At 38.6% G+C, this 72,089-nt stretch overlaps 2 protein-coding genes and 3 pseudogenes across 2 annotated transcripts; 4 read left to right on the top strand and 1 right to left on the bottom strand.

Annotated features, from left to right (window-relative positions):
* The first annotated feature begins 5,546 nt into the window (after nt 1–5,546).
* LOC106822638 (vomeronasal type-1 receptor 4-like) lies at nt 5,547–6,572 on the top strand (annotated as a pseudogene).
* Nucleotides 6,573–32,381: 25,809 nt separating this feature from the next.
* On the top strand, nt 32,382–33,308 carry LOC106822639 (vomeronasal type-1 receptor 4-like). The gene has a single exon (XM_014827922.3). The coding sequence runs from the start codon at nt 32,382–32,384 to the stop codon at nt 33,306–33,308; it is 927 nt and encodes a 308-aa protein (XP_014683408.3).
* A 5,974-nt stretch (nt 33,309–39,282) lies between these two features.
* Nucleotides 39,283–50,560, bottom strand: LOC106822640 (vomeronasal type-1 receptor 4-like; annotated as a pseudogene).
* A 1,020-nt stretch (nt 50,561–51,580) lies between these two features.
* On the top strand, nt 51,581–52,567 carry LOC106822642 (vomeronasal type-1 receptor 4-like). Its single transcript, XM_014827925.3, has one exon. The coding sequence runs from the start codon at nt 51,626–51,628 to the stop codon at nt 52,565–52,567; it is 942 nt and encodes a 313-aa protein (XP_014683411.1). The 5' UTR covers nt 51,581–51,625.
* A 15,005-nt stretch (nt 52,568–67,572) lies between these two features.
* Nucleotides 67,573–68,476, top strand: LOC106822643 (vomeronasal type-1 receptor 4-like; annotated as a pseudogene).
* The last annotated feature ends 3,613 nt before the right edge of the window (nt 68,477–72,089 follow it).

Below are 72,089 nucleotides of genomic sequence, written 5' to 3'. Positions count from 1 at the left end.
AAAATCTTCTGCACGGCAAAGGAAACCATCAAAAAAATACAAAATCAACCTAACAATTGGTAGAAGATATTGGAAAGCCATATATCTGGTAAGGAATTAAGATCCAATATATATAAAGAACTCATGCATCTCAACAAGAGAAAACTAACAACCCAATTAAACATGGGCAAAAGATCTAAACAGACATTTCTCCAAAGAAGATATACAGATGTCTAACAGGTACATGAAAGGATGTTCAACATAACTAACTATCAGGGAAAAGAAAATCAAAACTACAATGAGATATCCCCTGCCTTCCATCAGAATGGTGATAATTAACAAGACAGGAAACAACAAGTGTTGGAGAGGGTGTGGAGAGAAGGGAACCCCCATACACTGCTGGTGGGAGTGTAAACTGGTGCAGCCATTATGAAAAAAAGTATGGAGATTCCTGAAAATATTAAGAATAGAACTACCATGTGATTCAGCTATTCCACTGCTAGGTATTTATCCCAAGAACATGAAAACACGAATGCATAAAGATATATGCACTCCTATGTTCATTGCAGCATAACTCACAACAGCAAAGACTTGGAAGCAACCTAGACGCCCATTGAGGGAGGAAAGGATAAAGAAGATGTGGCATCTATACACAATGGAATACTACTCAGCCATAAGAAATGATGAAATCCTGCCATTTGTGACAACATAGATGGACCTTGAGGGTATTACACTAAGCGAAGTAAGACAGAGGGAGAAAGTCAACTACCCTACCATGTCATTTATAAGTAGAAGATAAAAACAACAGCAAATGATCACATTGAGACAAAGATTGCATTGGTGGCTATAGAGAGGAAGTGGGAGGGAGGAGGGTGAAAGGGATGATTAGGCTGGTGGGTGTCATCATTGATTACAATTAATCTTTGAGTAGTGAACACGATGTAATCTACTCAGGAATTGAAATATAATGAGGTACACCTGAATTTTATATAATGGTATAAGCCAATGTTACCACAATAAAAAAAATAAAAACTAAAAACAGAAATGCAAAGAAAAAGAAACAACCAGAAAACAAAAGGTAAATGGCAGTGTTAAACCCCCATATATAAATAATTGCTCTAAATGTAAACAAATTAAATGCAGCAATCAAGACTCCTATATTTTACCTTCCCTCATATACTGTATCTTCTATTTAAGCAGTTTTGAGGGGCATCATATGTAGCAAAATTTTTGCCCCCTGAGCTGAAAGTAGAAACTAACCATTACCGTTGTGATTTTGCCACATATTAAAGGATTAATGAATGGGGAATCAAAGAGTAGCCTCCAATCTGCTCACTGACACCTCCATCATTCCCGGCTCCATCTCTCCTCTACCCCAACCTGTGTCCCCCTCCTCCAGCTACATCCTTCATGCCTCCACCCTGTGAGCTGTAGCCATCTACTAAACCTCCACTCAACCCTCAGTTCTACTCAACCCTTTTAGACTCTTATATTCCACTCCCAATCTCCCTCTTGTCACCTTCTTGACAGCCGTCCCTATGCGACCACTATTCAAGGGGCTCCAGCCTGATCCTCCTTACCTTCCATCACCTCTACAAACCACGTTGTCTGAATCCTTCATTTTCTTGCTCAGCGTCCACTCAAGATCGGATATGTAAGCCCATTACCGAGGTCCTCTATGCCTCATACTATCACATGACCCAGCCTCAACTCTCAGGCATCCTCAACTCCTCCAGGAACCTAATCCATACCCTGCACCTGTTACACTCAACCCTACATTCCCTTTCTCCTGAGCTCCTTGGTTTACTCATACCCACTCCCCTCCCCAGATACCTCCTGCCCAGTGCCCATTTTGCCTCCTGTCTGATACTCATTATCTCCTCAAGGTTCCATCTTCTCTTCCCACACTCTAGATCTGCCTTGGACCACACTATCTACTTCCAAGATCAGGCTACCCTACATATATTATGCTCCCTTCTCTTTCACCATGTTTTTAACCTCTCCAAGACATGAAGTCTGCTTAGAGTTTTACCAAGAGCTGACTCTTGATATTTTTGCCCCGAACTCCTCATCCCTATTATCTCCTTCATTCCTGTGAAACCCACACCTCTACTTTCCCAGACCTCAATATGACCATACCCTTAACATCCCTGCACACTTTTTCCCCTTGTACCCTCAAACTCAGCAATGCACTTTAAGCCCTCTGTGACATTTGGCATTCTTTTGTCTTTTATCCATCTGCCTTCCCTCTTCCACTGCCCTCTCCATTCTCAAATACCCCAGGTTTTCTTCTCCATGATCTTCTCTGTATATCCTCTCCTCTGTGCCCTTTCCTCTTTCACCCTGCTCCATCACACACCCATGCAAGGCCACTCTCCCAAACACTCCAAATTTCCTAAATATGTTGTAATGACCTAAGGCAGTAATTCCCAAAGCAATTTTTAAGGCTGTATATTATAAATGTTGTTCTCATGAATTGTTGCAGGTTTGGAAGGATTGTAAATAATGGATAGCCCCCATTTTCTGGAACCTAGAGGTATAGAGATAATTCTTATTCTGTATATGAACATGTCATCAAGACACACACACACACTCTGACTGTGTAAGTCTATTTTATTAAAGGTTTGTGACTGTGTAAGTTTGCGTAAATGTGTGTCATGAGTGTTTCTGAGTATAAGAGTGAGTTTGTATGTGCTGAGTATGTGCATGAATATTTGTGAGTTCACAACCGAAGTTGTATGTGTGACCATATGTGTATAATAAGTATGTAAGTATATGTGAGTGTGTGAGTGTGGATGCACGTGTGTGTTTGCATCTACATATAAGTGTGTAAATGAGTTCATGTTTGTGTGCAGTCTGGGTAGCTCACCATTATGTCTCTACCTCCTGACTTGAAAGTGGCTGTAATTGTATAGTGAACCTGCATCAAATGTGGATTTGTTTACAGGCAAAACCAAAGGATCCATTTCAACTCCTAATTTATGTTTCTTAATTATCAAAGCAGCAAAGGCTTATTACAAAAATTAAGGAAAAGAAATCTGCAGAGTACTATGGCAACCACTTGATACTGCTCAAGTAAGTACTTGAGCATTGGCTCCTCTGCTTGCTGCAAGAATGGGAGAATTTGCATGTTGAGCCATCTTATGTGTTCTTTTATTTGTAAGGAACTCTTTTAGAACTTTCTCAACTTTCTTCTGTGTATTTTGTTCTGTTTATAATTCTTATCATTAATGGAGGTCCGTAACAGTAAAGTCTATTTTATTCCTAAATTTTTATATTAATTGGCATTGAGTTGTGCAAATGAGTCTAAATTAATTAACTTTGATTTGTGCAAGTGATTTCTACAGTGAGTTATTTCCATCAAGTTCTTCCTTTTACTTACATCTCTTTGAAAATCCTTCCCGGGTATTCTGTCTCATTTTCTTTGTCTGCTAGTAACTTAAATGACAGTTCAGCTCAGTGGAAAGAAGATTAGGCAAGAACTAGACATTGGGTAGAAGAACTTTCCAAGAAAATGAAGAATCCAGTGAGACAGACAGACTTTCAGCTAGTCCCTCACATGACAGACCTCAGCATTTCCTGTTCTCCTCCATGTGAGACCTTGTCTGCCTTCAGGGATAATGGAAAAGAAAGAGCCTCTCAAAAACACTCCAACATTCTCCCCTAGGAGCGCTAACCAGAAGCTTGTAATTGTTTTTGGTAATTAACAACTTGGAGAGAAGTTTTCAGTAAAGTTCTCAGCTCCCAAGCCTGCACTCCCACTGCTGTCACAGATGAAATAATTGCACTTCTGAGGGGAGGGGAGGTCACAGGATCACAAACCCATATATCAGGGTCTGTCTGCCACCCTCCCACACACATTCTGGCCATAGTGACCATCACACTGAGCCCACTGTCCAGGCCACAGAAAGGAGCTTGGTGAGTAATTTCCATTTCAGTCTGGGAGGCAGAGTGTGTAAGAGAAAGGCATAACAAGAGTCTGGGTGAGTGATCATATCAGAGAAAGGCAATCATCTGTGTATTAACCTGGTTCAGTGCCAACGCCTTGAAGAAAGGTGGAATAATTCTGAGGTATGAGTGAGCTGGTAAAGAGAGATGAGGGTCCTAGACCCTGCACCAATGCCTGAGGGCCCCTAAACTAATTTAGGGTAGTCCTCACTAGAAGTAATTGTTGTGGCTTAACCTGAGTGGTAACAAAACCTGATTTTTAAGGTGCTTAAGGATGTAGTTGTAAAATCAGTCTGCTGTTCAGTCTACCTTATAGGAATCATAGACTAAATCTGCAGGTTGCTAAAGGTGCACCTGTCATACCTCCACATTTTTAATAAAGAGTAGAATGGATCGACAGGAATCATGTGATCCAGGGCAGAAAGTATATCCAAATAGTAATTGCTTGAATGGAAAGGTTTGCTCTAACCTATGTGTTTAAGCAATTAATAGAGACAGTCATTGTGACTCTACTGAAAACTTCCATAGTCTGTTGATTATGGTGAGGCTATTGTCACTCCTAATGTTAGGAACTGAACAGTGGAAGAACAGTTAACATAATAATCCTAAGTATCAGACAGCAGCTGTCACTGTCATATCATGTTGATTCTACTCATTCAAAAAATGTTCTAATATCAATCCAAATATCTAGTATCTTAATGTAGAAAATGCACAAGAATAGGTGCCTTGCAGATGCTGTTTTGCATATGTGTCTTGCATGCTAATATCATTCACAAATCTTAGTTCCTTGCCAATAGTTTTACTTAACTCAGGTGTTAATAAATAGATAAATATATCATCCAAAATTAATAATCATTTACTTTCTGGCTTCCACTATTTTATCATGTGTTAGGATTTTACGTTCCACAGTTTATGGCATTACACGTAATTACTCAAAAATTTCTGTGACTCGTGCCATTATACTTGTGTTTTTCATATAAAAGCAAATGAATCTTTCCGTGGCCATTCTAAAGTCAAGCCACTCTTATATTTATTACATGAACTTGTCACGGGGCAGGTTCCCGCAGCGTTCTTCTGCCAGCAGTAGAGCTACACTTATTAAGATATCTAAAGCTTTACTCATGATTAATATTGGCCTATAGAATAAAGCTTTACAAATAAATGGAATATCGTTGTAATGAAACTATAAAATTTCACTAGTCTAAAAATCAAATGGCAAGGTATAAGATCCAAACTAAATACAGATCTGGATTATTTGATGAACACAGCTAACTGTCTTTTTAGCAGAGTATGGTAGTTCAATGCACTATCATTGTTACCAACGCAACGAGTTTCAAGTCCACACCCTACCCTAAGCAGCAGATTTTGACAAATAGTTAACCTCTCTGTGTTACCTTCGACTCATCTTTATAGTTAAAAGCGCAGAAGTGCATGCCTCATAGATCTGTAAAGAAGGAAGTTACCATGTATACGGCCTTCCCAGGAGTGATTTCACATTATAACAGCTCCTTAAATGTTATACATTCAAACTTTGGAAACCTTTTACTACAGGAAAAACATTAAGTAAATGTTTCCAAGAGGGAAATAATATGAGTGGAGAACATTGTATTTCAGTTGAAATGATCCATGTAGCCAATGCCTATTATTCCCATGCAGGAAACTCTAGCTCAGAAGACAAATACCACTGACTGGGCACTGACAGGATGGCCAACAGGGATTTGGCAATAGCAGTGATCTTCTTAACACAGATTGTGGTGGGGATCCTGGGCAATGCCTCTCTTCTTTGCCATTATATCATCCTTTACTTCACTCAGTCCAGGTTAAGGTGCACAGATTTGATTCTTAAGCACCTGATTGTAGCCAACTTCTTAGCCCTCTTCTGTAAAGGAGTCCCTCAGACAATGGCAGCATTTGGGTGGACAAATTTCATCAGTAATTTTGGATGCAAATTTTTTATATTTCTTCACAGAGTCGGGAGGGGAGTGTCCATTGGTAGCATCTGTGTCTTGAGTGTCTTCCAGGTGATCACGATCAGTCACAGGAACTCCAGGTGGGCAGAGCTTAAAGCAAAAGCTCCCAAGTACATTGTCCCCTCTCTTTTCCTGTGTTGGATCCTGCAAGTGCTGGTAAATGTCATTTTTCCTATCTTTGTAACTGGCAAACTGAGCAAGAAAAACCTGACAAACCACAAAGATTTCCTATACTGTTCTTCTGTTGTTCATGACAAAACCAGTGACTCATTATATGCAGCATTGCTATCAGTCCCTGATGTTTTCTGTTTGGGGCTCATGCTTTGGGCCAGCAGCACCATGGTTTTCATCCTGTACAGGCACAAGCAGAGGGTCCAACACCTTTGTAGGGCCCACATCTCCCGCAGATCCTCCCCTGAGTCCAGAGCTACCAAAACCATCCTTCTCCTGATGAGCACCTTTGTCTACTTTTATGCCCTTGCTTCCATCTTGCAAATTGTTTTGGCTGTTGTAAATAATCCTGACTGGTTCCTGGTGAACATCACTGCAATCACGACCATGTGTTTCCCAACAGTCAGCCCCTTTCTGCTCATGAAAAGTGACTCCAGTGTGTCTAGACTCTGCATTGCCTGGAAAAGGAATATAAAATTCCCTAATCTGGTCAGAAATACATAAGTTGTATATATTTACACAACGGACAATTGTCAATTCATTCATTCCCCCTCAGAGACCTAAATAAAGTGATCAATCACAAGACAATGGTAAACAAAATATCCTGAGCATCTTCTTCAAAATAAACATTAAATCACGATCGTATTGTGATGAAGTATCATTATCATGTAAATATGTGATTAAAGTTTTACTAGTTGTTGCAAAGGGGAAGTTTAGAACTTATGAAGTCATAAACAGCAGGTCTTGAAACTATCTGGATGTTATGGAGAAGTCTTTGAGTGTGTAACTTTTGATGCATTACAGTAAATTTCCCAGAAATGAACTAGGCTAGAATTTCAGGAAAATCTACATGAAAATGAGTCAGCCTGAGGCAGATCATTCCTGAAACTTACGAAATGTAATGTTCTTAGGGAATAAAGAATAGCCTGGGATAGATCTGGAGGGTCAGGTCAGTCTCCGTGATTAGAGCCTTTGGTTGCCAGTTAAGAGTTTTGTACATAACATCCTTAGATAGACGGTGGTCATTTATTTGAAATGTAGTGTTATGCATGGAGATAGCACGTTGAAATCATTTTCTTGTACATTAAAGTAGAAGGAACAAAGGAGAACACAAAATGAAAGTATGCTTCAGCAGGTATTGAAAAACCATCAAGTGCATGTTCACAATTAAAAGACTATTAGGATCTGTAGAAGGCTTATTTTCCTGTATTATGTTAAGATGACTTGAGCATGTTGGCAAGAAAGGGGTTTGGAGATGCGTGGTCATGTGTCTGCAGTAATGAAATAAGTTTATGGTGGAGACTTTCATTAAATTTGGAGCACTTTAGGGAGAACCATTTGAAAGGGAAAGATATAAATCCATTTTGCTTGTTCAGAGTTCGTGGCTTTGAGATTTACAAAAAGCAAAGTGTATCTCCTCAATTTTAGGAATGATTTTAATATGATTCCCTCTGTACATACATTATGAAGCTGATGCAAAGTATTAAGAACTCAGCAGTTTGAGAACAAAAGAATTATTTTGATTTAATGGATATATATATCGAATGTCGTGCCGCAAAGAGAAACTCATATTTTTGGTTCACATCAGAAACTTAAATATTTGCTACATATTAGATCACAAAGAAAGAAGAAACATATATATGTACACACACATCTAAATTTGTGTGTGTCCATATACGTGTGTCTGTCTGTCTGTGTGGATATATGTATGTATACATATACAATCATGTTGTTATCCCTCAAACAATAAGTTGGAATTTTCTTCATTAAGAAAATTTTTAAATAATTCTAATTACAATAATGACAAATCTTACTGTATATGTTATCTGATATACATGTTGCCATGCTAAATTGTTGAGTTGTTTAAAATTCTGTAAAATATAGTTTTCTCTTCACTCCTTTAATTCTTGTATTTTGGCTATATCTCTGGAAAAAATATCCAATGACTATGCTCAAAAATGTTTGACTTTAAAAGAAGTGATTATTCTATTCACGTTACTATAATAATTGATGTATTTGGGTCTGTATGTTTCAAGTACTGGTGTTTTCTCCAACAGCATGGATATATTTTCTTATTCTATCCATGTTAACTTCTTTTCTGTTAACTTTAAGTATACATTTGACCATTTTTCTTTGGAAGTTATATACTTCGTATTTCTTAGTTTTTAACCTAGAAATTTTAGTATAATTTTAAAAACTAATCATCGAGACATTTTATTTATTACCTTTGAACTCCACCTTGACAATGGAAGGACATTAAACCTGAGTTTACTCACAAATCTCACTTTTTTAAATTGGTGATACATATTTTAACCGCTTAAAAATACATGCGCATATCGTAAATGCACAGGTCAATGAAACTGTGCAAACTGAATACATTTCTGTAGGTAGCACCTGCATCAATGAACAGCATGTTGTCAGACCCCTGGAAGCCCCTCTGTGCTCCTTCCAGTCACTACTTCTAGGATCACCACTGCTGTGACATCTAACAGCGTAGATTCCTTTCACCTGTTTTGCCTTTCATATCTAGCCAACAATAGAGCATTAACTCTTTTGTACGTGACATTTCATTACTTACGTTGTCTGTTAATTTTTAACTGTATATTGTTGTGGATCATTCACTGGCATTGCTGTATAAGATTCTATTTTATGAACCTCAAACAATTAATTAAATCATTCCACTGTTACCAAGAGTGATTTTAGAGAAAAAGAATTTCATGGATTAGTTTTTTCATTAGCTCTTGGGTTTCTTGAATTGGCTTTCTAACCTGATTAGATTTAAAGATGGTAATGAATTTATTTCCAGTATTGAAGACAGCACTGATAGTCCGTGGTGTGATCTGGCAATAGAGATATGCAAAATATCTGCACTGGATACTCCTTGTCAACCAATTATAAGATATAAGTACCTGGGTGACTGTGTATACCATACTTTCAAACATTTTTGGAAAAATAATGAATATGATAACATTGGCTGGTTGCTCCTAATGTTGGTGGACGAAGAGGTGAAAGAAAAGGTTGAGCTCAGGGACTCAAATTCCCAGTTCAAGCACCCTTTAAATGACTTGTAGGCTTCTGTGTGTGCCCTGAAGGAGATCTTATCTCCTGTAGCCCCTGGGCTGAGATTGCTGAAAATCAAATGCAGAATCTCATTCTGGGACTGGCTGAATTATAACTGCAAATTGCACTCCCAACTTCACAGGGTGCCTACTGTTAAAGTGAGGGCATTAATTGAGAAAGAATGGGATCCAGTTGATTTGGGATGGGGATGTGTGGGAAAACACTGACAAAACTGGGAACCCTAAGCCCCTAAATTCTGATGAGTCTCTTTGCCAGCGTGATAGTTCCGCTCCCAGTGGAACTGGCCTCTCCACGCCCAGTGAAAGTGGCTTACCCACCACCAGTGGAAGTGGGCCCCTACCTCTAGCAGGGCATCTCCAACCACAGTGGTATTGGCCTTTCAACCTTGTATGAAAGGATTAACCCTACACCGCCTGAGGAAACTTTAATGGCCTCCCCTGAAGCAGTTGCCATGCAAGACAATGTTGATTCTCCTCAGAAACCACTTTCACCATTCCTTCTTGCTTCTAGAACTGTTACTAGACTCAAGTCTCAGCAGACCCCTAAAGGTGAGTTACAAAGTGTGACCCATGAGAAAGTGCAATATACTCCAAAAGAACTACTTGAGTTTTCTAATTTATGTAAGCAGAAATCCTGGCCACATGTCTGGGAACAGATGTTAAGCTACAGGATAATGGTGGAAGAAACATAAAGTTGGATCAGGACAAGCTTACTGATATGAGCTCACTAAACGGAGATTCAACTTTCAAAGTTTCAGCTCATGGAGTTAGACAGGGCTGTAACAGTTTGGTTGGTCAGTTAAAAATGGATCAAAATCCAGTTCAATGTGAAGAAACTGGAAATGCCTAGCTCCTTTAAATGTGACGGAACAGATTCAAAGCCTTAGGGAGACTGGAATGTTAGAGTGGATTTGTCATTTAAGACCTGCTCACCATATTGGGAGGCCCCGCAAGACATACCTTTCACTAATAGTTTAAGAAATACGTCTGTGAGGGGAGCCTCAATATCTTTGAAGACCTACTTGATTGTTCCCTCTAAAACAGATCCTACTTACAGTGGGAACTTTTGCTGCTGAAGTGGGAATGCTAAATACAATGGGAGTAGTTTGATCCTGGAGTGGCTGGGGCCAAGTGGTGGCACTCATTTCACTGTTAATGGGCATGTGGGTGTTTTTCAGTTTGTGACTATTAGGAATAATGCTGGTATGTAAATTTTAGAACACATTTTGATGACACATTTAAAATTTTCTGCTTGCTCTAGAGTAGAGGAATCATTGGGTCATGGGTTTACCTGTCTTCAGCTTTAGAAGATAGTGCCAAATAGGCTTGGGAAATGGCTGCATCAATTTTAACCCACCTACCAGCAGCATACGACATTCTTGATTTATCCACATCCTTGTCGACACTTGTAATTTTATTTCACTTTCATTTTAGCTAGCTGGTTGGTGTGTCATGTTACCAAGTAGTGAGTTTATTTCCATTTCTCTGATTACCGAGGAAATTAGGCATATTTTCAGATGTTTATTAGACATTTGGCAACCTCTTTTTGAAGCATATGTTAATTTTGTCCGTCTTTCCTCTTCTCATATCTATCTCCTTTTTCTTATCAATTTATAGGAGGTATCTATATTGGCTGGATATTATTCTTTTCTTAATTCTCTCTCCCTCTACCTCCCTCCCTCCCTCTATTTTGTGGGTGTGTATCTGTCGGTGAAAAGAAGTTCTTAATTTTAATCTAACCTATTTGACATTTCTCTGTTGTAGATAATGATTATTGTTCTGTTAAAGAGATATTTTCCAAATCTAAGACCACACAGAAGTCCTCATTTGTTTTATTATAAAATATTACTTAGCTTTAACATTTAGATCAACAAACGATTCAGTATTTATTTCTACTATGTGTGGGCAGTACATTATGTATTTTTTCTATTAAACTAATATACTTCAATTGATTCTCAAACTAGGGTATTATTCTTTCTTTCCATTTGCTCTGAGTTCTCATTGCTAACCTAGGTTAACGTTCCCTCTCCTTTGGCTTTGTCTTTCATGTGACATTTCCTTGTAAGTCTCGGTCTCTTCCTGCCTCCTTCAGTCTTTAGTGACCACACAGCACCACACAAGCAAGGCAAGAGCTGGTATCAAAAATCTTTAGTGGATCTTTTTGTAAAATCAATTCTCCCCAAATTTTAAAGGGAAAGGGGCACCCTGTTCGGAGACAATTCCCCATTTGCCTCTCATTTTTTTTCCCCATCTTGTGTCAACTTCTGTTCTAGGCTACCTTGCACAGATTTTTGTTTAATAGCCTTGGAAGATGGCAGTAGTGTCTGTATTGGGAGTAAGCAGAGCTTAATTACCTGACCAATATAATAGAGATAATGCCTTCCTCTGAGGCAAAGGTTGAGTAGGTGTACTCATAATGCACCTGCAAGGATTGGAGTTTCTTAAGCTTAATGTTCTCCAGTTGTGACAGAAACCTACTATATGTGCACCATCCACCTGGACCTCTTTTCATGGCCCCCATAGCGTGTGTGGGGGCCAGAGGAGTATATGTAAACTTGAGGCTCTTGCTGCCTGTTGTACCACAAACAACAGTCTTTTGTCTGAGTCTCAGGAGTCTCATATCGTGAGCCAGTATACAGGCTAACTTGTTAGTTTGCAAATGGGGTAAAATCTTACACAATTTACATTTCTTAGCAGTCTTGGCAATGAGTGTGGGATAGTGACTGAACCCCACAACTAATAGCTTTTGTGCATTGTCATAGTATCAGAGGGAATGTAATTTGATGAGGTAGTTGTGGTCTATCTCAGTCTGTTTGGGCTGATATAACAAAATTCCACAGATTGGAAGGCTTATAAACAAAAATGTATATCTTGCAGTTCTGGAGGCTGGAAGTCTGAGGTGAAGGTGCCACCATGGTCAGGTGAGGGCTCTCTTCTGGGTTGTAGACTCATTGTTACATCTTCACAAGGTGGAAGGACATAAAGGAGCTCTCTCAGGCCTCTTGTTAAAGGGTATCAGTCCCATTTATGAGGGTTCTGCACTCATGACCTAATTACCTACAAAGCCTTCACCTCCTAGAACCATCACCTTAGGGATTGTGTTTCAATATGTGAATATTGAGGGGTCACAAGCAGACCACAGCAGGACCTTTTGAAAAAATTCAACATCTTATTGTTGCTTTTACCTCAAAGTATAGCAGGAATTGTTGTGTTATATGATTGTGCTTTTCCATCTCATAAGGACCAGAGGGGACTATCTCAATCAGGGTGACATATTGTAGAGAAGTGTTAGTGAGACAAACTACACTTTCATTTGTCACCAGAGGGTGGGTAAGGATTAAGATCGAGTGCCACTAACCTCTGATCTGCCAAGTTTTAATTGTGGAAATAATATTCTCTTTGTTGGTAAGTTAGAGTCCTCAGTCTCAATAGCCCTGTCTAAGCTGTCATCACTTCTCTGCCAGTAGGGGTGTCTGAGAAAACTTCACCAACTTCAGAATCCTGCTTTCCAATGAAAATTTATTGGGATTTTATATGCAGATTTACAATCGTCAACCCACCCAGCAAAGAAGAAAAAACTCTTGCCTCTTTGGCTCCTCATCATCTAAAAAGAGACCCACATGTTACTAGATTCCTGGGATATGGGAGGCAGTACAAGACTCTGTGATCGACAATTTTGTCATTGAGAGTCTCTGGCAAAATGTGGCAGCCTCCACCTAGAAGCCCCCCTTGGTGTATAAACTTGGGGTCATTCTACCACAACAAACAGGTGCACTGTTTTGAAAGCAGTAATTAGCTTGCTAATGAGCTCTCCTCAAAACTGAAGTCTGATTCTTAGAAACCTTGCGACTATTCAGCTTGTTAAGTAAAAAATTCAACTGAGTAAATTTAATGATCAAATTGGCTTTATCAGTAGTTCATAAATCCGGGAGTATCCCACCTAGGAAGTAGAAGGGAGCTCCAAAGGGCTACAGAAGAAGAAATGTTTTTAAAGGCAAAGAGGGGGTGGAAAACAGGGAATTATTAGCAAAGAATGCACTGTTTGAGCAAGGTGACCCTATTAAGGTGAATGGAAGGTTTCTATCAGGCAGATTACCTCACTAGTGCTGGCCAGGTAATTCCAGGTTGACTGATGAAAGGTTACATTCCAAGGGTGATGGAAACTGCAATTAGGTTAGGTGTTAGGTCTTGGTTTACTTACATGGGGATTAGCACAAGTGACTCCATTTTGGGCCTTCATTCTTTCTCTTAACAATCAGACTTGCAATCTGACTCTCAGCTTAACTGAGAGAAGTGATCAAAATTTAAGGTATTAGAGTCACTCTCAGCTACCGCTGGGAGTTTTGTTGATTCTTTGTGTGATATACACAGGTCATGATGTTTTTTCTAATCACTGTGATATTCACCAGTCATGGATTCAGGCTCACAGTCTTTAATTTGATCACTTTCTTTGCTTCTTTTCTGTTGTTCCAATCTCAGGGAGATCATTTGCTTGGTGGTTAGCCACTGCAAACATGCATTTAGAGCTTTTGAGTGAACATAATGCAACAGGGAGATTATTGTGATTATTATAAACAGGATAATTTGCAGTGTTTGGAGTAAACTTCAGATCCATGGTCCCCAAGACACAAATCAATCAAAATCTCATAAATCAAAGAAAGACCTCCCTGAAGGAGTCACCTTTTTAAGCCAAGTGGCCTTCTCAGTGATCTTACGTAAGTGAGTTTAAACTTTCCCATAAGTGTTAATCCAGGTGCAGCAGGTAGTGCTGGCCACAGCATAGACACCTTCTTGCTCAGCTCAAAGGTAATCAAGCACTATCCTATTATAAAGAAGAACTTGGGCCAGACAGTCTGAGGATCATTTTTGGACAGCTATTCCCTGAGCAGCAGATTCTGCAATATTCTCAAGAGTTAAAGAGAGGTTTCTCATTATATTCTCATTGACATTTACTCCTGACCAGGGAAGCATGGTCCCCCCAATAGAAGCAAATCCTGAGTCATGAATGCTTCTTCACAGGTCCTTTCTGACTTGGCAATGTAGATCCAAGGGAGTCAACCAATGAAGTGTATTAGTTACTTTGTGAATAGTTAGGGGCATGGTTAGATAATTTAAGAGGTGTTGCCCATCAAGGCACCAGCTATCTAGGCATTCACAGGCCCAAGGAGAATGATGTCCACCACAGACAGAGACACATACTCTTGGAGCACAAACCACTCCCATTAAGGTGGTACTGTTAATAGATCGGTTTGCAAGCATTGCTATATTTACCCATTGAACCCATGGGTCACTTAGTTTTTCATTGTATATGGGAAGAAAATCTATTCTGAAATAGAGTCATTCTAAATACTTTGCAAAGATGGGTGCTGCTGATGAGTTCTCTCAGTGAGTAGGAGCAAATATGATCTAGATAATCATGGGAATGTGTTTCCAAAGTACAAAGATTTCTATAGGTAGTTCTCTCTAACTCGGCAAGTACGGTTATACAGTTATGTGTCACTTAACAAAAGGGATAAATTCTGAGAAATACATTGTTAGGACATTTCAATCTTGTGCAAACATCCTAGTGTACTTATGTATATATGTTAGGTATGTAGTCTACTATATACGTAGGCTACATGGTAAAGCCTATTGCTTCTAGGCTACAAACCTGAATGGCATTTTAGTGTACTAAATACTGTAGGCAATTGTAACAAAATGGTGAGTATTTTGTATCTGAACATATCCAAACATAGAAAATGCATAGTTAAAATGCGGTATAAAAATCTAAAAATGGTATCCCTGTTTAAGGCACTAACCATGAATAGAGCCTGCAGGAACAGAAGTTGCTCTGGGTGAGTCAGTGAGTGAGTGTTGAGTGAATGTGAAGTCCTAGGACATTACTGTACATCACTATAGACTTTATAAACACTGTACACTTAGGCTACCCTAAATTTATTTTAAAAATTACTTTTTTAATAATAAAATAAATGTTTGCTATAACTTTTTTACTTTATTGGTGTTTATATTTTTTACTTATTTGTAATAGTACAGCATAAAACACTAACACATCATGCAGCTGTACAAAAACATTTTCTTTCTTTATATTCTTATTCTATGATTTGTTCAATTTTTATCTTTCCAATTTTTTTTATTTTTGCAAGTTTGCTCTTACAAAATAAGACATAAAAAGACACATTAGCCTAGGGCTACACAGGGTCAGGATTGTCAATATCACTGCATCCCACCTCCACATCATGTTCCACTGCAAGGTCTTCAGGGTCAATAACACACACGGAGCTGTTCATCTCCTGTGATAACAATGCCTTCTTCAGGAAAACCTCCTGAAGAACGTGTGTGAGGGTCTTCTTGAGGAGGTGTCACACTTTTCAGAAATATATGTACATGGTGATTTGCTTGGTTTCTTTCTTTTTTTCATCATAGATTTGCTTGTGAGCAGATAATACACCATGAACATTCCCCTATAATAAAAAAAAAAAAAAGGCCTTTTGGTGTTGAAGGCCCATGTCCTCAAACTTTTTAAAGAATTTGTTGAGGTCTGCAAAATCTTCTCCTAAACACTTCACTATGAATTTTCTTGGGTGTTATTCGTTTTCTTCTCCTGCAGTTTCCTTTTCTCTTGCTTCTTCTTCAGCTATGTGTTCCTGTTCCAGTTCCAACAACTCCTCCTTAGAAAATTTCTCAGGAATCTCCTGTAGGAGAACCTCAATGTCATATTCATCCACGCCCAGGTTAAAGTTGTTTGCCATCTCAATAATGGCCTTGTTGATTTTTGAAACCTCCTCATTCTTGGCAAGTACTTTGAAGTCATGGACAACTCTCTTGAGTGTTTTCTTCCAGATGCAGTAGGCGATAGGAATTTTTCAGCTCCGTTATAATCTTATGCAACCACAGTCTTATATATGGCCCATAATCAACGGAAACATCATTATGTGGTGCATGCCTGTAATTGGGGAAAGTTAAAAATCAGGCAGTGGATATTCTGTCATAAAAGTTGAACTCTGTAAGAGACTTCTAAAGGGGGTTGATTGCAGTTTGTGGTGACATTGGGAATAGAAGGGAAACTGATCATAGGAAGAAGCAATGATAAATTGCATCATGGATAGATCAAAATCTTTGATGACAAATCCAGCATCTGAATAGTTAGCCCCCATAAGCAATGGTCTGGGAAATGTTGACGAATGCATTATCTTTCCAGACCTATGTCAGAGTAAAGGAAATAAAGAGAAGAAGAATAGTTTTTATGTTTAGTAAAAGTATGAAGTCTCAATCCGATGTCTTGAGCATAAGAAGTCTACCTCAATGTCAGTTACATCTCTTCCTCATCAATTTGCTTTGGAGGTCTCCAGCATCTGTACAGGACCAGATGTCAGGTCGAGCCCTCTTCAGTGGTGAGGTGTGTACCCAAGGCTCAATGCCTTCTAATTTTGCAGCAGTGTCTGTGGTCAGGAACATTTGGTAAGGTCCCTTCCAATGGGGTTTGAGGGCTGTCTTTCTCTGATGATGTGTCCAAAATACCCAGTCACCAGGTTCCAGGCTGTGTCCAACAGGGTCCTTTGAACAGGGATCAGGAAGACTTCTTTTACCTGCTGATGATAGGCTTTAGAGTAAGACATTAAAGACTTACAGTAGCTTGTCACACTAACACGGCATAACAAAGAATCAGCAGAAATTTGTATACTGATGGACGCTGATCTGCTGGTGACAATCTCATGTGCAGTAAGCTTGTTTCTCAAAGGGCTAATGCAAACAGTCAGCATGATCAAAGCAATATATTAGTACTACAGAATCCAGTATTTTCAACAATTTCAGGGTTTGAGAGTCTCATTAATTCTTTCAAATTTGGCCTGATGATTGAGGGTGATAGTGACAGTGATAATTACAAGAAGTTTGCAAAATTTTTATGGCTCATGTGACTTGTCCACTGAAGTGGATGCTTTGACCACTGGAGATTGTGGAAGTATACCCCAACGGGGAAACATATTTTTCAATAAGTTTTTTTTTTTTTTTTACCACTGTGAGGTCATCAACTTTGCAGCAAGGGGAAGGACTCAACCCATCCTGAAAACAACACATTCTACAATAACAAGAACATAATGGTAACTCATGCCAAGTGTCAGTTGAATGAAATCCAGCTACAGGTGCTCAAAGTATCCAGAGGGAGGAGGTCTGAGGTCTCTGGGAAAACAAATAGTTTTCCCAGGATTATAGACCAGAGAAGTTGGACATTGGTGGTAAACTGCTCTTACAATTTTATAGAAGTCTTCTCACCAATGTCTATTCATAATCTGAGTTATCTTCAATGACCCCAGGTTGGTGAAGGTATGTAAAAGCCATCAAATTTGGCTTTCTGAGGATCTGTGAAGTGCCAAGTAGCTACCTTGGCTTTCTCTTAGCCCTGACTTTCTATTTAATTTACAACCATTTTTTGCCCATCTTAAGTTTTCTGATTCAGGAATAGATTGTTGCCATGTTGCAAGAATATCTGGATGACAAAAGCCTGGCAACAAGGGGTCATTTTTTGCAGAAGCAGAATATACTTCATCTGCATGTGCCAAATTCTTTGTAGATTCTGTTGCTTCTGCCTTTGCATGAAAGTCAGCTATGGCATTTTCCCAATATTCAGTTTTAGTTCTCTTAGTGTGAACCTCAATTATAATGACAGCAATTTCAGAAGGTAAGAGAATAGCAACAAGAAGGTTCTTTACTTGTTCATTTTTGGTTGGGGTCCCAGAGGACATAAGAAAACTCTTTGTCTCCATAACCTCTCAAAATTATGGATGACCCAAAGGCTTTCCAGCTATCAGTATAAATATGAACAGTTTGTCCTGAAAACTGGCATGCTCTGGAAGGGCATGGAACACTGTTTGCTGGGCTGATTTAGCTTGTCAGAGGTTTCCTTCTTGAAGGAGTTCATACTGAGTAGTAATAGCATAAGTAGCTTGGAAATTCCTTCTTTATTTCTACAGTATGACCCATCAAGAAATGAGATTAGATCAAGATTAATTAAATGAATGTCTCAAAAATCAGGACATGATATCACAACATGAGACATTATTACCTGAGTCATGATGCTTGCCTTCATCAGGCAGATGTAGTAATGTAGCAAGATTATGGATGTTACAAAGTTTAAGATATGTTTAGGTGGTGAAAGCAGACAGATCTTATAGAAGGTTAGTCTTCTCGTAGAGAAAAGTTGAGTCAATTCAGAGTTAAGAAGACCTTGGAGAGATGTGAAGTTTGTAAATAAGTGACGAGTCCTAGGATTATGTATGCTGAGACTTCTAACTTATCAGCACCTGGCTATAGCCTTAAGATAGCAAGGACAGGCACAAGCAACTGAATCAAGTTGTATGCTGTAATGGGCAACAGGCTTATGTTTATTACCATGTTCTTGTGTAAACATTCTCAGGGCTTGGTTATTTCTTTCATATACATATTTCTTTCACGTACATATAAGTGGAAGATTTTGAATAATTAGGTAGCCCTAAAGCCTGTCCCTCCTGCACAATGGTTAATAGATCTGTTTGTGCTCGATAACACCCTGCCATGAGGTTTCCAGATTGGCAAAACCAGCTTTTTAAAGAGGCTGGTACAGGGAATTACCAGCCCCTGGGTGACTAAGTCTTCTACAATGTGTGTGAGACCTTGTATGGCCACAGGCTTTATGGATGTTGAGGCTACTTGGAAGTTTAGTCCCATCTACCTGGATCTTTACAGGCTCTGCATCTTTTATTCTCCAAATGTCAGTATTGGATGTTGCCTATAGATTTTCAGGCACCTCAATTACATTAGGGAACTTTTGTTGGAATTCTTCCTCTTTTACATCAAAGGCAGATTGTAAAGAGCATAAAAGATCAGGTTCAGGTTCATCAGGAAATTCTAAAATGAGGTCTCCATGGGAAGTGAAAAATATTAATATTTTAATTTAGAAAGAGGATTTCTGTCTAACAGATTGACTGGGGCTGTATCACATAGCAACAAAGGAAGCTTTTCAGTAAAACCTCCTACAGTCATTTGTACTAATTGAGATAGAAATTCTTTCTAAACTTTATTAGAGAGACCCACAATGGAAACTTCTTTTTGATCTAAGAGATTTGTTGTCCTATGAGAATGAGGAATAAAGGAGATAGTGTAGCTCTGTTATCAACTATAATTTGGGAAGGTTTCCTATTAATTTTAATTTTAGTTTCCTGTTGGCCGTTTAAGGGAATCCCTGGGAGCCATTCACTGGAACACCCTGAGACTCTTATCAACTCTGGGAGAGTCCCATATGGAGGCCCTTCCCTTAGGGGCATTTGAGTGGATGTTGAAGAATTTGCCTTAGAACTTTGAAGACAAGCTTTTTTCTAGTGTCCCAATTGATTACCATGGAGACATTTATTTCTGGGCCAGTGTTTTGATATTCGACCCCTAGGAGGCTGAAATGGGAGAGGCCCAGATGTTACTTTAGGTCTCCGGCCTTGGAGCTGTTGTAGCTGTAAAACTATAGCTTGGTAGAGTTTTGTTTGTGGTCTTGCTTCTAGGTCCTTCAAGGTGCTCAGCTGTAGTCATGAGTTCAGTCAAACAGTGGCTTCCATTTCACTTTTGTGCCTTTGTATCAATTCAATAATCCCAGGAGATAATCCATTTGATACCGACTCTGATATCAGTTTCCCTACATTAAACCCAGCATATATGGGGATAAAACCAAAACACTCATTTGCTGCTTACTCCCTGGCTTCCTGGCTCCAGAATCCACTATCTTCCATGGAGACAGACATCAGAAAGGACAAGCACCTGGATTCATTATCTCCTCCCTGCAAAAAGATACAGGCTGGTGGGAAAGCTGCTGACCAGCAAGGTCACAGGCTTCCTCCTCTCTGCAAGTAGTCTCCAGGCCAAAGACAGGCTGGTGGGAAAGCTCTGACCAGCAAGGCCATATACTCCCGCCTCCCCTACCTAAAACCCCAAATAAAAACCCTTCCTTTTTGCTTTTCTGGGAGTTTGGGATTTCAGTGTTAGCTGCCCTCTCTCCTTGCTCAGCACTGTGCAATAATAAAATTCCTACTTTCTTCCACTACCTCTGGTGTCAGAGATTGGCTTGCTGCGCCACGGGTGAGCGAACTCACTTCAGGTTTGATATCACATTTACAAATACAGTGGCTAGAGCACATTAGGTGACCTTATTAATCATATGGAACCTGGAATGCTGTAGGAAGAGGGTTCCCAAATGGACTTTAAAGTCTTTCACGGATTCATTTGTTTTTTCTTTACATGTTTGTAGCATAGATCAATAAGTGCAGGCAGTACCAACTAAAATAGTTATCCCATTCCACTTGTTTAATTCAGGAACTTTTAATTTCCAGTGTACTTCTTAAATAAATGATGTTGTCTAATTGGAATGGTCCCCATAATTACATTGTTTTTAATAAGATTTTGCAATTTTTCTAGATTATCTGTAGCTTCTGGGACTATAATTCTTAGACATGAAATAAGCAGGTGTGCTGGAATTTGGTATATTTGAATCCTTAGAAATAACAAATTTCATCTCTTTTAGCTAGGCTTTGAGTCTCTTGGAGCCAGACTAATACCTAAGAGGGATGTGTCATGGGTTTGGGAATTGAGCACTGTTTTACAGTGCATCTTGTTGCACAGAAGTTTTCTTGAGGCTGACTTGTGTCCTAGTGTCAATCTAACCTGTTCCAGGATCAACTTATCCTAACACAGGAGTCTCTGAGCTAGGTGGCTATCACTCTAACAACTTTTAAGTGCTTGACCCATGCTCATCAATTTTTGTTGCTTTTTGGCTTTCAAGATCCCCAAGTTTTCACTAGCCTTTATATACACAAAACAAGACAAACAAACCTGTGCAGCTTAACACACCAGGAGTAACCAAGAGATGCTATTTCAGACAGGTCGAGAAAAAGCCCTGTGCACACCACCAGGAAATCCAAACCCCAGAACTGGGGACGGGGGAAAATGACCGAAGCTGGCAGACTCAAAAATGAAGACTGTGGACTAGACAGGGTTTCAAAACAAAAGGAAATTGCAGGCCAGAAAGCTGATTAGATCAACAGCTCAACACAAAGAGCTGAGCTCAGAAATCAGAGGAACTTACCCATGGCCCTCAGAAACTACAAGAAAGACAGAGACCTCAGAAAGTGTTCAGAAGTACCGTGCCTCTGTTTCTTATTGTACCTGAATGCCATCAGAAGTTAGCTTCAGATCCTGTTGCTCCCAGCATATTTGTTAAATAACAAAACTTGAACTGAATGAATTTCAAAGATTAGTTGTTTTTATAAATCAATTTGTGTAATAGGCAGCATCCCAGCCAGCAAGTTGAGAGGAGCTCTGAGAGCTGTACAAACTGGAAGGCTATTATGGGCAGAAGGGGGAAGGAATAAGGAAATAGCAGATTACCTCAGCTTCTGTTAGGGATAGAAAGGGTCCATGTGGCAGATTACCTCATTGGTGCTGCCCAAAATTTCAGACTGAAAGGCTGGGATTCCAATCCCAGGGAAGGTTGAAACTGCAATTCAATTAGGTATTAGGATTCAGTTTGGTGATGTGGGCTTAGCACAAGTGACTCCATTTGGGGCCTGTTGTGTCTTTTCAACATCACAGATTTGAGCTGCATCCAGAATCTTCACCCAGTCCGTACAGGGTTCCTCTACCTCTTTGGGGTCTGGAGACCCCAACAGAGCATCATTCTCTCAAAATTAACTGCTGATGTGGAGAATGCACAGCTCTAACACTGCCTCTCATCTCTGCTTGGCATTGTTAGGCCGTTACCGTCTGTTACAGAGTGCAAGGAGCCACCTTATCCAGCACCCCAGTGAATGCACGTGCAGAGAGTCAGTCCTGCTCTAGCCCACCCACCCTCAACCACCCTTCATATGCTCATTCTTGAATAGATGGCACCTTTGGATGCCCCCTCCCTGGAATCTTTTCTTGCAACTGCACACCTGCATCATGTCACGGGGTCCTCAGAACTTCATTAATAGCAGCCCCTTCCATTTCCATGTGAATCATGCATCCGGGTTCCCTTCTCTTCCTGACCATATTGCTAAATGCCAGGAACCAACATTATTTGTGTTGAGATGTGATGGTAGTGTGTAGGGCTCAGAGGTGCTGTACTCCTTTCTCTGAAATAGTGCTACTGAAAGAGGAGACAGGGAGAGCAGCTGAAGCACCATGGGGGACAATTATAAAAATGAAATTTCATGACCCTACTGCAAATCTGCTGCACCATCATTTCTTAGAGTGACATATTGCAAAGAATCAGCTTCTATAGGATCCCTGGATGTTTCACATGCTTATTACAGCTTGAGAAGTAATGTTTAACTAAATGGTCCTCAATACTGGTTCCTCGTTTAGGATCACCTGGGGAGTGTCAAGAAATACCATCATCTGTGCTCTTCTCTCTCCCCCACTTCCATTCTGTCAGTTGTTAAACCATCAGGATACATTTCTGAGAGAGGATCTCAAGTTCGGCCCACGGGGAAGTAACAGGGGTCTCCTCTGCATGGATATTGTAGAGGCATCTTGGTGCAGTCACATCCGTCATGCTGTAGCAGGATTTGGGATATTCCTAGGAGGAAAATGTCCCTAAAGACAGAAGAGGAGAAACTAATGTTAACACCTTCAGGTCAGAGCTGTTTTTTCTTGTATTCTTCCTATGGCAAAGGACAGGGAAGGGCAGCCTTTTCTGCAGTTCAAAGTCCTTCAGCCTGTGGTTTTTGGAGGTGGCCAAGGAAGGTATATTCATTTGCTAAAGACACCATAACAAGGATCATGAACTAGGGGGCTTAGAAAACAGAAATTTATTGTCTCACAGTTCTGGAGGCTAGAAGTCTGAGATCAGGGTGTCAGAACGCCGTGCTCTCTTTGAAGGTCCCAGGGGAGAATTTGTCCCAGACCACTCTTCTAGCTTCTAGATCATTGACTTGTGACAATATAACGACATTCTTCACATAGCATTCTCCCTGTGTGCATATCTGTCTCTAAATCTCTTTTTTTAAAATAAAGATGACCATCATTTAGATTAGGGGCACAGCCTACTCAAGAAGGATCTCATCTCAACTAACTATGTCTACAATGACTCTACTTCCAAATAAGGGAACATTCTGAGGTACTGCGGCTTAAGACTTCAACAGATTATTTATTTTTTGAAACCCTACCATTTTTATTTTATTTTATTTTTTATTTTATTGAGGTCATATTGGCTTAGAAGATTGTTTAAATTTCATGTCTACGTTGTTATGTCTCAGTTTCTGTATAGATTGCATCGTGTTCACCACCAATAGTCTAGTTTTAATCCACCACCATACACATGTGCCCCTTTACCCCTTTTGCCTTCCCCCACCCCCTTTTCCTCTGGTAACCACTAATCTGTTCTCCTTATCTACGTATTTGTCTGTTTATCTTTCACATATGGGTGAAATTATATGGCATTTCTCTTTCACTGTCTGACTTTTTTCACTTCGCCTAATACCCTCAGGGTCCATCCATGTCATCACAAATGGCACAATTTTGTCTTTTTTAATGGATGAGTAGCATTCCATTGTGTATATATACCACATCTTCCTTATCCATTCATCCGTTGACGGGCACTTGGTTTGCTTCCACATCTTGGCTATTGTGAATAATGCTGCAATGAACATAGGGGTGCATAAGTCTTTTTGAATTGTTGATTTCATGTTCTTTGGACAAATACCTCATAGTGGAATAGGTGGGTCATATGGTAGTTCTATTTTTAGTTTTTTGAGAAATCTCCATACTGTTTTCCATAGTGGCTGCACCTGTTTGCATTCCCACCAGCAGTGTATGAGGCTTCCCTTCTCTCCACATCCTCTCCAACACTTGTTATTTTTTGTCTTGTTAATTACAGCCATTCTGATAGGTGTGAGGTGATATCTCATTGTAATTTCGATTTGCATTTCCCTAATAATTAGTGATGTTGAATATCTTTTCATGTGCTTGTTGGCCATCTGTATATCTTCTTTGGAAAAATGTCTGTTCAGGGGGTCGGCCCCGTGGCCAAGTGGTTAAGTTCACGCACTCCGCTTTAGCGGCCCAGGGCTTCACTGGTTCGGGTCCCAGGCACAGACATGGCATCGCTCCTCAGGCCATGTTGTGGCAGCATCCCACATGCCACAACTAGAAGGACCCACAACTAAAAATATACAACTCTCTACTGGAGAATTTGGGAATAAACAAACAAACAAATAAACAAGATTGGCAAGTTGTTAGCACAGGTGCCAATCTTTAAAAAAAAATCTGTTCAGATCCTCTGCCCATTTTTTTTTGTTTTAAGTACCACCACTTGGGATGGTATTCTCTTTTTTTTAAAGATTGGCACCTGAGCTAACATCTGTTGCCAATCTTCTTCTTCTCCTCCTCTCCTTCTTCTCCCTAAAGCTCCCCAGTACATAGCTGTATATTCTAGTTGTAGGTCCTTCTGATTGTGCTGTATAGGACAGCACCTCAGTGTGGCCTGATGAGCACTGCCATGTCTGCGCCCAGGATCCAAATCGGTGAAACCCTGGGCTTCCCTAGCAAAGTGCATGAACTTAACCACTCTACCACGTGGCTGGACCCATCCTCTGCCCATTTTTTGATCGAATAGTTCGTTTTTTTTGTTGCTGAGTTCTTTGTATTTTGGAAATTAACCCCTAGTGGAAATATTTTCTCTCAGTTGCTGGGTTATCTTTTCATTTTGTTCATGGTTTCTCTTGCCGTGCAGAAACTTTTTACTCTGGTGTAATCTCATTTGTTTATTTTTTCTTTTGTTTCCCTTGCCTGAGTAGACATGGTATTCAGAAAGACTGACGTCAAAGACTGTAAAGAGTCTATTGCCTGTATTTTCTTCTAGGAGTTTTATACTTTCAGGTGTGACATTCAAGTCTTTAATCTATTTTGAGTTCATTTTTATGTATGGTGTAAGATAATGGTCTACTTTCATTCTTTTGCATGTGGTTGTCCAGTTTTCCCAACACCTTTTATGGAAGAGACTTTCCCTTTTCAATTGTATGCTCTTGGCTCCTGTGTCAAAGATTACCTATCCACAGACATGCGGTTGTATTTCTGGGCTCTCAATTCTGTTCCATTGATCAGTGACTGTTTTTCTGCCAGTACGATGCTGTCTTGATTACTATAGTTTTGTAGTATAATTTGAATTCAGAGAGTCAACACATTAATTTTTATGGAACACAATTTAACCCATAACAGAATGGCTATGTTGATGCCATAAAAAGCCAAATTCAAAATATGTGTTTTTTCAAGACAATGAGAGAGCAGTCTAGAGAAAAGAGAAAAGAAGAAAAGGAAAAATGTTATTCTCAGACAAGTATTGAGTCCCAGGTCGTATGCTCTGCCTTATCTTCCTCCTGAAATGCCGTGATTTTATAACTTGAAAGCCATTCCTTCTCTGTCTCTGAGATATTGAACCAAGAACAGAATGTGTTAGGTGTATGTAAGTGTGTTTCTGTGTGTATTGTACAATTTCAGATACATTTATCAAACTACATAAGAAGCAGTATACACCTCTGATGAAAATCACTGAGATATTTTGTGGATTTATTGTGGAGATCACAATAGTATTGATCATAGGTAATTCATGAAAATTTGACTTTATTTTGTTGTTTAAATATTTTGCTCAAACTTGTTGTGATGTACATTACTTTAATTTTACCAAAATAAAAATTATCACAAATTTGGCACAACACCCATTTTATTTTTTTATATTTCTTAAACTGGAAATCTGGCTGAGTATTCTGACTAGGGCATCACAAGCCTAAATCTGCCAGCCTGGGCTCTATTCTCAAAACTCTGAGGAAGAATCTGTTTCCAGGGTCTTAAATTCTTGGCAGAATCAACTTCCTTCCTACAGTTTCCTCATGTGCTCGCCCATATCCCATCTTCAAACTCAGCAATAGCATGTTACATCCCTCTCATGTTTCAAATCTCTGATATCCTTTTGTACCCCATCTCTTTGCCTTCTCTTCCTACTTGAAAGGCTCTTGTAATATGTTGGGTCTACCAGATAATCAAGGACAATTCACCTATTTTAAGTTCAGCTTATTAGTAACCTCAATTTTAACTGACATATTCATTTACCAGGTACCAAACCTAACCACCCAGGTTATGTTACACTCATGATTGGAGATTTTCCTATAATATTATGACACCAGTAAATCTGCTGCAATTAAAAATATTATTTTTAAACTATCAATGCATCTAACGCAGTTTATCTCTTGTGATGTTTTCTTATATGAAAGAAGCAAAGAGGAATGTGTCCTTAAAAACTTTAGTTGTCTTATTATGTTTCACTTTTTATGGTAAAGCTTACAAATACAAGCTTCTAAGAGCACATACACGTCAAAAGAAAGTTATATTTTAGAATTACCACAATAAAGAATGATTTTTTTTATCATGTCAGTCTTGAGACATAAAAATTCTTGTGGCACTATAGTTTTTCAGTCTGTAAGTAGGCCTTTCAAAGGGATGGCTGGGCACCTCTTTCTGACACTGAACCCTGGATTCTAGTAAACAGCCTCTCCTGTTAGATCTACTGTATCTGATTCTGTACATGATAACACAAAAGAAAAGAGAAAATGCTATTGAGTGTTGTTCATCCAAAATTTTACCTGCCCCTCTCTAATATAGATTCAATTCGTAGAGTATTCAGGGGACTATTATATGAGAAAGATTTTTCCCCCTGAACTGAAATTAGAAACCATAGGAAATAAAAGCAGGTTATCAAAGAGGTGTCTGCCATCCCACATTCACTGCAACATAGTTTACAATAGTCAAGATTTTGAAACAACCTAGTGTGTATTAAAGGATAAATGGATAAAGGAGATGCGAGATATATATATATATATATATATACATATATACATATATGCACATACATAAACACACACACACACATATATATAAAATGGAATATTATTTAGTGTTAAGAAAGAAGGAAATTCTGCCACTTGGAATAACATGGATGGACCCTGAGGACATTACATTAACTGAGATAAGTCAGACGGAGAAAGAAAAGACTGTATGATCTCACTTACATGTGGAATCTAAAAAAGCCAAACTCATCAAATCACAGAGTGAAATAGTGGTTACCACAGACATGGGTTTGGAGAAATAGGAGAGATATTGTTTAAGGGCACAAAGTTGCAACTAGTAGACAAAAGATCCTGGAAATCTAATGCACAGCATAGTGAATGTAGACAACAATGCTGTGTTACAGTCATCAAACTTACTAAGAGTCTAGGTATTAATTATTCCAACCATGAAAAAGAAAGAATAATTCGGTGATGTGAAGGAGGTGGTATAGCTACAATGTAATCCTATTACAAGATGTGAAAGAATCAAATCAACATGATGTACCCTTTGAATTTACACCATATTCTATGTCAAATATATTTCAAGAAAAAATTGAAATTGAATTGACTGTTGCAATTTGATCATAAATGATGGAACAGATGAGTGGGGGAATCAATCAGGGACCTCCATTGTGCCCTCTTCCACCTCCATCACCCCTAGACCCACCCATCCTCTCACTCTTCCTCTTTTCCCCTTGCTACATCCTTCATTTGTCCTCCTGTGACTTTAGACATCTACTAAAACTCCACCCACCACCTGACATTCATCCAAACCCTTTGACTTCAATATTGTACTCTCCACTTCTATTTTGAGACATTTCCACCTTCAACCCTCTGTGACTCTTATTCTAGGGACCTCAGTCTAACCTTCTTCAGACTTCGTCACCTCTGCAAAGTCCATTGTCCATGCCCTCCTTCCTCTTGCCTTCTTTCTATGCCCAATTCCAACATCTCATCCTATGCCCTGTGACTTCTATGCCCATGCACTCTCATTCAACCAAGCCCTCAATTCTCAAGCATCATCAATACCTTCAGGAACTCAACCCACATTCTGTATGCATTACACCCAACTATATAACTACTGGCACTTTCCCCTGGGTTCTTTAGCTCATTCAGGCCACTGTCCTCTCTAGCTGTCTTATTGTCCCCTACCAATTTGGACTTCCTGCCCTTGCACAAGGTTTCCTCTAGTGCCATCTCCTTTTCTCACACTGTCTCCAACTTGGACTGTTATCATATACTAAGATCTGCCTATCCAATCTGAATTCACCTTTTCCCCTGACCATGTTTTTTAAACTCACATTTGCCTTACATTTTCATTCCATTAGCACAATTGTTCCTGTGGCCTTATGCACCCCTTATGTCCCCAGATCCCAATATCCCCTCTACTTTCACCTCCTTGCACACTTTGCCCACTGGCACTTTCATCCCTGGCATTGCACTTTAATACTTAACCAATATTAAAAATCCTTTGCCTTTTCTCTCTCTGTTCACTCTCTTCCCCTGCACTCTGTATAACCCCAAGCCCCCAGGCTCTCTACACCCCCATATTATCCTCACATCTCCTTTGTCTGGTGTCCTATTCTTACTCCACTCTACCATATACCTACACACAGTCACTCCCCCAAACACTCCAAGTTTCCCAGCATGTTCTCAACATAAGAAGACAACGCTCACAGAACATTTGAAGTGCTGTGCATTATAATAAACTCCCCTTGTGACTGTTGCAGGTTTAGGAGGGCTACAAAGGGTGGGAAAGCCCCCTTTGCAGGCATCCAGAAGACTGAAGATGCAACTCTTCTGTGTAATATCATGTAATTGGCATATACACCTGCATGATGACTGTGATTTCATGAAAGAGTGTGACTGAGAGTTTAGGCGAGTGTGTGTATTTATAAATGTGAGTGTGAGTTTTCATGTATTTAATGTGTTCATGTATTTTCTGAACATGCAATTGAAATTGTGTGAGCTTGTGACTGTATGTGTACTAGAATGTGACTATGTATGACTGTATGTTTGAGTCTGTGAGTGAGTGCGCATGTATGCGTGTCTTTGCATCTGTGTGTGTGTGTGTGTGTGTATAGGATAGATTGTCCACTATTATAGCTCTAACAGCTAGATTTACAATTTGGGGTAACAGCATAGTGAACTTGGATCAAAGATATAATTCGTCTGTAGAAAAACCTAAAGAATTAAATTGAACTCTTAATTTATATTCATTTTTTTTTGACCCATCAGAAATATATTCCTTAATTAAAAGATTAATCATAATTCCTTACCGAAAATTTTGCAAGTAAGTGTAGGGGACAATGTTGACCATTTGATGGTCTTGAATAAAGTAAGTGGCATTGCCTTGCCTGATAGTTACAAGAATGATCGAATCTACCTGTTAAAACCATTTGACCCCAGCGCTTTCTTTGTGAGAGACTGTTTTAGAACCTTCTCTCTTTCCTTTTTTAATAGAGAGAACGTTGGTTTATAACATTATATAAATTTCACATGTACAACATTATATTTTGACTTCTGTATACACTAAATTGTATTCACCACCAAAAGTCTAGCTTCCATCTGTCACTGCACAAATGTCCCCCTTTACCTCTTTCACTCTACCGCCACTCCGAGTGCCCTCTGTTAACTACCAGTCTGTTCTTTGTATTTATTGTCTTTGTTGTTTTATCTTCTACTTGTAAATGAAATAATATGGCATTTGTCTTTGTGTGAAATTTCGTTTAGCATAATACTCTGAAGGTCCATGCATGTAGTTGCAAATGGCAAGATTTCATCTTTTACATGGCTGAGTAGAATTCCATTGTATTCCATCATATACATATATTGCATCTTCTTTATCCAATCATCTGTTGATGGGCACTTCAGTTATTTCCGAGTCTTAGGTATCTGTGTAAATAATACTCCACTGAATATAGCTCCATGTATCTTTTTGAATTAGTGGGGATTTTTTGGATAATGACCCAGAAGTGGAATACCTGGATATAGTCTGATTCTGCTTTCTCTCACTAGTGAGGGTCGAACCTGATAAACTATAGTTTCCCAGCAATTTACATATTAATTGATATTGAGTTGTGCAACTGAGGACTCTGATATCTAACGTACATTATTCCGGTCTTGTTCTTCTTGTTACTTGTATTTCTTTTTAAATCCTCATCAGATATTTTGACATATTTCATTTCTTTTTTCTTAACTTAATTTATAGTGTAGCTCCTTTGTATGAAATTTTGAAAGAACTCACTTTTAGGTGGAAATTCTCAGTAAAGTAGAACATCCAGGAGGAAACACATACTTGCTGCCAGTCCTTCATGTGTCAAACCTAAGTGCTTTTTGCTCTCCACCATGTGAACGACTGTCTGCTCCAGGGTTCATGGAAAAGAAAGAGGCTCTCACAAACACGCCTATAGTCTCTTAAGAGATACTAGCTGTAAACATGTAGTTGTTCTTGGTAATTAGTACTTGTGAAAAAGTTTTCCAAAGGATTCTCAGCTCCCAAGCCTGTTACTGCCAATGTTGCTACAGGTGAAGTGATAATTGCAGTTCCGAGGGGAGGTGAGGTCACAGGATCACAGACTCAAATCTCAGGGTCTGGCTACCCCTGTTGCACACACACTGACTGCTTTGACCTCCATGCTAATCCCATCATCCAGGCAGCAGAATAAAGTCTGTGGATTCTCTCTATATTCATCTGAGAGCCAGAATCTGTAAGGGAAGGAGTTATATCAGGAGTCTGGGTAAGTGAACATATGGGACAAAGGGAATCTTCTGTGTATGAACCTGGTTCAGTGCCAAAGCCATGTAGGAAGGTGGAATAAATCCTGAGGCATGAGTTGAAGTAGTAAACAAAGGTGGAGTCCAAGACCTTCCACCAATTCCTGTTGGTTCCTCATGTAGTGTAACACAATCCCCACTGACAGTGATTGTTGTGGCTTAACCCAAGAGGTAATAAAATCTGATTTTTAATACACTTAAGGACTGTAGTTCTGGAGTTAATCTGCTGTTCAGCCTACTTTGCAGGAATCATAGACATAAATTTCAGGTTTCTAGAAGTGCACCCATAATACCTTCACACTTATAATAATAAGAGTAGGATGAACTTACAGGAATAGTCTGATCCTGCGCTGAAAAAGTGTGTATAGAAGCAGCTGCTGGAGTAGGAATGTTTTCTCTAACTCTGGGTGTATGAAATGCTCAATAGATGTAATCATTGTGTCTCTATTGATTATGGAGAGACTGTTCCCACTTAAAGTTAAGGAAAGAGCATGTAAGAAAAATAGACCTTTATGAGTTCCAGACAACATTTTTAGGCTCAAGTGTATCTTGTAAGGTTTCTGCTGCTTTTAAATGTAATAATATCAATTGAAAAAATGTATGTCATCTATAAAATACATAAAATTTTTGCCATGACATTGCATGTTGCATGTGTCTTGTATTTTAATATTTTTCACAAATCTTGCCTTACTGCTAGTAATTTTATTTAACTGAGCCATTAATAAATAGACATGTACATGATCCAAAATTAAGAATAATTTCTTACTACTACAAACTATCATGCATCAGTGTCTCTGTCTTGTTCCTGTGAATCAGGCCATTGTACTTTTGTTCCTGGAATAAAAACAAATGAGTCTTTCTGTTTCTATCCTAATATTTAGACATTCTTGCATTCATTAAAGCAAACTTGTCCTGAGACAGGATCCTGCAGTTTTAGACTGCAACCAGAGCATCTACATTTTATTAAGATCTCTAAAGCTTTTTTCAAAGTTTGTATTTGCTTATAAAATAAATCTTCAAATATAAGTGGAAACTTGTTATTACCAAATTTTAAAAATAAAACACCACCAATCTAAACTGAAATGACAAGGTGAAAAAACAAAACTAAATTGAGATGTTTTTGAGAAACACAGCTAACTAATATTTTTATATATTGTGGATTAAATGCACTATCTTTGTTACCACCCCAGCCAGGTTCAAATCTTTATTTTGCCCGTAACCAGTGAGTGAACTTAGAGGAAGCAGTTAACCTCTCTGTGCCTGTGTTGTCTTCATCTTTATAAGGAATGGAACAGTACCTGCCTCATGAATTTGTGATGGATAAAGAAGTTACTGCATGTGTGGCCTTCATAGCACTGATTTGTACATTGTAAGTGGTCTTAACGGTTATAAATTCAACTCTGTGAAGCCTCTAAAGGACAGAAAAAGTTTAAGTAATTATATCCAAGTAGGAACTGTTGGTAGGCGAATGTTAGATTTCAGTTGACATGGTATGTGTGGTCCATGCCTCATTCCCATGCAGGATCCTCTAGCTCAGAAGACAAATATCAGTCATTGATAAATGACAGGATGGTCGCCAGTGAATGGCAGTAGGAATCATCTTCTCATTACAGACTACATTTGGAATCCTGGGGAATTTCTCTCTTCTTTACCATTATCTTTTCCTGTACCTCACTGGGTGTAGGCTAAGATCCACAGATTTGATTATCAAGAACGTGATTGCAGCCAATTTATTGGTCCTGTTCTCTATGGGAATCCCCCATGCATTGTCATCTTTTGGCTGGTATCAGATCTTCGATTATTTTGGATGCAAAACTTTTTACTATGTTTGTGGAGTGGGCAGGGGTATGTCTATTAGCACCACCTGCCTCTTGAGTGTCTTCCAGGCCATCATGATCAGCCCCAATAACTCTAGGTGGGCAGAGCTTAAAGTGAAAGCTCCAAGGTGCATTGTCCCCTCTATTCTCCTGTGCTGGATCCTGCAGGTGCTGGTAAATGTAGTTTTTCCTATGTTTATGACTAGCAATTGGAGCAACAAAAACATCACAAACCAAAAAGATTTTGGATACTGTTCCGCTGTTCAGCATGACAAAATCAGAGACTTTTTATATGCAGCATTGCTATCATCCCCTGATGTATTCTGTTTGGGGCTCATGCTCTGGTCCAGCAGCTCCATGGTTTTCATCCTGTACAGGCACAAGCAGAGGGTCCAACACCTTCGTAGAACCAATGTCTCCTCCAGATCCTCCCCGGAGTCCAGAGCTACCAAAACCATCCTTCTCCTGGTGAGCACCTTTGTGTATTTTTACACCCTTTCCTCCATCTTTCGAGTGTGTTTGGCTCTTTTTAATAGTCCCAACTGGTTTCTCTTGAACACCAATTCAGGAATCACTCTGTGTTTTCCAACCTTAAGTCCCTTTTTGTTTATGAGCTGTGATTCCAGTGTATCCAAGTTCTGCTTTACCTGGATCAGAAATACAAAATCTCCTAATATTATACGAAACATGTAAATTGTATGTATTTATGCAATGCTCATTTCATAATTTACTCATCCTCCTCAGAGATCCAGGTACAATTGTGAGTGGCTGACCAAAGAATTTAAACAGGACATGCTGTGCATCTTCTCCAAAGTCAACAATAAGTTATAGTAGTATTCATGACGAAATATTATATAATTCTTATGTAGGTACTTATGTGATTCAAGTTTTGCTAATGCTTACTTTGGAGGAGTTCAGAATTTATGCAATAATACACTCCAGGTTACAAAACAATCTGGATATTGTGGAGAAGTTTTTGAATGTGTAACAAATTTATCATAGTAAATTTCCCAGAAATGAACTAGGTATGAAATTTAAGAAGAGGTACGTGAAAATGTAACAGCATGTGGCAGATCATTAGGGTAACTGAAGGCAATGGTGTAGAAGGGAAGTTCAGTAACTGAGTAAAGCTTTTGGGAACCAGGTATGAGTTTTGTACATTATATCCTTAAAGAGGCAGTAGTCATTTATTTGAAGTATAATGTTATGACGGGAGATGAGCATATTTAAACATTTTCATGTAGAAATGGCCAGACTGAATTGGACTGGAACAAAAGAGAGCCTAAAATTACTTTTACCTGATTTTTAAACAATATCAAGTGAACGTGACAATTTTGAAAGATGTAAATTGCATTGAATTGGGCTCTGTAGAAGGCAGATTTTTCTCTCTTTCATGAAGATGATTTGGGCATGTTGGCAAGAAAGCAGCTTAGACCTCCACACTCCTGTCTCTAAAGTAATTAAATGGGCATACTTTAAAATGGGAGCACTGTAGGGGGAGCCATTTGAAAGGGAAAGACATGACTCTATTCTGTTTATGTGGCGTTTGTGGCTCCTTGATTTTCAAGGAGCAAAGTGAATATTTCCTCAATTTTAGGAGAGATTTTTATGTAGTTTTCTCTGTATTTACATTCTGAAGCTTATGCAAAGTATGGAGAATTCAACAATTTGAAAAACAAAAGAATTATTTTGACCTGGTGGATGTATATGTTGAACCTTGTACCACAAAGATCACCCCATATTTTTAGTCACATGAAGCACTTAAATATTTGCCACAGTTCGATGGTGAAGGAAGCAGAAGAAAAAAAATAGATATATAGACACATACATACTTATGTGTGTGTGATCTGTGCGTATATAATAGACACATACATATACATATAAATTCAATCATATTTGTTATCCATCAATCAATATGCTGGGAACTTGTAGGTTGAGAATAATTTAAAATAGCACTAATTACAATAAAGTGTATGTTATCTGATGTGTATATTGCCATTCCAGCTGTTTAATTATTAAAATTCCATAAAGTGTATTTCTCATTTTCCTACTTTGATTCTACTGTTTGACCATATCCCTTGAAAAAACATTCACTGAATGTAAGAAAAAAAAGTTTGGTTTTAAATGGAGTAATTATTCCATTTAAGTTTCATTTAATAATTTCTACGTTTGTGTGTTAATAGTTTATTTTCTTATTTTATTCATGTTAGCTTCTTTTCTATTAATTTTTAAATATAATTCTACAGCATTTTCTTTAAAAGTTGTATACTCATTATTTGTTAATTTTTACTCAGAAATTTCAGCATACATTTAAAAGCTAAGCAGTGTCATTGTTTTTAATACTATTAATCCCCACCTTGACATTATAAAGACATTAAAAACAGTAATCTGCTAGCCATTTCCCACCTGTTCGATTGGTGATATGTACCTAAAAATTTTAAAGACACATACACAGGTCATAAGTGCATAGCTCAATCAAAGTTCGCAAAGGAACACATTTCTGTACTCAGAACCTAGATCAATCAAGAGAATACGGTCAGAGCCCCAGAACCCTCTTGTGTCATCTCCATGTCACTACTCTCAGGGCAACCTCTCCTCTGATACTGGACAGCAGAGGTCACTTTAGCATCTTTTGCATTTTATAAAAAGGAAATCACACGGGGCTGGCCCCGTGGCCGAGTGGTTAGGTTCGCGTGCTCCGCTGCAGGCGGCCCAGTGTTTCGTCAGTTCGAATCCTGGGCGCGGACATGGCACTGCTCATCAAACCACGCTGAGGCAGCGTCCCACATGCCACAACTAGAAGGACCCACAACTAAGAATATGCAACTATGTACCTGGGGGCTTTGGGGAGAAAAAGGAAAAAAATAAAATCTTAAAAAAAAAAAAAAAGGAAATCACAGAGCAGTAACTCTTTTGTATTTGGCTTTTGTCATCCCTTATGTTTCTGAATTTATTGCTGCATGTTTTTATTGATAATTCATTTGCATTGCTCTATGAGATTCAATTGTGTCAACATAAAACAATTAATTTAATCATTCCACTGTTAATAGGCACATTGGTGGTTTTCACTTTGGACTAGTAGGGATACTGCTGGTGTGTACATTTAGGGTATGATTTGATGACACACATACCGTTATCTGTTGGCTCTATATATAGTAGTGGAATTGTTAGGTGACAGGCCTACATCTCTAGCTTTAGGACTTAGTGCCACATAAGTTTGGAAAACATTTATACCAATTTCCACACCCACCAACAGTGTAGGAGATTCTTGGTTTCTCCACATCCTTCTCAACACTTTTTTTAAAGTAATTTTATTGAGATCATAAAGGTTCATAACATTGTGTAATTTCGGATGTACATTATTATTTATCAATTTCTAAACACGCTTCATCATGCTCATCCCTGGTAGTCTAATTTGTACCCATCACCATACATATGTGCCCTTTTATCCTTTTCACTCGCCTCCCAGCCCCCCTCCTCTCTGGTTACCACTAATCTGTTCTCTTTATCCATGTATTTCTCGTCCACATATGAGTGAAATGATGCAGTATTTGTTTTTCTTTGTCTTGTTTATTTTGCTTAACATCATGCCCTCAAAATCCATCCCTGTTGTTGCAAATGGGATGATTCTGTCTTTTCCAAAATGAAAAGACAACCCACCAACTGGCAGAAAATCTTTGCAAATCATTTATCTGACAAGGGGTTGATCTCCAAAATATATGAAGAACTCACGCAACTCAACAAAAAAATACCAAACAACCCAATAAAAAAAATGGGCAGAAGATATGAACAGACATTTTTCCAAAGAAGATATACAGACGGCCAACAGACACATGAAACAATGTTCAACATCACTAATTATTAGGCAAATGCAAATCAAAACTGCAATGAGATATCACCTTACACCAGTCAGAATGGCTATAATAACCAAGACAAAAAACAACAAATGTTGGAGAGGACATGGACAAAAGGGAACCCTCATGCATTGCTAGTAGGAATGCAAAGTGGTGCAGCCACTCTGGAAAACAGTATGGAGATTTCTCAAAAAAATTAAAAATAGAAGTACCATACAATCCAGCTGTCCTGTTACTGGGTATTTATCCAAAAAACTTGAAATCAATGATACAAAGAGATTTATGCATACCTATGCTCATTGCAGCATTATTCACAACAGCCAAGATGTGGAAGCAACCCAAGTGCCCTGCTACAGAGGAATGGACAAAGAAGATGTGGTAGATATACATACATACAATGCAATACTATTCAGCCAGAAAAAAACATTTTTAATTTTTTTTAATTTTAGATTTCTGGTTGGTGTGTGGTGGTACAAAGCAGTGAGTTAAGTTGCACTTCCTTGATTATTATGGAAGTTGAGCATATTTTCACATATTTATTAGACACTGAGCAACCTCTTTTTGAAGTATGTGTTAGTTTATTTTGTCCAATTTTTCTATTATGTTGTCTTTTTCTTATTTGTAATAGTTCTCTACATCTGCTAAACATTTCCTTTCTTGGTTCTATTCTTTCTCTCAAGCTGTGTCTCTCTCTGTCTGTTTTTCTGTGTCTGTGTGTCTTCTGATGATGAGAAAGTCTTAATTTTAACATAACTTGACATTTCCTCCTTTATAAATAATGTTTATTATTTTCCTTAAGAAACATTTTTTTCCCTAAGAGTACAGAGATGTCTTTTGTCTTATTCTAAAAAGTTTCTATTGCTTTAAAATTTAGATCAGCAGTCCATCAAGAATGATTTTTTGTATGTGTGGATAGTGAAGATTTTTTTGGTTAAGCTAAATAATTTTAATTCATTCTGAATATATTATTCTTTCAGATATTATTCACATATTACTCTTTCTTTTCATTTACTCTCACCTCTCAATTCTCAACTAGGTTAACATCACCTCCTTTCTGGATTTGTCTTTCCCATGAAGTGTCCTGGTAAATCTGTGTCTCTTCTTGTCTTCTTCAGTCTTTGACAACCCCACAGCACCACACAACCAATCTCAGTCTTGGTATCAAAAATCTTCAAGGGGGGGCTGGCCTGGTGGCTTGGTGATTAAGCTTGCATGCTCTGCTTTGGCAGCCCAGGATTTGTGGGTTCAGATTCCAGGCATAGACCTACACACCACTCATCAAGCCATGCTGTGGTGCCATACTACATACAAAACAGAGGAAGATTGGCACAGATGTTAGCTCAGAGACAATCTTCCTCAAGCAAAAAGGAGGAAGATTGGCAATAGATGTTAGCTCAGGGTCGATCTTCCTCACCAAAAGTAAATAAATAAATAAATAAATAAATAAATAAATAAATAAATAAAAATCTCCAATGGATCTTTTTACTCAATCAGTTGTCCTCAAATTTTAAAAGGAAAGGTGCACCATATGAGGAAACAGTTCTCCAGGGGCCTCTCAAATGTTTTTTCACATCTTGTGTCAACTTGTGTTCTGGACCAACTTGCACAGATTTCTGTATGATAGCCTTGGAAGATGGCAGTAGTGTTCATATTGGGAGCAAGGACACCTTAATTACCTGACCAATATGATAGAGATAATGCCTTCCTCAGAGGCAAAGCTTGGGCTGGTGTACTTATAACCCACTTTAAAAGATTTGGGGTTCTCAAGATTAGTGTTCTCCAGCTGTGACGCAAATTTACTTTGTGTGCCAGCATCCGTCTGGCCTCTTTGCTTGGTCCCTGTGGTGCTTGTGAGACCAGTAGGAACATATGTGAACAGGAAGCTCTAGCTGCCTGTTTAGCCATGAATAACAATGTTGTTTGTCTCCATCCCAGAAGTCTCATGTCTTCTAGACCATCCATGAAACTGGTAGGCTAGTTTACCAGTTTGCAAGAGGGTAAAATTTTACATGCTTTACATTTCTTGTCAGTCTTGGCCTTGAAGATGGGATAGTGACTGAGCCTTACAACCAATGGCCTTTGTGCACAGTCATAGCATTGGAGGGAAGCTAACTTGATAAGGTAGTTGTGGTCTATCTCAGCTTGTTTGGGCTGCTATAACCAAATTCCACAGGCTGAGTTGTTTTTAAACAATTTGTATCTCCCAGTTCTGGAGGCTTGAAGTCTGAGATCAGGGAGCCAGAATGGTCAGGTAAGGGCCATCTTTTGGGTCGCAGACTTGTTGTATCTTCACAAGGTGGAAGGAGGCAAGGGTGCTCTCTCAGGCTTCTTGCTAAGGGACACCAATTTCATTGATGAAGGCTCTGCCCTCATGATTTAATCACCTTCCAGAAGCTTCACCCCAATACCATCATCTTGAAGGTTAGCTTTCAATATATGAATTTTGTTGGAAAAAACAGACCATGTCAGGACCTTCTGGAAAAATTCAATATCTTGTCATTGTTTCTACATCACAATGTAATGGGAATTGTTGCATTATATGCTGTGCTTCCCCATCCCACATGTGCCAGAAGGGATTATGTCAATCAGGGTGAGGTGCAGGTAGAGAGGTGTTACTGAGATGAACGACACTTTCTCTTGTCACCAGAAAGATAGAGGGTGGGTGAGTGTTTAGGTCAATTGACACTAACCTGTGATATAGAAACTATTTATGATATAAACGAGGAACTTTTTGTTGGCAGTTTCTCATTAAGATTCTGTATTGATTTTTCAATCATAATGAATAAATAAACAACTGAATATTGTGGAAAAGTCTACAATTTACATATTCCTGGTAAAATTAGGGGATTTTGTGCTCCTACTCTGGGAAAGGAGAGACTGGAAATAGTAGAGTCATGGCTCATGAGCAGAAACGGGCTGACAGTAGGAAAGCACATCGAAATTAGGGCATAGGTGTTCACTAACCACCAAGTGAGGTTGTAAAGGAGAGCAATACAAATGAGAAAGATAGAGGAAAGGGCAGAAAATGATACAAAGGTGACTGGGGGAACAAAGATGTTTCAGATGGCTCTGGACTCAGCAGAATATCTAGGGGAAACATTATTCCTGTGAAAATGTTGGACTTGATCTGTGTGCTTGTACAGGATGAAAATCATGGAGCCGCTGGCGCACATTATGAGCAAAGAAAATACCGCTTCAGGGAATACTATGAGTGTTGCATCCAGAACCTGAGATTTTATCATAATCTATAGCAGAACCATATCCCATATCTCTTTTCTTCATGATGTTTTTGCTACTCAATTTGCCAGAAACATACAACATGTATATAGGAAAAATAAAATTTACAAACATGTAAAGAATCCAACAGAGGGAAATTGAGAAAGCCAATGTGCTTTGGGGATTTGACTTTAAGATCTTTCCAGCTGAAGTTCGTGAGGCTGATCATGATGGTCTGGAAGATACTTCAGAGTCAGGTGATGCCAATGGACACGCTCCTGCCCACTCTCTGAAAATACAAAAGAGGTTTGCATCCTAAATCATTGAAAAATTGTTTTAACCCAGAGCTACCATTGTCTGGGGGACTCCTTTGGAGAGAATGACCAAGGAGTTGACAATCACCAGGTGCTTGAGAATCCAACCTGTGGATCTCAACCCACCTTCAGTGTGGTAAAGGAAGAGATATGGTAAAGAAGAGAAAAATTTCCCAGGATTCCAACTGTAGCCTGTGATAAGATTATTCCTATTGCCAAATGCCTGGAGGCTGTTCTCTAATTCACTAGGTTTCCTCTGAGTTATGATAATAATCATTATTCTGAGAAAAAAGGCTCATTGAAGATTTTTGACACCAAGAGTAACTCCTTCACTCCTGTGGGATTGCCAAAGACTTAAAGAAGGAGGAAGAGATGGAGAAAATTTCCAGTAAATTTTATGAAAAGTCAGCAGTGCTAATAAAGGGATCTTATTTGGGTGCAGTCATGGCAAGTCATAACAAATGGAAAGAAAGCACAGTACAACATTTTCAGCATAAACTGTAATTTGCTAGCCACATTGGAAAAAAAGAAAAATCTCAATAACTACCCATGATACAATAAATCAATTCTGAGTGGAGTGCTGATCTAAATTTTAAAGATAAATAATTATGTTCTCAGAAAAACAAGAGCAGAACGAAGGGCCTTAGATTTAGAAAATATTTCTTAACAGCACAAAACAACTATATATGTGAGATGAGAAATTAAATTATATTAAAATTAAGAGATGCTTGTCATCAAAAGACACACACACATCCAGAGATGGGGTAGGGGGGAAGCTGTAAACAGCACAAAGAACTCTTATAGACCACACAGTAGGAATAAAATGGACAAAATCTCCCAAAAGAAACTTCAAAACTCAATGTCCATTGATTAATTCAATGGATAAGACGTTTGTGAACAATGTTCAATGTCCATAGTAATCAGGAAAAATCAAATTAAACCGCTGCATGGTATCATCATATACCAACCAGAAAGCAAAAATGAAGTGACATGAAACACGAAGTTTGGGCAAGGATATGGGTAAACCAAGGTTCTCACATACTGCTGGTGGTTGTTAAAATTGAGGCAAACATTTTGGAAAACTGCATGATAGTATCTACTTTCACTGACCAGGTGCAATCTTATGTCTCAATAATTCCACTCATGAGTAAACTCAACAGAAATTTGCACATTTATCACCCAAAAACTAGTTACAGAACTTATATGCCAGCATTACTCATTACACATAATAGCCCCAAACTCAAAACTACCCAGTGGTCCATTAACAGTATAATCAATCAATTAGTTGTTTGATATTCACACAATGGCATCCTCTACAGCAGTGCTAATGACTACCAACATTAGTGTGGAACAAATCACAAAATTCATAAAATTCACAAAATCATATGGAATGGAAAAAAAGGACCAATATGGAAGACATCATCCTGTATGATTCCATTTAAGTAAAGTACAAAACACGCAAGTGATTTAATCTCTTAATTGTTAGAATAGACACAAATATATGTTCCAATGGCTCCACTCCTACAAATCTACGCAATAGAACTATACTCTAGGGGTAGTGACTTAGAGATGATGCAAGAGGGTTTTGGGAGACTAATGGCATTCAGTTTCTTGATCTAGGTGGTCTTTAGAGAGGTGTATTCATAAAGTTGAACCTTGACCAAAGGTCATATACAAAAATTAACTCAAAATGGATCAAAGACCTAAATGTAAGACTTAAATCAATAAAACTCTTAGAAGAAAACATAGATTAAAAGCTTCAGGGGCTGGCCCCATGGCCGAGTGGTTGAGTTTTCATGCTCCACTTCGGCGGCCCAGGGTTTCACTGGTTCAGATCCTGGGCACGGACATGGCACCACTTGCCAAACCACGCTGAGGTGGCATCCCACATAGCACCACCAGAAGGACCTACAACTCGAATATACAACTATGTACTTGGGGGCTTTGATGAGAAGAAGAAGAAGAAAAAAAGAAGATTGGCAACAGATGTTAGCTCAGGTGCCAATTTTTGAAATAAAAATGAAAAGCTTCATGATATTAGATTTGGCAAGGATTTCTTGGATATGACACCAAAGGCACAGGTAACAAAAGAAAATAGAGACAAATCAGACTTCATGAAAATTAAACACTTTTGTGCATCAAAAGACATTATCAACAGACTAATAAAGGCAAACGTCAGAATGGGAGAAAATATTTGCAATTCATGTATCTGTTAAGGGATTATATACAGAATATATAGAGGACATTCAAAAGTCAACAATAAAAAAGCCAACCCAATTCAAAATCGGTAGAGAACTTGAATAGACATTTCTCAAAAAACAATATACAAATGGTGAATTAGGACATGAAAAGATGCTTAACTTCGCAATTTATTAGGGAAATGCAAACCAAAGCTACAGTGAAATACCAGCTCACAGCCATTAGGATGGCTATTATAAAAAAATTAAAAACCAGAAAATAACAAGTGAGGGCAAGGAGGTGGAGAAATCAAACTCTTGTGTTCTGATAGTGGGAATACAAAATGATACAGCCACCATGGAAAGCAGTTTGGCAGTTCCTTAAAAATTAAAAACAGAATCACTCCAGGCTCCAGCAATTCCACTTCTGGGTATATACTGAAAAGGATAGAAGTCAGGGTCTCGAAGAGACATTTGTGCACCCGTGTTCATAGCAGCATTATTCACAATAGCTAAAACATGGAAGCAACCCAAGTGTCCAATGACAGATGAATGGATAAGCAATACGTAGTGTATACATACAATGGAATATTACTCAGCCTTAAAAAGCAAGAAAATTATGACATATGCTACAACATAGATAGACATCGAGGATATTACACTAAGTGAAATGAGCAATTCAAAAAAGTACAATTAATGTATGATTCCACTGCTTTGAGATACGTATAGTAGTCAAATTCAGAGACAAAAGATAGAAAGGTGGTTTCCAGGGTCTTAGGGGAGAGAGATGAGAAATTGCTGTTTAATGGGTATAGACTTTCAGTTTTGCAAAATGAAAAGAGTTCTGGAGAAGGATAGTAGTGATAAGGTTGCACAAAAATATGAATATACTTAACCACTGACCAGTACACTTAAAATGGTTAAAATAGCAAACATTTGTTATCAATACATTATAATAAAATTCACAAAATTTAAAAGAATACTTACTGTCTTTTAAAATACTAAAATAATTAGAAATGTTTTTATAATATTTCTACAACAAAAAATTAGAAATAAAAATTTCTACACAATAAGAAAAATTAGAACAAAGTGCTATGACCTCTGCCATATGAGGTGGAAATGTGGGGAGAGTGATGACAAAGAGTGTGTGGGGAATGGATGAGAATGGGGGTGATAGGGAAAGGTGATCAGAAAGATGGCAGAGGAAAGAGGATATAAGGGTAAGATGGTGGTGCAAAGAGCATGGTGTTTGGGGAGAGAGTGCAGGAGAAGAGAGTGGAGAGCATGAAAATGCACATGGAGTCGAAGAGTCCTGACCTTGTAAAGTGCACTGCAGGGCTTAAGGGCACCAGGGGCAAAGTGTGCAAAGAAGTGAAGGATGTGGCACATATTGGGCTCTGTGGGGATAAAGGGTACATCAGTCATGGGAACAAGGGGGTAATGGGAAGGGAGACAGTGGTCGGATATGAGTCAAGGGCAGAGGCAGGTGTTAGGCACAGGAGAGTTCATGTCCACCAGGGATTAAAGAAGACAGTGGGGAAAAGGCATATATGCTTCATAAGATTGGAAACTTTTTTTTCTAAAGATTGGCACCTGAGCTAACATCTGTTTCCGAACTTTTTTCTTCTTTTTCTTCTCCCCAAAGCCCCCCAGCACATAGTTCTATATTCTACTTGTAGGTCCTTCTGCTTGTGCTATGTCAGACGCCACCTCAAAATGGCTTGATGAGCTGTGCCATGTCCATGCCCAGGATCCAAACTGGGAAAACCCTGGGCCACCACAGCAGAGAGAGCAAACTTAACCACTCAGCCACTGGGCTGCCCCTCTGAACACTCTTTTGATGGAGGAACACAACACTATGATGCTTGGATAGATGAACGGCAGAACTCTATTACTTACAGCTCCAAAAGAGAGAAGGAGGACAAGCAGGGCCACACAGAGGGTGGTACCCAGGAACAGGGTACCAGGAACCTGAAGCTGTAAGGGCAGCCTGTGCATGGCAAGTAGGGTGGGTTAGTCAGGGTTAGGGGCTCCTTGTCCATTGGCTAATTTGAATAATTTTGCAGGCTCCATAGTAAAAGGACTGTCCTCAGTTGTGTGGTGCCTGTCTTGGGCTAATTAGAGCTGTTGCCAAGTGGCCCAGAGCGTGAAAGCGCAGTTAGGGAAGTGTGGATTGATCAGCTGCTCAAGAAGGGAAATTGACCACACACTAGGGAGGTCCTCAAAACTTGGTCAAGACAGCATTTAAAAAAAAAGAAGAAACAAACTGCATTACAGTACATTGTTGGTTATGGATGTGCTGGATGTAGTTAGCAGCTGACATCAGAGACAGTTAGGGGAAAGGGAGCTAGAGCCTTGCAGGGGGCATAATGGGCTCAACAGACAAAATGGTGGCAAGTGATGCAGTCAGCTGGAGAGATAGTGGATTTGAGGAGGCTAAAGGACTCAGAGGAAAAGGGCAGATTTTGAAGTGTAGATAATGGACACAGGGAGCTGATAATGCCCAATGTTTGAGGAATGGGATTTTGAGAGATGGGCCATAGAGGACAAGAGAAATGGGTTGAAGTCACTGGGATGGGGCAAATAGGAGTCAAGGAAGAAAGAGAATGTGAAGGTGATGGAAGGCAAAGAGTGTTGAGTCTAGATTTGTGGAAGAGTGGGGGGAAGAGTGGACAGAAGGATGGATTTCAAAGTGAGTGCAGGATGGAGATGGGGTATGGAAGTTTAGAAGAGTGAGGTGGAGGTGAAATAAGGCAGAGACAGGTCAAGGATTTGGAGGATGGTGGGGCAGGTGGAAGTCTAGGGGATGAATAAAGGTCTAAAAGGGTTGTGAGATTGAGGTCTAGCGGGCTATAGAGGTGGAAAGAGAGGCAGCATGGATATTGAGGGAATGGAGATACAACTGCAATGACCTTATTTCCAAAGGTCACATACTGAACCACTAGGGGTTAACATTTCAATATATGAACTTTGGGAACACAATTCAAACATAACAGACTGGATATATTAATGCAATATAAAAGACACAATCTCAAAATGCAGGTGTGACTTTTCCAGACAGTGAGACAAGGACAAAGGGAAGAAAAAAGGAAATGTCTCTTTCTCAGGCAAATGTTGAGTTTCCAGTCAGATGCTGTATCCACTCTTTCTCTTAAAATTCTATATTTTAATAATTTGAAAGCCGTCACTTCTGTACCACAGAGGTAATAAGGCAAACAGAATAGGTTAATTATGTGTGTGTGTGAGCGCACGTGTGTGTGCGTAGTCAGTGCAATTTCAGATATATTCTTAAACTACATAAGAAGGAGAATGTACCTTAGTGATGAAAATTCTTACATTTGGGATCAAAATACTATCAGTCGGGTAATTCATGAATATTTTATTGCTTACATATTTTACCACTAAATTTCTTCCTATGTTTATTACTTTTATATTACGGACATAATTTACCACAAACTTGAGCATTTTAACACATTTTCTTTTTTTTCACCTTTGTCGATGTATAGTTGACAAATAAGATTTTTATATACTTAAGGCATACAACCTGATGTTTTGAGAAAACCCACTTATTTTCTTGCAGATCCTATATCAGAAAACTGAGTGGGCCTGGCTGAGTACTTTGATTATGGTGTCACAAGCCAAAATTAAAGTGTCATCTAGTTTGGGCTCTATTTTCAAGACTCTGTGGAAGAATTCACTTCCAGTATCTTTTAGGTTGTATGCAGAATTCATTTCATCCTTAAGGTTTCCTCACAGGCCCACCTACATTCCATCTTCAACTAGAGCAATAAAGTGTGAAATCCCTCTCGTGCTTCAAATCTCTGATTCCCTCTTCTACCAGATCTCCCCCGTTCTTTCTCTTTTAAAAACACATATGTTATGGGGCTGGCCCTGTGGCCGAGTGGTTAAGTTCGTGCGCTCCGCTGCAGGCGGCCCAGTGTTTCGTTAGTTCAAATCCTGGGCGCGGACATGGCACTGCTCATCAGACCACGCTGAGGCAGCGTCCCACATGCCACAACGAGAAGAACCCACAACGAAGAATACACAACTATGTACCGGGGGCTTTGGGGAGAAAAAGGAAAAAATAAAATCTTTAAAAAAAACAAAAAACAAAAAACAAAAACACATATGTTACATTGGCCCCACCAGATAATCCGGAACAATTTCCCTATCTTGAAATCATCTGATTAGCAGCCTTAATTACACCTGCAAAATCCATTTTTCCATGCAGCATAATATAACCACCCAGCTTATGTTATATCCAGGGTTGGAGAGCAGCCTATTATGTTACAAATGGTCTTGGTCCAGCCCCAGTGGCCTAGTGGTTAAGGTTGGCATGCTCCATTTCAGTGGCCTGGGTTCACTTCTCAGGTACAGACCTATACCACTCGTCTGTCAGTGACCATGCTGTGGCAGCATCTCACACACAAAAAGAGGAAGATTGGCAACGGATGTTAGCTCAGGGTGAATCTTCCTCAGGGGAAAAAACAAAAACTGTTAATATATCTACAACTGTAATACCATGGGTTACCCCTTGTGATGGTTTCTTATAAGGAATAAGCAATGGGGAGAATGTCCTTATGACTCTTAGGTATCTTGTTATGTTTTATCTTCTTACAGCAAAGCTTATAAACAAAAGCTTAATAAAAGTTCATATAGCTGAAAATAAAGCATTATAGTTTGGAAATACCACAACACCTAAAGAGATTTTCATCTGATCAGTGTTGGGGCAAAAAATTTATTTGGGACATAGCAGTTCTTCAGCATCAATGCAGAGGTTGGGACCTGATGCACTGGGCCCTCTTCCCAATGCTTGCAATGCTGGATACCAGTAAACAGCTTCTCCTGCCTGACCCGTCAAGATCATATCCTGTACCTAATATCCTGAAGGACGAGTGAGAATGCTATTGTGTTGTTCACTAAAAGTTTTACCATCCCTCCTTGACTGTATGTTCTACTTAAGCAATTTGGAGTGGCCATTTTATATAAGCAAGATTTTTGCCCCCTGAACTGACATTAGAAACTAACGATGACATTGTAATTATGGCATAAATTAAGGAATTTCTGAATGAATCATATAGTAGCCTCCAATCCGCCCACAGACACCATCATCATTCCTAGTTCCAGCCCTCTCTCCCCCAACTATGTCCCTCCTCCTCCAGCTACATCCTCCATGCCTCCACCCTGTCAGCTATAGCCATCTACTAAACTTCCACTCAACCCTCACATCTACTCAACCCATTTAGACTCTTATTTCACCCCCAACCTCCCTCCTGTCGCCTTTTTGACATCCATCCCTATGTGAGCAGTATTGCAAGGGCCCCAGTCTGGCCTTCCTCACTTCCCATCACTCCTGCCAACCACATCATCTGACTTCTTCTTTTACTTTCTCTATGTCCACTCCACTTCAAACATCTCAACCATTCCCTGAGTTGTGTACATCCCCTATCATTGAACATCCTAGGCTCAACTTTCAGGCATCCTCAACTCCTCCAGGAGCCCAATCCACAGCCTGAACCCATTAAACCCAACCATGTAGTCCCTTTCTCCTGGGCTCCTTGGCTCACATATGCCCACTACCCCTCCCAGATCCCTCATGTCTGGGACAATTTTGCCTCCCGTCTCATACTCATTATCTCCTCCAGGTTCCATCTCCTCTTCCCACACTCTAGATCTGTCTTGGGCCACACTCTCTACTTCCAAGATCAGCCTACCCCACACATATTCCCATTCCTCCCCTATCACCATATTTTTAATCCCTCAAGGACATTAAGTCTCCTGGGAGTTTTACCAACGACTGACCATTAATATTTTTATCCCAAATTCCCCATCCCTATTATCCTCCACACTCCCATGAAACCCATACCCCTATTTCCCCAGAACTCAATATGCTCATACCCTTAATGCCCTGCACACTTTGTCGCCTTGTACCCTCACACCCCACAATGCACTTTAACCTCTCCCTGACATTTGACACTCTTTTTTCTCTTATCCCTCTGCCCTCTCTCTTTCCCTGCATTCTCCATTCTCCCTTACCCCAGGCTTTCTTCTCTCTCATCTTTTCTGTATATCCCTTTCCTTGTGCCCCCTCTTCTCTAACCTTACCCTATCATACACCCATGAAATAATTGCCTAGTGAAACTGCATCAAATGTGGATTTGTTTATAGGGAAAACAAAAGGATCCATTTCAGCTCCTAATTTATGTTTCTTAATTACCAAAGCAACCAATGCTCATCACTGAAAATCCAGCAGCAAAACAAAAATCTGTAGAGTACTGTGGAAACTATTTGATCTTGTTGAATTAAAACTTGAGCACTGGGTCACGTGATCGCTACAAGAATGGTAGAATTGGCTCACTGAACCATGTGATCTGGGTTCTTTTATTTGTGAGACACCCTTCTAGAACCTTCTTTCTTTCTTCTATGTATATTTTTCTGTCTGGAATTCTTATCATTAACGGACATCCATAAGGGTAAAGTCTATTTTCCTACACAATTTCCATATTAATTGGCATTAAATTATGCAAATAGCCCAAATTAAATAACTGATTTGTGCCAGTGATTCTCTAGTGAGTGATTTGTATCAAGTTCTTCCTTTCACTTGTACCCCATTGGAACTCCTTCCCAGGTACTTTGTCTCATTCTATTTCTGTGCTAATAACTGAAATGATGGTTCAGCCAAGTGAAATGAAGATTATGCAAGAAGTAGACATTTGGTAAAAGAACTTCTCAAGGCAGCAAAAAGCTCAGTGTGACACAGAGACTTGCAGCCAGTTCCTCATGTGTCAAGCATCAGCCTTTCCTGTTCTCCCCGATTTGAAACCTTGTCTGCATTCAGGGATAATAGAAAACAAAGAGACTCTCAAAAACACTCCAAGAGTTTCCCCTAGGAGTGCTAAGTAGAAAGTTGTAATTGTTTTTGGTAATTAACAACTTGGAGAAAAGTTTCCAGTAATGCTCACAGCTCCCACGCCTGCACTAACACCGCTGCTACAGATGAAATAATTGCAGTTCTGAAGGGAGGTGAGGTCACAGAGTCACAAACTTATATATCAGGGTCTGGCTGCCTCCCTCCCACACACGTCCTGGACATAGTGACCATCAAACTGAGCCCACTGTTCTGGCAGCAGGAAGATGTTGGGTGAGTAATTTCTATGTCAGTCTGGGAGGCAGAGTGTGTAAAAGAAAGGCATAACAAGAGTCTGGGTGAGTGATTGTATCAGAAAAAGGCAATTGTCTGTGTATTCACCTGATTCAGTGCCAATGCCATGTAGGAAGGTGGAAGAATTCTGAGGCATGAGTGAGCTAGTACAGAGAGATGAGGGTCCTAGACCATACCCCACTCCTTGATGGCTTCTAATGTAATTTAGTGTAATCCTCATTGACAATGATAGTTGTGGCTTAATCTGAGTGACAATGAAACCTAATTTTTAAAGTGCTTAAGGATGCAGTTATAAAAGCAATCTGCTGTTCAGTTTAACTTACAGGAATCATAGACTAAATTTCAGATTTTTACAGGCATACCTATAATACCTCCGTGTTTGTAATAAAGAGTAGAATGAATCACACAGGAATCATGCGATCCTGCGAAGAAAGTATCCCGAATAGTAATTGCTTGAACAGAAAGGTTGCAGCTGTCTGTCTCATGTTGTTTCCACTCATTTAAAAAATATTCCAGGGGACCGGCCTGGTGGTGTAGTGGTTAAGTTCATATGCTGTGCTTCAGTGGCCCGTGGTTCCTGGGTTTGGATCCTGGGCACAGACCAACGCACCACTCATCAAGCCATGCTGCGGCAGCATCCCATATACAAAAAAATAGAGGAAAATGAGCACAGCCTTTAGCTCAGGGACAATCTTCCTCAAACAAAAAGAGGAGAATTGGCCACACATGTCAACTCAGATCCAATCTTCCTCACTGTAAAAAGAAAAAACCTAATATCAATCCAAAACTAGTATTTCAATGATACAATACACAAGAATGCATACATTGAAGATGCCATTTTGTATATATGTCTTGTATGTTAATATCATTTATAAATCTTAGTTCATGCCAATAGTTTTACTAAACTCAGGTCTTAGTAAATAGATAAGTATATCATCTGAAATTAATAATCCTTTATCTGCTGCCTCCCACTACTGTATCATGTGTTAGTGTTTTATGTCCCAAAGTGTATGGCATTACATGTGATTGTTCAGTAAGACCTGTGACTCGTACCATTATACTTGTGTTCTTGATGTAAAAGCAGATGAGTCTTTCTATGGCCACTCTAATGTCAAGCCATTCTTATATTTATTACATGTGACTTGTCATGGGGCAGGTTCCTACCACATTCTGCTGCCAGCACTACATCAACTGTTACTAAGATGTCTAAAGCTTTACTCATAGTTGATATCGGCCTATGGAATAAATCTTTACAAATAAGTGGAATCTAGTTATGATGAAACTGTAAAACACCACCAGTCTAAAATTAAATGACAAGATGCCATATCCAAACTAAACACAGACCTGGATTATTTCACGAACACAGCTAACTGGCGTTTTAGCAGAGCATGGTAATTCAATGCACTATCACTGTTTCTTGCCCAACCTGTTTCAAAGTCCCCACTCTGCCATAAGCAGAAGATTGTGACAAATACTTAACCTCTCTGTGTGTACCTTCTCCTCATCTTTATAATTAAACTCACAGAAGTGCCTACCTCATAGATTTGGGAAGAATGAAGAACTATCCAGGTGTACTGCCTTCCCAGGAATGATTTCACATTATAAGTGCTTTTTCAGGGTTGTACATTCAACCTCTGGAAACCTCTTAGCAAAGGAAAAATATTAAGTAAATGTGCCAAGTGTCATCAACTAATTGCCCTATGGAACTAAAGGGTGGGTTTGGAAGCATTTAACTGCTTTTCCAAATAGTTTTTTTTTTTTTTCCTTTTTTCATGTTAAGGAGATGCAATAATCAACCACCCTGAACCAGACCAAGCCTCACCACAAGAGCTATGCCTATGACCTTTGCCTTACTTTTATGCTAAGATCCCTCCAGGAGGAGCTTAGGCCTTATTATCATAACCAGCAGTGTATGTGGAAGCGTATTTTCCAACTGGTGAGTCCACAAGCAAATATCCAACTCTCCCTTTTGAATATTCCCTCCCTATCCGAAACATAAGGTCCCTCCTTTCCTTTGTTCATGGACCCATGACTTTGGAAATGATTCCTCATGGTGTCCTATTTGCTGCAAATATACCTTACTTTGTGAGACAACTACTTCTGGTGGAGAGTCTGATTTAACTCTCTAGGAGGTGACCCAACTTTGCTTTCCATAACATAAGTGGGAAGTAAAGTAGGTGGAGATTATTGGATTTCAGCTGGCAAGATCCATGTAGCCAATGCCTTTTATTCCCATTCAGGAAACTCTAGCTCAGAAGACAAATATCACTGACTGGGCACTGACAGGATGGCCAACAGGGATTTGGCAATAGGAGTGATCTTCTTAACACAGACCGTGGTGGGGATCCTGGGCAATGTCTCTCTTCTTTGCCATTATATCATCCTTTACTTCACTCAGTCCAGGTTAAGGTGCACAGATTTGATTCTTAAGCACCTGATTGTAGCCAACTTCCTAGCCCTCTTCTGTAAAGGAGTCCCTCAGACAATGGCAGCATTTGGGTGGAAAAACTTCCTCAGTGATTTTGGATGCAAACTTTGTTTCTTTCTTCACAGGGTGGGGAGGGGAGTGTCCATTGGTAGCATCTGTGTCTTGAGTGTCTTCCAGGTGATCACGATCAGTCACAGGAACTCCAGGTGGGCAGAACTTAAAGTAAAAGCTCCCAACTACATTGTCCCCTCTATTTCCCTGTTTTGGATCCTGCAAGTGCTGGTAAATGTCATTTTTCCTATCTTTGTAACTGGCAAACTGAGCAACAAAAACATGACAAACCACAAAGATTTCCTATACTGTTCTTCTATTGTTCATGACAAAACCAGTGACTCATTATATGCAGCATTGCTATCAGTCCCTGATGTTTTCTGTTTGGGGCTCATGCTTTGGGCCAGCAGCACCATGGTTTTCGTCCTGTACAGGCACAAGCAGAGGGTCCAACACCTTCGTAGGGCCAACATCTCCCGCAGATCCTCCCCTGAGTCCAGAGCTACCAAAACCATCCTTCTCCTGATGAGCACCTTTGCCTTTTTTTATGCAGTTGCCTGCATCTTTCAAGTTCCTTTGTCTGTTTTAAATAATCCTGACTGGCTCCTGGTGAACCTCACTGCAATCATGGCTGTGTGTTTCCCAACAGTCAGCCCCTTTCTGCTCATGCATGGTGACTCCAGTGTATCCAGACCCTGCTTTGCCTGGATAAGGAATATAAAATCTCCTAATCTTATGAGAAATAGATAAATTACATGTATTTCCACAATGTGCATTGCCACTCATTAATTCCCCTTCAGAGTGCTAAATAAAATCTCAAGAGAATGGTAAACAGAACATGCTGATTGTCTTCTTTAAAATAAACAATGAATTGTAATAGTATTATAAGTAAATATAATTATTACGTAAATACATATGTGATTGAAGTTTTACTATTGCTTTCAGTGGAAGAGTTCAGAATTTATGCAATAATAAGCACCAGATCTTGAAACTATCCGGATATTATGGAGAAGTCTATGAGTGTGTAACTTTCAGTCTGTTTCAATAAATTTCCCAGAAATAAACTAGGCATAGAATTTTAGGAAAATGTCCATGAAAATGGTTCAGCCTGTGGCAGATCTTTACTGAAACTGGAGAGAAGGAATCTTCTTAAGGAATACGGAATAGCCTAAGGTAGAGCTGGAGGGCAAAGTCTTTCGGGGATTAGAGCCTTTGAGTGCCTGTTAAGAGTTTTATACATACCATCCTTAGAGACCATAGTCATTTATTTGGAATATAATATTATGCATGGAGATTAGCATGCCCAAGTCATTTCCTTGCAGAAATGGCAAGATTAAAGTAGAATGGGGCAAAGGAGAACACAAAATATAAATATGCTTCAGTTGATGTCGAAGAACCATCAAGTGATTGCTGACAATTAGAAAGACATGTATCGTGATGTGTAGAAGGCTGATTTGCCTAGATTATGTTAAGACTACTTTGGCATGTTGGCAAGAAAGGGGTCTGGAGATTCATGCTCACGTCTCTACAGAAATGAAATTAGTTTATGGTAAAAAGTTTGATTCAGTTTGGAGCACTGTAGGGAGAGCCATTTGAAAGCAAAAGAAATGAATCTATTGTGTTTATGTAGAGTTTGTGGCTTTTGCATTTCCAAAGAGCTAACTGTATATTTCCTCCATTTTAGGAATGAGGGGACTGGAATTGGCCACCCCAAGATATGTCTCTTTGGCATGATGATTATTTGAGGCTAGTTACTTTGCAGACAGGAAAACAACTGAAGAGTAGAATTTACTTACCCTTTGTTAGGAGACATTTACATTGTAAAAGAACTCTCCATCTGTAAAGATATCCCCCTCTATGTACCAGGAAGAAGGGGAGATGACCTTGTCTCTATAAACTCTTAATCAATGCCAAAGGCAAGTACTTAAATCTGCATTTTATTGTGCTTATCTGGTAACCTCCTGTAACTGACTTCCCTCCCCCTCCCAATGTTGGCATTTCTTTAAGGATTAAGCATCTTTCCTTAGGCTAGGAACTGATTGCTGCGCTCACCTGTGACCACCCATCTCGAGACAATAGACTTGCCTCCTGCTATGCCCTCCACCCTCCGGGATAGCAGACCACTACCTGCTGTGTCCATCAAGCGCTGTGCCACCAGGGCAATCTTGTGACTATTGTGGGAGGGACATTTCAATCATATATTAAATATCCTGTTTGGGGGTATATAACCATTCTGTGCACCCCACTTCTTCGGCGCCCTTTCTCCCTTCAGGAAGAAAGGCCCCGGGCTATGATCCTAATAAAGCTTTGTTTAATTTTCTCTTGCTATTCTGTCTCATGTGAATTTAATTCGTTCTCAGGCTGATGAACAGTGACTCCAGTGTATCCAGACTCTGCTTTGCCTGGATAAGGAATATAAGGTCCCCTAATCTTATGAGAAATATATAAATTGTACATGTTTCCACAATGTACAGTTGCCAATTCATTCCTTCCCCCTCAAAGTCTTAAATTAAATTGTGAACCACAAGAGAATGGTAAGCAAAACATGCTGTGTGTCTTCTTCAAAGTAAGCAATAAATCATGATAATATTGTGATGAAATATAATTGTTATGTAAATACCAATGTGATTGAAGTTTTCCTAATGCTTGTAGTAGAGGAGATCAGAATTTACGCAATAGTAAGCACCAGGTCTTGAAACTATCTGGATGTTATGGAGAAATCTTCGAGGGTGTAGCTTTCAAGCTATCACAAGAAATTTCACAGAAATGAACTAGGCATAGAATTTTAGGAATATCTACATGAAAATTGTCAGCATGTGGCAGATCATTACTGAAACTGAGGAAAAGTAATGTTCTTAGGGAATAAATAATAGCCTGGGGTAAAGTTGGAGGGTAAAGTCCTTCTCAGTGATTAGAGTCTTTGGTTGCCATGTAACAGTTTTTATATAACATCCTTAGAGAGACAGTAGTCATTTGTTTCAAGTATAATATTATGAGGGGAGATTACCATGTGGAAATCATTTTCATGCAGAAATGGCCAGATTAAAGTCGATTGGGGTGAAAGAGAGCAAAAAACAAATATGCTTCAACTGATATTTAAAAATGATCAAGTGATTGTGGACAATTGAAAAAAAACTGGATTGGGATGTATAGAAGGCTGATTTTCCTGTTATGTTAAGATGACTTGGGTATGTTGGCAAGAAAGGGGATTGGAGGTGCATGCTAATGTCTCTGCAGTAATGAAATTAGTTTATGGTTGGAAGTTTCATTAAATTTGGAGCACTGTAGGGAAAGCCATTTGAAAGGGAAAAATATGAATCTATTCTATTTATGTAGAGTTTGTAGCTTTTGGGTTTCTAAATATCAAAGTGTATATTTCCTCAATTGTTGGAGTGGTGTTAATGCAGCTTGCTCTGTATTTACCTTATGAAGCTGATGCAAAGTATTGAGATCAGCAATTTGAAAATCAAAAGAATTATTTTGACAATGGATTTATATGTTCAATCTCGTGCAATAAATAAAGAGTGGACAGATTTTTGGGACCCCTGTCCCTGGTCTAACAGGCATATCTAGCAAGCAAACTGTACAGCCTTTAAAGCAGTAAAAAGAAAAAAAAAAATCCATGCTGTACTGTGAAGAAGCCACGCAGGCCTTCTTCAGCCTTGCCAACTGACCTTGCAACAAAGTTAGATCAGCAAACCATTCAGACTTTATTTCTTTTATTGAGGGTAGTAAATTATATATTTTTCCATTAAACTAACAAATTTCAGTTTGTTCTGAAAATATGATATTATTCTTTGTTTCCATTTGCTCTCACCTCTCATTGCTCACCCAGATGAACATTCTCACTCCCTCGGATCTGTCTTTTTCATTAAGTGTCTGGGTAAACCTGTGTCTCAACGTGCCTGCTACAGCGTTTAACAACTCCACAGCACCACGCAACTAAGGTCAGTCTTGGTATCAAAAATTTTCAATACATCTTTTTATACAATCAGTTATTCCCATATTTTAAATGGAAAGGTGCACCTTGTAGAGGGAAAATTCTCCATATGCCTCTCAAATATATACTTTTTTATATCTTGTATCAACTTATGTTCCGGACTACCTTGCACAGATTTTTCTGAGGTTTAAAACATTATTTTATTGATTATCTAGATGTAACAACATGGTGGAGAAAATAATATTGTAGATTAAACTTAAAAGTGTATTGTGTCTGCACCTCTTACATTGTGAATATCAAAAGAAACTGATGAAATATTCTTCCGAAAAACAAAAGCCATTATCCAATTCATCAGAAAAATTGCTAACATCATTGATGAAGGAGAGACATTCTGGCATATGTCTTTATTGTTTCACTTACGTCCTACTCATTAAAATAAATGACAATATTAACCAACATTCATGTCAGAACTATACTCATTCATCAATGGCAAACATTATTGGCTGCAGTTGTAAGACTGCGCACAGGTCAATGAAATCATTCTGTGAAAATCAGTTGCCTACATGGAATTTAAAATAAAGAGTGTTTTATATTTTATTATTATTTGTAAATTGTGTGACTCACATCTTTTATATCCATAAAGTTTAAGAAACTTATGTAAAATATTTGCATACATCGTTTTTTTGTACTTGTTGGAGTGCCAGTCATTAATCATTTACCAGTAAACCACTGGGTAGTTTGGTCACTAATCATTGCCTCATTTAGCAATGATGACTCCCAAAAGCCTTCCTTTAGAAATGGACCTGGGAGCATGAAAAACTCAAACATACTTTGCTTCCTTTTTTTAAAAAAAATTAATTTTATTGAAGTCATATTGGCTTATAACATTGTGCGAATTTCAGATGTACATTTTTATATATCGTTTCTATATATCAGTAGAGACTGCATCGTGTTCACCACCAATAGTCTAATTTTTATCCCTCACCATACATATGTGCCCCTTTATCCCTTTGTCCTTCCACTCACCCCCTTCTCCTCTGGTAACCACTAATCTGTTCTACTTACCCATGTGTTTGTTTATCTTCCACATATGAATGAATTCATATGGTGTTTGTCTTTCTCTGTCTGGCTTATTTCAATTAACATAATACCATCAAGGTCCATCCATGTTGTCACAAATTGTATGATTTTGTCCATTTTATGCTGAGTAGTATTCCATTGTATATATATAGCACATCTTCTTTATCCATTCATCTGTAGATGGGTGCTTGTGTTGCTTCCACATCTTGGCTATTGTGAATAATGCTGTGATGACCATAGGGATGTGTTAATCTCTTTGAATTGTTGATTTCATGTTGTTTGGATAAATACTCAGTAGTGGGATAGCAGGAACATATAGTATTCTTATTTTTAATTTTTTGAGATATCTGCATACTATTTTCCATATTGGCTGCATCTGTTTGCATTCCCACCAGCAATATATGAGGGTTCCCATTTCTCCACATCCTCTCCAACATTTGTTATTCTTGTCTTGTTAACTATAGCCATTCTGATGGGTAAAAGGTGATATTCATTGTAGTTTTGATTGGCATTTCCCTCATAATCAGTGATGTTGAACATCCTTTCCTATGCCTGTTGGCTATCTGTATATCTTCTTTGGAAAAATATCTGTTCAGATCCTCTGCCTATTTTTTGGTCAGGTTGTTTGTTTCATTGTTGTTCAGTTGTATGCATTCTTTAGATATTTTGGAAATTAACCCCTTGTCAGATATATGATTTGCAAATATTTTCTCCTCGTTGCTGGGTTGTCTTTTCATTTTGTTCATGGTTTCCTTTCCTGTGCAGAAGCTTTTTAGTCTGATGTAGTCCAATTTGTTTATTTTTTATTTTGTTTCTCTTCCCTGAGTCGACATGATATTCAAAAAGACACTGCTAAGACTGATGTCAAAGAGTGTACCACGTATATTTTCTCCTAAGAGTTTTAGGGTTTTAGGTCTTACATTCAAGTCTTTAATCCACTTTGAGTTAATTTTTGTGTAAGGTCTACTTTCTTTCTTTTGCACATGGCTGCCCAGTTCTCCCAACGCCATTTATTGAACAGACTTTCCTTTCTCCATTGTATGTTCTTGGCTCATTTGTTGAAGATCAGCTGTCTGTATATGTGTGGCATTTTTTCTGGGATTTTAATTCTGTTCCATTGATCTGGGTGTGTGTTTTTTTGCCACTCCTGTGTTATTTTGATTACTATAGTTTTGTAGTATATTTTAAAGTCGGGGATTGTGACACTTCTAGTTTTGTTCTTTCTTTTTCAGGATTACTTTGGCTGGTTGGAGTCTCCTGTTGTTCCATATAAATTTTAGGATCCTTTATTCTATTTCTGTGAAGACTGTTATGGAAATTCTTATTGGGATTGAATTGAATCTGTAGGTTGCTTTAGGTAATATGGACATTTCATCTATGTTTGTTAATTTAACCCATGATCATGGAATATTTTTCCATTTCTTTTTATTCTTTGATTTCTTTCACTAAAGTCTTATAGTTTTATGTGTGTGGGCCTTTCACCTCTTTGGTTAAATTTATTCCTAGATATTTTATTATATTTGTTGCGATCGTAAATAGGATTGTATACTTGACTTCTCTTTCTGCTAGTTCACTACTAGTATACAGAAATGCAACTGATTTTTGTATGTTGATTTGTACCCTGCCACTTTGCTGAAGTTGTTATTTTTAATACTTTTCTGGTGGATTGTTTAAAGTTTTCTATAGACAGAATCATGTCATCCAAAACCAGTGAGAGTTTTACTTCTTCCTTTCCAATCCGGATCCCTTTTGTTTCTTTTTCTTGCTTAATTGCTCTGGCTAATATCCAGTACTATGTTGAATAAGAGTGGTGAAAGTGGGCATCCTTGTCTTGTTCTTGTTCTCAGAGGAAGGGCTTTCAGTGTTTCACCATTAAATATGATGTTGACTACAGATTGGTCATATATGGCCTTTTTATCTTGAGGTAGTTTCCTTCTCTACTTATTTTATTGAGAATTTTTATTATATAAGGATATTGTATCTTGTCAAATTCTTTCTCTGCATGTATTGAGATGATCATGCGATTTTAATTCCTCATTTTGCTAATGTGGTGTACCACATTGATTGATTTACAGATATTGAACCATGCCTGCATCACTGGAATAAATCCCACTTGATCATAGTTTATGATCCTTTTAATGTGTTGTTGTATTTGATTTGCTAAGATTTTTGCATCTATGTTCATCAGTGATATTGGCCTGTAATTTCCCTTCTTTGTGTTGTCCTTGCCTGGTTTTGGTATTAGGGTAATGTTAGCCTCATAGAATGAGTTGGGACATGTTCTGTCTACTTCAGTATTTTGTAATAGTTTAAGATAGTTAGGTATTAAATCTTTTTTGAATGTTTGGGAGAATTCACCGGAGAAGCCATCTGTTCTGGACTTTTGTTTTTTGCGGGGGCTTTTGATTACCGTTTCAATCTCTTTGCTTGCAGTTGGTCTATTCTGATTCTCTTAATTTTCTTGATTTAGTTTTGGAAAGTGGTATGATTCTAAGAATTTATCCATTTCTTCTAGGTTATCCAATTTGTTGGCATATAGCTTTTTGTAGTATTCTCTTATAATCCTGTGTATTTCTGTGGTATCCATGGTAATTTCTCCTCTGTCATTTCTAATTTTATTTATTTGAGTCTTCTCTCTTTATTTCTTAGTGATTCTGCCTAGGAGTTTGTCAACTTTGTGTATATTCTCAAAGAAATAGCTCTTAGTTTCATTGATCCTTTCTGCTTTTTATTAGTCTCTTATTTCATTTATTTCTGCTTTGATTTTTATTATTTTCCTCCTTCTATTGACTTTGAGCTTTGTTTGTTCTTCTTTTTCTTGTTCTTTTAGATGTTTTAGGTGTAGTTTAAGATTACTTATTTGAGATTTTTCGTTTGTTTGTTGAGGTAGGACTGTATTGCTATAAATTGCCCTCTTAGGACCGCTTTTGCTGTCTCCCATAAGAGTTGGTATGCTCTGTTTTGATTTTCATTTGTCTCCAGGTATTTTTTGATTTCTCGTTTGATTTCTTCATTGATCCAGTGGTTGTTCAGTAGCATGTTGTTTAGTCTTCACATATGTGTGCCTTTCCCAGGTTTTTTCTTGTAGTTGACTTCCAGTTTCATAGCATTGTGATCAGAAAAGATGCTTGATATGATTTCAATCTTCCTAAATTTATTGAGTCTTGCCTTGTTTTCCAACATATGGTCTATCTTTAGAATGCTCTGTGTGCATTTGAGAAGAATATGTATTTTTCTGCTTTTGGATGAAATGTTTTATATTATCTGTTAAATCCATTCGGTCTAGTGTTTCATTTAAGGCCACTATTTCCTTGTTGAATTTCTGTGTGGATGATCTATCCCTTGACATAAATGGGGTGTTGAGGTCCTCTACTATTATTGTGTTGTTGTCAATTTCTCCTTGTAGGTCTCTTAATAGTTGCTTTATATACTTTGATGCTCCCATCTTAGGTGCATATATATTAAGTGTTATGTCTTCTTGGTGGAATGTCCATTTTATCATTATATAATGCCCATCTTTGTCTCTCATTATCTTTTTTATTTTTAAGTCTGCTTTCTCTGGTAAAATTATGGTTACACATGATTCCTTTCGCTTGGGGTATCATCCTCCATCCCTTCACTCTGAGCCTATGTTTGTTTTTAGAGCTGAGATGTATTTCATAAAGCCAGCATATTGTTGGGTTCTGTTTTTTAATCCCTCCAGCCACTCTGTGTCTTTTTATTGGTGAATTCAGTCTATTTATATTTAGAGTGATTACTGATATTTCTGCGCATAATACTGCCATTTTATCTTTTGTTTTCTGATTGTTCTATATTTCCATTGTTTCTTTTCCCTTGTATTTCTGATTGCCGTTTCAGTTTGGTGGTTTTCTGTGATAGTTTTATCAATTTTCTCTTTATTTGTGATTTGTGACTCTGCTCCAATTTTTTGTTTTGTGATTATTGTGAGGTGTGCATAAAAGATCTCATAGATGAGACAGTCCATTTTCTGATAGCCTCTTATCTCCATTAGCCTATGCAGGTTCCATCCTTTTCCCATTCCCCTTTCATATTTTTGTTGTCACAAATTATTCTTTTTTGTGTTGTGACTTTGTGACTAAATTGAAATGTGTACAGTTATTTTTGATGCTTTTTTCCCTTTATATTTTATGTTATAATTAGTGTTTGCTAACCTATTCTGATAGTGAGCTGCAATTTTCTGATTTTGTCTGTCTATTTATCTCCTTGCTCAAAGCTTTGTAAACCTTTGTCTTTTTGTTTCAGGTAGGAGGGCTCCCTTCATCATCTCTTGCAAGGCAGGATAACTCTCTCAGCTTTTGTTTATCTTGGAAAGATTTTATTTCTCCATCATATCTGAAGGATAATTTCGTTAGATAGAGTATTCTTGGCTGATAGATTTTGTCTTTCAGTATTTTGAATATTTCATTCCATTCGCTCCTCATCTGTAAGATTTCTGCTGAGAAATCTACTGAAAGTCTGATGGGAGTTCCTTTTTAGGTTATTTTCCTCTCCCTTGCTGCCCTTCACTTTTTTTTTCTTTTGTCATTGACTTTTGACAATTTTAATATTATATGCCTTGGAAAAGGTCCTTTTGCATTGATGTAATTAGCAGTTCTATTGAATTTGTGTGCTTGTATGTCCAGTTCCCTCCCCAGTTTTGGGAAGTTCTCAGGTATTATTTCTTTGAACAAGCTCTCTGCTCCTTTGTCCTTCTCTTATCCCTCTTGGATATCTATGATCTTTATGTTACTTTTCCTAATTGAGTTGGATATTTATGAAAGAATTTCTTCATTTTTTAAAAATCTTAGTTTTCTCTCTTTCTCCACCTCAAGTGTTTCTAGGTTTCCATCTTTAAGTCACTAATTCTCTCCTCCATAAGGGCTACTCTATTTTTTAGGCTTTTTACATTATTTTTTAACTCATTAATTGTGTTCTTCATATCCAGAATTTCAGTTTGGTTATTTTTGAGCTTCAGTCTGTTTAGTGAATATTCCTTCTGGTCATTAATTTTATTCCTGAGACTATTGAACTGTCTTTCTGAGTTTTCTTGTAGTTCATTTATTTTTCTTTATGATAACTATTTTGAATTCTCTGTCAGTTAGGTTGTAGTCTTCTCTGTTTATCATGGTGTTCGATGAATTGATCCTCTTCCAGCACATTTGTGGCAGTAATCACCTTTTCTTATTTGGGTACAGCTTTGGTTACTTTGGTCCTGGTCACCTAGGTCTCAGGTTCCTCCAGTGGTTCTCCTTGGGTTTGGATGCTGACATCCCATGCAGCGCCTTTGCTGCTGTTCCTGAGTTGTCTTGGGGTTCTAGTTGCACTGCTGCCATGGGTGCTGGGTTCACAGGTGTCACTGTCACTGGTGGGGTCTGGGGACCTGGGAATGTGTATACAGCCCCTGCTGCTGGTGGAGCTCATGTCTTGGTTGCCACCACTTGGGACTGGGTCACCAGTTCTACTGTGATCTTGTTGTTTCTGGTTGCAGATTCCCCTTGCTACCAATAGGGAGGGCAGGGTCTGTTTGTTCTGTGCCTGCCCCATCTGCACTTACTTGTGCTGGTTGGCTGCTCTGCCTTCATTCAGGCTGGGCTGCAGCTACTTAGCAGAGTGCCTTCATATGGGCTGGCCTGCTATGCTCAGCTCAGTGGGAAGTATTCACGTGAGCAGGGCTGCCATGGCATGGTGGGTGCTTCCATAGGGCAGGCTACTACTGCTTCACAAGCATTTGTGCATGTGCCTGGCTTCCCCTACCTCCACTCACAGTCACATTGGCCACTGTTTGAGGATCTGCGACCTGGATCACTGCCTCCAGAGAGGGGTAAGGGGCCGCGTTCCTCATTTCACTGCTTCTTGGGAGTCCAGTCCACCCACCTTCAGATGTATAGTTGCATGGATCTCTCAGGCATTCTGTTGTGCTGTGTAGGGAGTCCTTTTTTGGTTTATGGATGTCCATTTAGTTGTAACTTAGAGGGAAAACACAAAAGGAACAACTCACTCCACCATGATGATGATGTCACTCTCAGACTTTTATATGTCACCCACAACCTCCCTCCTATCACCTTTTTGACATCCATCCCATTGTGACCACTATTCCAGGGACTCCAATCTGACCGTCCTCAACTTCCATCACCCAAGCAAGCCACATCCTCTAAGACCCTCTTTTTCTTGCCCTATGTCCACTCCATTTCAAATATCTCAGCCCTTTTCCTGGGTCCTCTATGCGCCACACCATCACATGACCCAGCCTCAATTCTCAGGTGTCCTCAACTCCTCCATGAATCCAATTCACACCCTGCACCCTTTACACCCAACCCTATAGTCCCTGTCTCCTGGAATCCTTAGCTCACTCATGTCCCCTACCTTCCCCAGCTCCCTCATATCTGGCAGCTATTTTGCCTCCCACCTTGTACTCATTATCTCCTCCAGGTTCTGTCTCCTCTTGCCACACCCTCGATCTGCCTTGGACCACACTATACTTCCAAGATCAGCCTACCCCACACATATGCCCCTTCTTCGTCTATCACCATTTTTTTAACCCCTCAAAGACATTGTCTCCTGTAAATTTCACCAACCACAGACCATTAGTATTTTTTCCCAATAAACACCCATCCCCATTATCCCTTTCATTCCCATGAAAACTGCACCCCTCTTTCCCCAGAATCCAATATGCCCATACCCTTAACTTCCCTGCACATGTTGTCCCCTTGTGCCCTAAAAACTGATAATGTACTCTATGACATTTAATACTCTTTTGTCTTTTATCCTTCTGCTGTTTTCTTCTCCTGCCCTCTCTAGCCGCCCCACCCCCACCCCAGGATCTCTGTGTCACCATCTTATCCATATGCCCCCCTTTCCCTGTGCCTTCTCCTGCTGACTTTGCTCTGTCACACACCCATGCATGGTCACTCCCCCAAACACCCAAACTTTCCCACCAAATGTATCAACTTACAGTGGCAATGCTTACATCACTTTTTAAATGCTGCATATTATAAATATTGCTTTTGTAGGTTGCTGTAGGGTTAGAAGGATTATACAGGGTGAAAACGGAAGGCACCCCTTTTTAGGCATCCAGAGGTGTGGAGACATAACAATTCTTCTGTGTAAGAACACGTTATTGAGATTCACACATGCTTAGTGACTGTGTGATTGTATGAAAAGGTATAACTGTGAGTTTGTGTGAACGTTGTGCATCATGCGTGTTTAAGAATATGATTGTGAATTTGTGTATGGTATGTTCATGAATGTTTATGAATGTGCAACTAACATGGTGTCCGTATGTGACTGTATGTGCATAAGTATGTGAGTGTATATGAGTGTGTATTTCACTGTGTGTGCCTGCACATGGGTATTTGCATCCATGTGTAAATGGGTTTTTGTGTGTTAGTAGTTTGGATTGTCCACAGTTGTTGCTCTAAACACCAACCTGAAACTTGGGGGTGACTGGATAGTGAATCTGGATTAAATTGTGGATTTGGGTATAGGAAAACTTAATCAATTTGAACTCCAATTTTTTTTTTTTAATTGTCAAAGCAACAAGTGCTCCTTTTGCAAATTCAGCCAAAATAAGTGTAGAGAAGTATGGTAACCATACAATGTTCTTAAAGTAAGTAAGTAGCATTGGCTTATCTGACAGTAATAAGAATGATAGAATTGGCCTGTTAAAGGATCTGATCCTGGTGCTTTTATGTGTGAAGGACTATTTCAGAACCTTTTCTCTTTTTTCACTGCATATTCTTCTGTGTCTACTTCCTATCACTAGAAGAGGTTAACAATGTTAAAGTATATTTTCCCACAATATTTCCATATAAATAGGGATTAAATTGTGCAAATGAGTCCAAATTAATTGACTATGATTTATGCAGTTGAGCTCAATGATTTTCAATGTAAATTATTTGCATCAAGTTGTTTCTTTTACTAGTACCTCATTCAAAATCATTCCTAGTTATTTTGTCTCATTCCATTTCTCTGCTAATAACTTAAATGATGGTTCAGTTCGCTGGAATGAATATTAGGCAAGAACTAGAGATTAGGCAGAAGAACTTCTCAGGAAAGTGAAGAATCCAGTGAGACACACAGACTTGCAGCCAGTCCCTCACATGTCAGACCTCAACATCTCCTGCTGCCTCCATGTGAGACCTTGTCTGCATTCAGAGATGATGGAAAAGAAAAATCCTCTAAAAAACACTCCAATAGTCTCCTAAGGAGCACTAACCAGAAACTTGTAATTGTTTTTGGTAATTAACAACTTGGAGAAATGTTTTCAGTAATGTTCTGAGCTCCCAAGCCTGCACTCCCACTGTTGCTACAGATGAAATAATTGCAATTCTGAGGAGAGGGGAGGTCAGAGTCACAAAATTATATATCAGGGTCTGGATGCCTCCCTCCCACATACATTCTGGCCATAGTGACCATCACGTTGAGCCCACTGTCCTAGCAGCAGGAAGGAGTTGGGTAAGTATGTGCTATTTCAGTCTGAGAGGCAGTCTGTAAGGGAAGGAGGCATAGCAGAATTCTGCACAAACTATCCGGTCAGCAAAAGATTCTCTGGGTTTGAACCTGGTCTCATGCCAAAGCACACAGGAAGGAGAAATAAAGGGCTGAGCTACTAAGGAATGTTGGGGTGTCTTGCACACTACACCAATCTTTGATGCCTCCTAATGCAATGTTATGTCATCTTCACTGACAATGATTGTTGGTATTTAATGCAAGTAATAATGAAATGTGACTTTTAAGATGCTTAAGGATGTAGTTCTGAAATCAATCTGCTGTTATGACTACTTCACAGGAATCATAGACTAAATTTTCAGGATTACTAGAGGTGTGCTTATAATGAAGAGTACAATAAATCTACAGGAATCACCTGATCCTGCACAGAAAATATATCTGAATGGCAATTGCTTGAATAAAAATATTTTCTTTAACTCTGAGTGTATGATGCAATTAATAGAGATAGTATTTGTATCTCTTGAAAACATTGTAGTCTATTGATTATACTGAGGCTATTTTCCCTCTTAAATTTAGGGAAGGAACATTAAAGGAATAGTCAACATAATAATTACATGTTTTACACAGCAACTGTCTGGCTCGTATTGTCTTGTGTTCACCTGATTAAGAAATATTCTCATCAGTTGTAACGAATGTACCACTGTGGATTTTGTACACACTGTGAATATGTGTGAGGAGGCAGGGAATATATGTGAAATCTCTGTAACTTCTGCTCAATTTTGCTGTGAATCTAAAACTGACTTAAAAGATAAAGTCTATTAAACATATATATATGTTCTCCTGACAATCCTAAAATCTACTACATCAATTTATAAAATGCACAAGATTTCATGCCTTGCAAATGCTATTTTGTGTATATTGCATATTTTAATATCATTCACAAATGTTGCATCATTGTGAATAATTTTACTTAACTCAGGTATTAATAAACAAATACATATATTATCTGAAATTAATAATAATATACTTTCAACCCTACACTACTTTATCATGTATTGGTGTGTTATGTCCAAAATTTAAGGCATGATATGATTATTCAACAATTCCTGTGACTCTTGCCACTATACTTGTGTTCTTGACATAAATGCAAATGAGTCTTTCCATGACCCTCCTAATGTCAAGCCATTCTTATATTTATTACATGTAGCTTTTCATGGGTCAGCTTCCTGCAGCAGTCTGCTGCCAGCAGTGCATCAAATGTCTCTAAGATATCTAAAGCTTTACACATAGTTGATATTGGCATATAGAATAAATCTTTACAAATAAATGTAATCTTGTTATAATGAAATTGTAAAATACCACCAGTCTAAAATCAAATGACAAACTGTCAAATTAAAACTAAATATAGATCTGGATTATTTCATGAACACAGCTAACTAGATTTTTAATACAGCACAGTAGTTCAATGCTTTGTCTTTGATACCAGCTATTAAAATTAAATACAAAATACAGACCAGTGTTGAAAATTCCCTGAGCAGACAAAACCATATAAGACATGTAAGCAAAAATAAATCTAGCTTATTTCATAAACATAAGCCAAACTTAAGTTATTTCTTTTAAATGCCTCTGATAATTGTAAAAGAAACAAGCCATCTTCCTAAAAATGGTGCAAGATAATCACTTTTAACCAGTCCCCTGCTGTCCGGAAACCTCCATTGTAATAAAGTTAAACAACTCACTCATCTTTACTTTGTTAGCCATCCTGTAACATGGTCACGTCCCTAAGCTTCATATCAATCTTTGAATTTAAAAACTCTCAGTTTGCGAACTGATCTTCGATGCACAATAAACTCTTACTAAATATTATTTATTGATTTGGTGGTTTGAATTTTGCTATTTCTGGATTTTTGACGGAGCCCAACCGGTTTCAAGTCCCCATTCTTCCTTAAGCAGCAGATTTTGACAAATACTTAGCCTCTCTATGTGTACATTCTCCTCACCTTATAATTAAAATCACAGAAGTGTCTGCCTCACAGATTTCTGAAGAATGAAGAAGTTGCCATATGTACTGCCTTTCCAGGAGTGATTTCACATTATAAGTGCTCTTTAAAAGTTATACATTCAACCCTTGAAAACCTCTTAGTACAGAAAGAACATTAAGTATTTCTTAGTGAAACTAATGCTAAGTGCAGAATATTGGATTTCAGTTGATGCTATATGTATAACCTGTGCCCATTCAGGATCATCTACCTCAGAAGACAAGTATCAGTGACTGGGAGCTGACAAGATGGCCACGAGGGATCTGGCAATGGGAACGACCTTCTTAACACAGGCTATCATTGGAATCCTGGGCAATTTCTCTCTTCACCATTCTATTTTCCTTTACTTCAGTGGGTGCGGGTCGAGGTCCATAGATTTGATTCTTGAGCACTTGATTGCAGCCAACTCCTTGTTTATTCTCTATAAAGGAGCCCCCCAGACAATGGCAGCTTTTGGGTTGAGACATTTCCTCAGTAGTTTTGGATGCAAATTTCTTTTCTATGTTCACAGAGTGGGCAGAGGTTATGTCCATTGGTAGCAGCTGCTTCTTGAGTATCTTCCAGGCCATCACCACCAGCCTCAGGAATTACAGCTGGACAGAGCTAAAATTGAAAGCTCTCAAATATACGAGCACCAGCAAATTCCTGTGCTGGATCCTCCACATACTAGTAGACACGATTTTTCCTATGTATGTGACTGGAAAGTGGAGAAACATAAACATCACAAACAACAAAGATTTTGAATACTGTTCATTATGACAAAACCAGAGACTCACTATCTGCAGCATTGCATCATTCCCTGACATTTTCTATTTGGGGCTCATGGTCTGGGCCAGTGGCTCCATGGTTTTCATCCTGCACAGGCAAAAAAGGAGGGTCCAACACATCCATAGGACCAACGTCTCCTCCAGATCCTCCCGAGTCGAGAGCTATGAAAACCACTCTTATTCTGGGTGAGCACCTTTGTCTATTTTTACACTCTTTCCTCCATCTTTCCAGTGTGGTTGGCTCTTTTTAACAATCCTAATTTGTTCCTGGTGAACACCTCTGCCATAGTCACTCTGTGTTTCCCAACTGTCAGTCCCTTTCGGCTCACGAGCTGTGACTCCACGGTATCCAGGCTCTGCTTTGCCTGAATAAGGAATACAAAATTTCCTCATCTAGGAGAAAAATGAAAATTGTGTTTTTGCACAATGTTCAGTTTATTCATTCATCCACCACAGAATCATCTGAGGCAGTCATATTACAAAAGAGTGGTGGTACACACACACACACATTATATTATATTATATAATATTGCATATTATATGCACATGCATATTATAATATGCACATGCATATTATAAGTGTATGTGTGTGCATGCTCATGTGTGTATGCATATAAATCATATTATGGTTATTAATCATCAGGAAATAATATTGGAAAATTTTACATAAGGATGTAAAATTTAGAATTTAAAATAATATTAATTACAATAATAAATTGCTTGAACATAAAGTCTTTTTTTCTTTATTAATCTTTATTTATTTATTTATTTTATTGCAGTAACAGTGGCTTACAAGATTATATAAATTTCCAGTGTACATCATTATATTTCTATTTCTTTGCAGATGACATCATGTTCACCACTCCAAGACTAATTACAATCCATCACCACACACATGTGCCTAGTCACCCCTTTCACCCACTCCCCTACCTCCTTCCCTGCTGGTAACCACCATCCAATCTCTCTCTCTATGTGGCTGTTTGTTGCTGTTTTTGTCTTCTACTTATGATTGAAATCATATGGTATATGATTTTCTCTCTCTGACTTATTTCACATAGCATAATACCCTAAAGGTCCATCCATGTTGTCATAAATGGCCAGATTTCATCATTGCTTATGGCTTAATATTCCATTGTGTATATATACCACCTCTTCTTTGTCTATTCGTCATTTAATAGATACTTAGGTTTCTTCAAAGTATTTGCTACTGTGATGGTACTGTAATGCTGCAATGGACATAGGGGTGTATGCATCTTTGTGCATTTGTGTTTTCATGATCTTTGGATAAATATCCAGCAGTGGAATAGATGGATCATATAGCAGTTCTATTCTCAATTTTTCTAAGAATCTCCATATTGTTTTCCATAGTGGCTGCAGCAGTTTGCACTCCCACCAGTACTGCATGAGGGTTTCCTTCTCTCCACATCCTCTCCAACATTTGTTGTTTCCTGTCCTGCTAATTATAGCCATTCTGACCAGAGTGAGGTGATATCTCATTGTAGATTTGATTTGCATTTCCCTGTTAATGATGTTGAACATCGTTTCATGTGCCTGTTGGCCATCTGTATAACTTCTTCAGAGACATATCTGTTCAGATCTTTTGCTCACTTTTTAATTGGGTTGTTAGTTTTTTTGTTGTTGAAATGTATGAGTTCTTTATATATTTTGGATATTAACCCATTATCTCATATATGGTTTGCAAATATCTTCTCCCGATTGCTATGTTGTCTTTTCATTTTGTTGATGGTATCCTTTGCTGTGCAGAAGCTTTGTACTTTGATGTAGTCCCATTTGTTTATTTTTTCTATTGTTCCCCTTGCTAGGTCAGACATGGTACTTGAAAATATGCTGCTAAGACAGATATCAAAGAGTGTACAGCATATGTGTTCTTCTAGATGTCTAATGGTTTCAGGTCTTATATTCAAGTCTTTAACCCATTTTGACTTAGTTTTTATGTATGGTGTAAGATAATGGTCTACTTTCACTCTTTTGCATGTGGCTGTCCAGTTTTCCCAACATCATTTCTTGAAGAGACTTTCTTTTCTCTATTGTCTGTTCTTGGCCCCCTTGTAGAAAATTAGCTGTCTATAGATTTGTGGGTTTATTTCTGGGCTCTCAATTCTATTCTATTGATCTGTATGTCTGTTTTTATGCCAGCATCATGCTGTTTTGGTTACTATAGATTTGTAGTATATTTTGAAATCAGGGAGTGTGATACCTCCACCTTTGTTCTTTGTTTCTCATGACTCCTTTGGCTATTCTGGGTCTCTTGTTCTATATAAATTTTATTATTCTTTTTCCCATTTCTGTAGAAAATGTTGTTGGAACTTTGATAGAGATTGCACTGAATCTGTATATTGCTTTAGGTACTATGGACATTTTAACAATACTAATTATTCCAACCCAAGAGCATGGAATATCTTTCCATTTCTTTGTATCCTCTTCAATTTCTTTCAACAATGTTCTACAGTTCTCAGTGTACAGATCTTTCAGCTTTTTGGTTAAGTTTATTTCTTGATATTTTATTCTTTTTGTTGAAATTGTAAACTGGATTGTATTCTTAATTTCTATTTCTGCTATTTCACTGTTAGTGTATAGAAACACAACTGATTTTTGTATGCTGATGTTGTATCCATCAACTTTACCATATTCATTTAATTGTAAAAGATTTTTCGTGGATTCTTTAGAGTTTTCTATATACAAAATCATGTCACCTGCAAATATTGACAGTTTCACTTCTTCCTTTACAATTTGGATCCCTTTTATTTCTTTTTCTTGCCTGATTACTCTGGGTAGGACTTCCAATACCATGTTAAATGAGAGTGGTGAAAGTGGGCATCCTTGTCTGGTTCCTCTTCTTACAGGGATAGCTTTCAATTTTTCTCCATTGAGAACATTAGCTGTGGGTTTGTCACATATGGCCTTTATTATGTTGAGGTACTTTCCTTCTATACCCATTTTATTCAGAGTTGTTGTCGTAAATGGATGATCTATCTTGTCAAATGCTTTCTCTGTGTCTATTGAGATGATCATGTGATTTTTATTCTTCATGTTGTTAATGTGGTGTATTAAATAGCTTGATTTGCAGATGTTGAACTATCCCTGCATCCCTGGAACACATCCTACCTGATCATGTAGTATGATCTTTTTAATGTACTTCCCTCTTAGAACCACTTTTGCTCTATCCCATAAATTTTGGCATGTAGTATTTTAATTCACATTTGTCTCCAGGTATTTTCTGATTTCTCCTTTGATTTCGTGACCTGAGCATTGTTCAGTAGCATTTTATTTAATCTCCACATATTTGTGTCTTTTCTAATTTTCTTCCTGTAGTTGATTTCTAGTTTCATATTGCTGTGGTCAGAAAAGATGCTTGGTATAATTTCAGTCTTCTTAAATTTACTAAAACTTGTTTTGTGGCCTAATATGTGATCTCTCCTGGAGAATGTTACATGTGCATTTGAAAAGAATGCATATTCTGCGATTTTTGGTTGGAAAATTCTCTAGGTATCTTCTAAGTCCATCTGGTCTTCTGGTCTTCCTTATTGGTCTTCTGTTCAGATGATGCATCAATTGGTGTAAGTGGAGTGTTAAAAGTCACCTACTAGTATTGTGTTCTATTTCCCATTTTATTTCTATTAGTAATTGCTTTACATATTTAGTTGCTTCTGTGTTGCGTTTATAGATATTTACAAGTGTTATATTCCCTTGTTGCATTGTTCCCTTTATCATTATGTAGTGCCCTTCTTTATCTCATGTTACAGTTTTTGTTTTAAAGTCTATTTTGTCTCATATAAGTATTGCTACCCTATGTTTCTTTTCATTGTCATTTGCATGGAGTATCTTTTTCCATCCCTTCACTTTCAGTTTGGGAGTGTCTTTAGATCTGAAGTGTCTCTTTTATGCAGCATATATATGGATCTTGGTTTGTTTGTTTGTTTTTTTAATCCAATCAGCCACCCTATGCCTTTTGATTGGAGCATTTAGTCCATTGACAC

The sequence above is a fragment of the Equus asinus genome, chromosome 26 (assembly GCF_041296235.1).
Source record: "Equus asinus isolate D_3611 breed Donkey chromosome 26, EquAss-T2T_v2, whole genome shotgun sequence".
Classification (NCBI taxonomy): domain Eukaryota; kingdom Metazoa; phylum Chordata; class Mammalia; order Perissodactyla; family Equidae; genus Equus; species Equus asinus.
Note: the sequence above shows the minus strand (reverse complement) of the source record. Positions and strands in the feature narration are given on the sequence as shown.

Excerpts from the sequence above, each read along its gene's own strand:
- LOC106822639 (XM_014827922.3), top strand. The coding sequence starts at position 32,382 with ATGGCAGTAGGAATCATCTTCTCATTACAGACTACATTTGGAATCCTG.
- LOC106822642 (XM_014827925.3), top strand. The coding sequence starts at position 51,626 with ATGGCCAACAGGGATTTGGCAATAGGAGTGATCTTCTTAACACAGACC.